Source organism: Bos grunniens, chromosome 13 (genome assembly GCF_055505025.1).
Source record: "Bos grunniens cultivar Pamir isolate PY7600 chromosome 13, Bosgru_T2T1.0, whole genome shotgun sequence".
NCBI lineage: Eukaryota > Metazoa > Chordata > Mammalia > Artiodactyla > Bovidae > Bos > Bos grunniens.
Genome location: NC_141177.1, coordinates 9,474,559 through 9,546,647, shown reverse-complemented (window position 1 = coordinate 9,546,647; position 72,089 = coordinate 9,474,559).

Here is a 72,089-nt window from a genome sequence, read left to right as displayed (position 1 = left end):
ATTAACTGCAAGGCTGCGGTGTAGCACAGGGGTTTTGTTTTACCCCATCCTCACAGCGTCCTCACCTTCATCACCCTTCCCAACACCTCTACTCTCCTGTGGGTGTCCAAGGTGGAATTTCCAGCATCCAGTTCTCAGCATCAGTCATGGGAGAATAGTTTAAGAAAGATCCTTAACTGCACAATGATGTTGCAATATTTATTTCTGTAGCTTCAAACACTATAGGTTATATTTCAATAAATATATATTCAAAATTAAACTGACTGGAGTGGAGTCTGTTGTTTGTAGTTACAAACCTTAACCAATGGAGTCCAGGGAATTGGTGGTCCTTCTCTGTTCTTCAGACAGTGGGTCCCTCCCCTTTCCCTTTCCACAAACTGTGCCCTACCAGGCATAGGAAGCAAACCCATTATATCATCAATGCCTTCTCAATAGCAACACAAATTACACAGAATCCTGGGAGATGCACATATCAAGGTGACAACTTTTCTTCCTTCCTTCTAATTTCATTCAAACACGGGGGCAGGTTTCCTCCCGAATCTCAGAAGGGGAATGGGTAGGAAACTCAATTGCCTACTTTTATCAGAAATCTGATTCCCACACATGGGGAGGGAGCTTCTTACTTCAGTTAAAAAAGTACAGCTCTCGTTTAGTATCCCTGGCTCTGTGTTAGCATTTTGCCTACATGTTTCTATTAATCATGCTAAGAATCTTTCAAGGGAGGAAATGGAATCATAGAGATGGCTTTATTCATTGTCTTTATTCATAGCTGCTTTATTCATTGCCTAACATGGCAGGTCCTCACTCTCCCAAGCAGAGGGACTTTGATGATGCTTTCCTGCTCTGCATCTGGGAAGATTTAGAATGGAGGCAACTTTGGAAATGGGCAGTATCTGTTTAACCACAGATTCATAAAGTTTGGCATGGAGACCACAACAAGAAGTCGAATTTGAATAAATGAGAACAGACAAGGTGTTGGTGCTGTTTTTCATATCTTTCTAATCTTGGGCAAATTCTCAATATCTCTGAGCTTCACTTTCTTTAGTATAAAATGAAGATAAGGCTTGTAATTGTTAATATTTCCAGCCAGAGACCACTTAAATACTCTACTTTGCTTTCTTGCTTTTCTTTTTCTTGGGAATAGTTTTGTTTGCTGCCTCCTGTACAATATTATTGGCCTCCATCCATAGGTCTTCAGGCACACTGTTTACAAGTCCTAATCCCTTAAATCTATTTGCTACCTCTATTACATATTTATAGTGCATTTGATTTAAGTCATATCTCATTTGCCTAATAGTTTCCCTGCTTTCTTTAGTTTAAGCCTTATATTTGTTATGAGAATCTGATGATCTGAGCCAGAGTAGCTCCTGGTATTGTTTTTGCTGACTGTACACAGCTTCTCTATCTCCGGCTACAAAGAATTCAACCAAAATAATTTTGGTATTGACCATTTGGTGAGGTCCATGTGTGAACTTGTATTGTGGATAAAGGGTATTTGCTATGAAAAGTGCATTCTTGGTAGGATTCAGTGTATCTTTGCCTTGCTTTGTATTGTTCTCCAAGGCCAAACTTGCCTGTTACTCCAGGTATCTCTTGATTTCTTACTTTGGCATTCCAATCCTCAATGATGAGTAGACCACTTTTTTTTTTTTTTTTCTGGTGTTAGTTATAGGAGGTCTTCTAGGTTTTCAGAGAAATGATCAACATCAGCTTCTTCAGCATCAGTAGTAGGGAAATAAACTTGAATTACTGTGATGTTGACTGGCTTGCCTTGGAGATGAGCTGAGTACATGCTGTTGTTTTTGAGGTTGCACCCAAGTACTGCAATTCATACTGTTTTGTTGATTATGAGGGTTACTCCATTTTTTCTCTACGTTCCTTACCCACCGTAGTAGATAAATGGTCATCTGAATTAAATTTGCCATTCCTGCCCATTTCAGTTCACTGATTCCTAAGATCTTGATGTCTATTGTTACCAATCCTGCTTGACCATGTCCAATTTAACCTCGAATTATGGACACAAAATTCTAGGTTCCTATGCAATACTGTTCTTTGCAGCATCTTATTTAACTTTCATCAGCAGACACATAAACAACTGAGCATCATTTCCAATCAGGTCCAGCTGCTTCATTCTTCTGAGGCTGTTAGTAGTTCTCCTCTGCTCTTCCCCAGTAGCATATTGGACAGCTTCTGAGCTGGGGGACTCATCTTTCAGGGTCATATCTTTTTGTCCTTTAATACAGTTCATGAGGTCCTCATGGCAAATATACTGGGGTGGTATGCCAGTCCCTGTCCCAGTAGATCACATTTTGTCAGAACTCCCCACTATGAACCGTCCAACTTGGGTGGCCCTACATGGCATGGCTCATAGATTCATTGAGTTACACAAGCCCCTTTGCCACAACAAGGCAGTGATCCATGAAGAGGAGTAATACTATATGTTATTTAATTTTGAATCATTATTAGTTTATAACAGTGTAATGAAAATGACTTGATATTAATGAAAAGAGTTTGGCTTCAGTAACTCACTGTGTTTTGTGATCTTGGGCAAGTCATTTTATCTCCCTGAAATACAGGTTCTTTTTTAGCAAAAAGAGAAAGGTGATATCTACATTAAAAATGCCCAGATTTGGGTACTCCGAGAACCACGATGATTTCAGTGCTAAAGTGCTTTGAACACCACAGACTAAGGCAAATTGTCTAGAAGCAGAGAGTTTTATTTTCCTCTGTTCCTGACTGCTCTTAAATGAGCTGTCAACTGGAGTAAAGAAAGGAAGAAATAACATTGACCTTATTAGTGTCATCTTCTAGATACCCTCGGGAAACTGCCCCAGTGCCAGATTGGAGTCACAGTCTCAATTTCTAATAGGTCTCCTTCCTCAGAAGTAGCCAAAAGCCCTCAGGCTTCAGTGATTGATCTCACCTTGGTCCAGCAGTTTCCCCACTCCTCCTTGTGTTTATTTGACTCTCTCGACAATGTTGTTAAGTGTTCAGTTCAGTTCAGTTGCTCAGTCATTTCTGACATTTTGTGACCCCATGGACTGCACCACACCAGGCCTCCCTGTCCATCCCAACTCCCAGAGCTTATTCAAACTCATGTACATTGAGTCGGTGATGCCATCCAACCATCTCATCCTCTGTTGACTCATTCTCCTCCACCTTTCTTAACTAGCATCAGAGTATAATCCAAGGAATCAGTTCTTTGCATCAGGTGTCCAAAGTATTGGAGTTTCAGCTTCAGCATCAGTTCTTCCAATGAATATTCAGGACTGATTTCCTTTAGGACTGAGTGGTTTGATCTCCTTGCAGTCCAAGGGACTCTCAAGATTCTTCTACAACACCACAGTTCAAAGCATCAATTCTTCGGTGCCATACTTCTTTATAGTCCAACTCTCAAATCCATACATGACTACTGGAAAAACCATAGCTTTCACTAGACAGAATTTTGTTGGCAAAGCAATGTCTGTGCTTTTTAATATGCTATCTAGGTTGGTCATAGCTTTTCTTCCAAGGAGCAAGCGCCTTTTAATTTCATGGCTGCAGTCACCATTTGCAGTGATTTTGGAGCCCCCAAAATACAGTCTCTCACCATTTACATTGCTTCCCCATCTATTTGCCATGAAGTGATGGGACTGGTGCCAGGGACCCTTTAGACTTCTTCGCTTTCTGCCATAAGGGTGGTGTCATATGCATATCTGAGGTTATTGATATTTCTCCTGGCAATCTTGATTCCAGCTTGTGTTTCATAGAGCCTGGCATTTCCCATGATGTATTTTGCATGTAGGTTAGATAAGCAGGGCGACAATATACAGCCTTAAGTATTCCTTTCCCGATTTGGAACCAGTCTGTTGTTCCACGTCCAGTTCTAACTTTTGCTTCTTAACCTGCATACAGATTTCTCAGGAGGCAAGTAAGTTGTTCTGGTACTCCCATCTCTTGAAGAATTTTCCAGTTTGTTGTGATCCACACAGTCAAAGGCTTTGGCATTAGAAAAGAAAAGAAAAAGTAGAAAAGAAGAAGAAGTAAAGAAGTAGTAAAGAAGAAGTAGATGTTTTTCTGGAACTCTCTTGCTTTTTCATAATCCAGTGGATGTTGGCCATTTGATCTCTGGTTCCTCTGACTTTTCTAATTCCAGCTTGAACATCTGCAAGTTCACGGTTCACATACTGTTGAAGCCTGACTTGCAGAATTTTGAGCCTTACTTTGCTTGTGTGAGATGAGTGCAATTGTGTGGTAGTATGAACATTCTTTGGCATTGCCTTTCTTTGGGATTGGAATGAAAACTGACCTTTTCCAGTCCTGTGGCCACTGCTGAGTTTTCCAAATTTTTGGCATATTGAGGACAGCACTTTCACAGCATTATCTCTTAGGGTTTGAAATAGCTCAACTGAGTCCCATCCTGTCTACTAGCTTTGTTTATAGTGATGCTTCCTAAGGCCCACTTGACTTAGCATTCCAGGATGTCTGCTCTAGGTGAGTGACCACACCATTGTGGTTATCTGTGTCATGAAGATCTATTTTGTACAGTTCTTCTGCATATTCTTGACACCTTTTCTTAATATCTTCTGCTTCTCTTAGATCCATACCATTTCTGTTCTTTACTGTGCCCATCTTTGCATGAAATGTTCCCTTGATATCTCTAATTTTCTTGAAGAGATCTCTAGGCTTTCCCTTTCTATTGTTTTCCTCTATTTCTTTGCATTGATCACTGAGGAAGGCTTTCTTATCTCTCCTTGTTATTCTTTAGAACTTTGCATTGAAATGGGTATATCCTTCCTTTTCTCCTTTGCCTTTCACTTCTCTTATTTCTAGCTATTTATAAGGCCTCCTCAGACAACCATTTGGCCTTTTTGCATTTCTTTTTCTTGGGGATGATCTTGATCACTGCCTCCTGTACAATAGTTCTTCAGGCACTCTGTCTACCAGATTTAATCTCTTGAATCTATTCGTCACTTCCACTGTATAATCATAAGGACTTTGATGTAGAATATACCTGAATGGTCTAGTGCTTTTGCCTACTTTCTTCAATTTAAGTCTGAATTTGGCAATGAGGAGTTCATGATCTGAGCCACAGTCAGCTCCCAGTCTTGTTTTTGCTCATTGTATATAGTTTCTCAATCTTCGGCTGCAAATGATATAATCGATCTGATTTCAGTATTGACCATCTGGTGATGTCCATGTGTAGAGTCTTCTCTCGTGTTGTTGGAAGAGGGTGTTTGCTATGACCACCATAAAGCCATAACTTAGTTAAATGTTAGTTATAATAATTACTGATCATAATTATTTCAAAGGATTTTGACTTTGCAGGGAGAAGAATATATGTCTGTTGCCTTTAATGATTCAGAGCAACCCCAGGATATGAGCAACACGATATCATGTCACAAGTGAAGAAGAGTGTAATTTCCAGCTCCAGATCACATAGTTAAGAAATGGCAGAACTGAGACTCAAACTGAAGTCTTCTGTTTCAAAACCCACTAGAGGAGAGTCCAGAGTTGAGGAGGGGGTATATGGGTGGTAGGTAATCTTGCAAAGTCCCTGAGATCCACTCTAGTCCCTGAGGTCCACTCTGGCAGGTAGCTCTCCTCTTGTTGAAACCAGGTGAGGGGCAGTGGGTGGTCATGCTCTGGAGATGTGTTTATGTCTCTATTTCCCTTCTGCACACTCCATTTACTTTATTTCAACCCAGAATATCAGAGTTTGTGCCCCAGATGGAGCTGCTCTTCCCCAGCTCAACATCTCTTTGGAATAGTGCCAGGTAAACAGCTTGTGTGTTCCAGTAGAGATGCTGCCACAATGGTCGCAGGAAGCTTACCTGTGTCATACCTGTCTTCTGAAGTAGGTGGAGCTAATGTGAGAGGGGGAGCATTGACAGGTATATATGAAGTCTCATGAGGATGTAAAGGAGGATCTGGGCTAACACACTGCTGGTCACCTAGCAGTTTTGATCAGCTCTCATCCACTCATGGACCATCCATCACGTGCCATGCAGTGCTCTAGGTGCTGCAATGCCCCTTGAGTGACCATACTGGACAAAATTCCACATGGAGAATTACATTCTGTTTTCTCACAAGACCACAGACAGAGTCAAGTTTAGAATCATACTTCCTGGGCATCCTCGCCAAAGCAGACAGAAGCAGGACAGAGGAACCTGGCGGTCTACAGTCCTTGGGGTCTCAAAGAGTCAGATGAGACTGAGTTACTGAGCAGACACACACATACAAGCAGAAGCAGGACAATAAGGTGATGAGATTTCACATTGCACATGCTGCTGCTGCTGCTAAGTTGCTTCAGTCGTGTCCGACTCTGTGCGACCCCATGGACTGCAGCCCACCAGGCTTCTCCGTCCATGGGATTCTCCAGGCAAGAACACTGGAGTGGGTTGCCACATTGCACATAGCTGACCCCAAATCCTCCATTTCCACACTCCCTCTTCGCGTTTATTCTTACCCATCAGCTGGGGTGTAAACATATCTGTCAGCACCCTTCTCTCCATAAATGCCATTCTTAAAGGCCAAAAACATGAGCACACTCTGACTTTCTGCAGCCCTTCTCGTCCTCCTGGGGACCCTTCTGGCCGGCATTCTGGGGGGTGAAAAAAGCAACCGGGTCTGGGGTATGTCCCAGCTCACCTGTCCTCTACAGACTGGAAGGAAAGGAGGGGAGTGCATGGAAGGGGCAGGAAGAGGAGTGTGGTGGATGCTGCCAGCCCTCTGAGGATTTCTTCTGGGAAGTGAGCAGTTGAACTCCAAGGACATTTCTTGACTCTCAGAAGTATCATTATGTGTTCTGCTTTTAATAAAAATATCCCACCTCATTTTACAAAATCATGAATTTCATCTCTGAGACTGTCCATTCCTGGTTTCTTCCTTTTCCCTAAACTCCACTTTGGAATAGTAAAAAGATCCAGTTTGATCCTTATCCTGGTTTATGCCCCAGGACACTGGAAACTCTTGGAATTTATTGTCTTACTTTAAGCACTGAAATCTCTGAAGGAAAAGAACTTAGATAGTATCTGTGTACAGCTGGACTCCAGAAATGCCATCAGATGTTTAGAGGGTTAGAATTATCAGTCTCCCTGGGGAGAAGAGAATAGAGTCTGAATTCCATCAATAATGGCCAAAGATTTACTCAAACTGAACACATCAAACCATCAATTAAAATCTAAGAACACTGGATTCAGAAAGCTTCAGAGGGTTGATAACATCAAGAGTTTGTAAGGGAGGAGTGTCTGGAGATGGTGTAGATGCTCGGCAATTCCTACTCCCTCTTTGCCTTATGCTTTTCCTCTCTTCTGCTGTCTCAGAGTTTTATAGTTTATAATAACTGGGAACCATAAGTAAAGGGTCCCCAGTTCTGTGAGTGGTTCTGAATATTTGTTCAACATGGGAATTTGGTCAAGGAATCTCTGAATTGACAGCCAGTTGGTCACACGTGTAAATGATCCCAGGACCTGTGATCAAAACTTGAAGGGTGGGCTGTGTTCACAGATGGAGCCCTCACCCTATAGGGTCTGGATCACCTCTGCAGATTTAGTGTCAGAAGCGAATAGACTCCTGGATGTCCAGTCGGTGTGGAGGAACGGGCTGCTGTCGGCAAAGACCTCACATGTTTGGTGTCAGGGACAACACCCAGACTTACACTTTTCCTCCGTTTCTGTCTGGGGTGAGGCTCAGGGACAGTTGACTATATTATGTTGAACAGAGCACTCAGAACGCCTCAGTAGTTTTCTGCATTTTCAGAATTCCTAGCAGAATCAGGGACTTGATAAAATGGGTTGTGACAGACTGTGTCTTGTCCTCATCCTACCACCTACATGCTGTGCCTCTGGGGATATTCCCACCTACAGCTTTTTCATGAGAGCAGGGTCACCATGTTCCTAGAGATTTTTGAAAGGATTACTAGTCATGAGGACAAAGAATTTACACATTTGTGGCCAGTGGTTTCCATTTTCCCCCAAAGCATTTTCAACTGAAAGACTTGTCAACCTACCTACATTTACTTCTCCATGACATGTGCAAAAAAAAAAAAGTGTCACAAAATGATCATTTCTTTGTGATGAAATTAATCAGAGAGTTGCGTGCCAGTGGAGAGTCATCAGTTCAGAGGCAATTGTAGGCAGAGCAAGAAATGAAGTACTTTGTTGAGTTTGCTCTTGGGGCTGAGACTGTTTTTCCCAGGCTGGTATGATCTTAGTAAAGACTCAATGCCCTTCCCTTTGCTCACATATCAGACTATATTTTATTTTTCTATAATACTATTGTTGACAGTTGCATTCATAATTATATAGATAGGCCTCATCATCATAGAGACTAATAGGAACATTACTCTATTGACTCTCTACAATGATGATGCATTTGGCATGAGTATGAAATATAAGAGTTATTTACTTGAGGATTATTTATCAAAATGGATCTTTCTGATTTGAGAGCATAGTTTTTTAAAGTAAGGAAACAGCTCTAAACAAAATACAGTAAATAATATACATATTAAGGAGGGAAACACACAATGAAGACTGGGGAATATCCTATGCCAGCTACGATGGGTGCCGTGAAGAGGGAGTTTTGGGGATTAGGAGGGTGGCAAGGGTCAGGGAAATACTCTGTGATAAGGAAGCTTTGGACAGAACTGTGCAAAAAAGTGTCTGAGTGTTAGAGCAGCAACCAGGAACAGAGTGGCTGAGGCTGAGAAGGTTGAGGGGCAGGGGAGTGGACGGGATGAGATAGAGAGGGCCTGGGGATAATTCATGAAGAGGCTTGTAGAATTTTAAAAATCAGAATTTAACTCTTAGAAAGCTAGGGGTTTACTGAGGGAATGGTCATGGGAGCCAGGGGATGCTGCTAAGTCACTTCAGTCGTGTCCAACTCTGTGCGACCCCATAGACGGCAGCCCACCAGGCTCCCCCGTCCCTGGGATTCTCCAGGCAAGAACACTGGAGTGGGTTGCCATTTCCTTCTCCAATGCGTGAAAGTGAAAAGTGAAAGTGAAGTCGCTCAGTCGTGTCTGACTCCAGCGTCCCCATGGACTGCAGCCCACCAGGCTCCTCCATCCATGGGATTCTCCAGGCAAGAGTACTGGAGTGGGGTGCCATTGCCTTCTCTGCCAGGGGATAGGGTTCACTTTGAAACAGGATTCTGGTGGCTGTAGTATGGAGAGTGGCCTCAAGGGGCCGATGGGCAGGGACAGAGGCCCCTAGGCAGGCTGCTGTATTTTCCAGGGGAGCCATGATGAAGTGTGTATTCATATTGTTGCCTGGATTGGTCTCAGTTCATTAGAATAACATGAATAACTTTCTCTATTGAGACTTCTGGGGCAGCTTCATCACAAATCAGGATTCATTAAATCTTCAGGCATTTGTGATGTATTCACCCTTGAAACTCTCAACTCTCCATGAGGTTTGGGGTCAGGGAAAAGCAGAAGGTGGGAATTAAAGCCTTTATCTATCACTGACTCATGTTGATGATTGACAGAGAATAACAAAATTCTGTGAAGTAATTTCCTACAAATAAAAAAGTATATAAATTTAAAAAAGCAAAGTACTCAACCACCAAATCAGGTGTTAGTTACCCTGGCAACAAACCTCCATTCTAATGTTAGATTGAGGTTTTGCTAGTGACCTCCCTCACATCATGAAAGACTCCCTCGGTTCTGTCATCTCTTAGGAAAGCCAATCGTTTTAAAGCTCGTTTCCAAGAATGGTTAAAAGACCAATTAATACTTCTTATATAAGTCAAAGTATCAATATACCTTCAATATCCCTTAATTCCAGTGCCCATTATGTGAGCACAGTGGGGGATTTTCTTCCAAGTCTTCTTCCATTAAATCATAATGCCTTCACACTTTCTTTTTTTATACTGGAAGCTTTCAGCTACATACATGTACAGATATTAGTATTATAAACTCATGGACCAATGTCCAGCTCCATTCATGATCAACATATGGAGAATATTCTTAATATGTATCTTTTATTCCTGTCCTATTAGCAGCTAATCAGTGGCAACATGCCAATTCATGTAAAAATATCAGTAATGATATATAATTATTTACAATATTACCCTGTCGATCTGAAGCCTAAAAACATGATTAATAATGTCCTACAAAGCAGGATATGAAACAGCCTTTTCACATGCACCCCTACCAGTCTCTATTGCAAACAAAATGGTATTTTCTGTATTGACCGTTTAGGCCCAGCTATGATAACCATCTTCCTATTTCACTGAGATCCTCCCATCCCTACAGCCTGACATGTGCCTGGAGCCTCCATACACAGGTCCCTGCAAGGCCAAACTAATCAGACACAGCTACAACACCAAGTCCAGCTTCTGGGATATTTTTGTATATGGTAAATTGATAAGAATAAAGAGAAAAGGGAACCCTGTTACACTCTTGGTGGGAATGCAAACTAGTACAGCCACTATGGAGAAGAGTGTGGAGATTCCTTAAAAAACTGGAAATAGAACTGCCATATGACCCAGCAATCCCACTGCTGGGCATACACACCGAGGAAACCAGAATTGAAAGAGACACGTGTACCCCAATGTTCATCGCAGCACTGTTTATAATAGCCAGGATATGGAAGCAACCTAGATGTCCATCAGCAGATGAATGGATAAGAAAGCTGTGCTTTACATGCACAATGGAGTATTACTCAGCCATTAAAAAGAATACATTTGAATCAGTTCTAATGAGGTGCTTGAAACTGGAGCATATTATACAGAGTGAAGTAAGCCAGAAAGAAAAACACCAATACAGTATACTAACGCATATATATGGGATTTAGAAAGATGGTAACGATAACCCTGTATGCGAGACAGCAAAAGAGACACAAATGTATAGAACAGTCTTTTGGTCTCTGTGGGAGAGGGAGAGGGTGGGACAATTTGGGGGAATGGCACTGAAATATGTATAATATCATGTAAGAAATGAATCGCCAGTCCAGGTTCGATACAGGATGCTTGGGGCTGGTGTACTGGGATGACCCAGAGGGATGGTATGGGGAGGGAGGTGGGAGAGGGGATCAGGATGGGGAACACATGTACCCCAGTGGCAGATTCATGTTGATGTGTGGCAGAACCAATACAATATTGTAAAGTAATTAGCCTCCAATTAAAATAAATAAATTTAAATTAAAAAAAAAAAGATTACTGTGGGGACCAGGCTGTGTTAAGACCCATGCAGGTGCTATCCTATCCTGGTAAGATAGAAGGCATAGAATGGGGAGAGGGAAGGGGCTGGGAAAGAGGTGGAGCTCACGAGGGTACACACTCCTCAAAATCACCCACAGCGTCTATTTTCCTAGCTACCTCCTGGGAGAAGTGGCTGCAGTGCCCTTAGAAACATGTGCTGAGCATGTCCTCCAGGTGCCAGCTTGGCAAAAGATCAGCCCTAGAAGCACCGTCCTGATAATCTGAGCTTACTCATTCTCCCCTTCTTGCATGGGAAGAGTAAGTCTGCCATGCCACAGAGCAGGTCTGTAGTTCTACCTCTCCTCGGCTTGAAAATTCACTTCCTTTTTGGTTGTCATTGTGATACTGAGAGCACTGTGGTTGCTCATTTCCAGGATGGCTTAGGTCCTGTCCAGGTACATAGTGTCCGGGTCTGGGGCTTCCGAGATTCAATCATCAAGTTCCTCTCCTTTTACAGAGGCCATGAGAACTGGGCTCCCCTGAGAAGCTGAAGTCCGAAGAGGACCCAATCAGGGCTGAGCTCTGGCTGTTTGTGATAATACTCAGCCTTTCGCTGTTGCTTCTCAACCCTACCTTCCTCAGCAGAAATCTGCCTCTATCCTCTCTCTCACATGATACTTGCTTTGCTCCTGCCTCATCCAGTTGGCTCTAAGCACCGTGAGAGCAGGACTTCCCTTTATCCGTAGAACTTTGCACAGCTCCAGGCACAGAGGATAGTCCACAAATATAGAAGTAAGGATGGAAACAGTGCAGGAGAAAAGCTCCTCGTGAAGCAGTGAGAGTAGAGCCTGGGATGCGAATTCATGATTCTTGCTGTAATCGTCTTCATTACTGCATCCTCACCTCCATCCTCCACCCATCAACACTTCAAGAGACTTGGGAATGTGGCTGCCTGAATGCTGCCAAAGAGGCTGGGACCACCTCTTATTCTTGTAAATATGATGTGACACTCATGAAATTACGTTTAATACCTTTGATGCATCATCTGTGTTAATATCAAATAGATATGCATGGGTTGTGTTCATTTGTTTGTGTATTGTTGAAATTGAAATATCTGAAAACACATGAAAAGCAGGCAAGTATCTTCCTCCTGATTTTCATCTTTTTGTCTTCCAGAAAGTCACTTTTCCATAGCTGAGGTTCAGTGTCTTCATCTCTAAAAAAGGAATAATGATACTTAATTGCTAAGATTGTTAAAGAGGAGCAAGGTATCTTTTTAGCAACACTTACTGTGGGCCCACATCTCAGGTCACAATTTTAAATTCCCTCCAGGACAGGTGAGTAATGTAAATGGAAGTTCGGAGTGCAGGCAGGTGGACAATAAGGAATGGTGGAGACTATGGAAACTGAGAAAATGCTCCCTTGCCGAGAAGAGGGTTGCTCTTCTTAGCTTAGTTCATGGTTTTCAAAGTGTGGTCCCTTGAGCAGCACCTTGGGAACCTTGTTGGTGCAGCTACTCAGATCCCAATCTGTCCTACTGAATTGAAATTCTGGGGATGAAGATCTCAAATCTGTGTTTGGCCAAATGGCTAAGGGATTCTGATGCTCAATCGTACTTGAGACCCACGGTCCTTGTTAAATACTGGGACTGTGATGCCAGCTTGTTTACTTGTCCTGCATTGATAGAAAGTTTTTATATGAAATGTCCCACTGTGAAATCTTATAAATGCCTAAAATTGTAAAATGAACTCTGCTGTTAATGATAAATGTATTTTAGCCAGATGTGCATCCTCTGGTTACACCCCCTTTTAATCTTCAATATAATCTGGAAAAACATATTACAGGGTTCAAAAAGTTCAGTGCTCTTTTATCATGTAGCAGAAAGTAATCAGCCATTACTCGGATATGAACATACCTCTCTGATGGCACAGCATGTCAAATACCTAAACATCTTCTGTCTGCCCCAGGTGCATTCCATCCATTTGAACATGTGGCCTTTGATACCAAGGAATCGAAGGTTCTCATTATTCAGATGGAGATACTGAGGAACAGAAGCAGAGATATGACCTGGGGTCCCAGAGGGTTGGGGCCGCTTGTCTTCATCCAGTATACAGCGACTGTTTGTTCCTGTTCTTCAATTTCTCTAAAGAGGCCTGCAGGAGCCAGGGAGGTTTCTAATTAGAGACCAGACATCCATGAACAGGGAGGGGGGAGCTGGAGTGAGAACTGGCCCATCAGAAGGCTTGTGGACCCGGGGGGGCCTCTAATTAGGACAAGAGTGAGGAGGATCAGGAGAGGAGGGTATTGGGAGAGAAAGACAGACTGATGAGAGACGAGAAGAGAGAAAAGAGGAATTTCTTCTGGGGAGAGTCTCAGCTACTCCCTGGTCTCAGATGCAGAGACTGACTCAGAAAGAGGGGCAGGGCCAGAGCACCTCCTAAATGCGAATCCTTGTTTTACCTTCAGCAGGTTGTGTGTCCTGAGCAAGTGGCTTTACCTTTGAGCCTCTGCTTTCTGCTTGACATAAAGGGAGAGAATCCCAGATGTTGTAGGATTGACATGAGGCTAAACGAAATCATGCACATGGAATGTCTCTGAAGTGAGTAGACCCTTGACTCACAGTGGCTTGTTTTGTGAGTAACCCACTGCTGTTGCACATGTGTACTAACCCAGCTTGGTATTGAGAGCTCCCCCCATTCTCAATGGTGTTCTGTTTGTAACTACAAGTAATAAACAAGAGTGAGTGGAGGCATGGTGGTGTGACATGTGTGCACTCTAATTTACAGCTTGCAGTGCAGCAGAGTGTATGTGCACAGACTCTAAGTCAGATCGCTGGGTCCAAATCCTCTCTCTACAAGCTATGATCTAAGAAAATTACTTTATTTCTTTATATCTCAGGTCCCTCCTCAGTAATACGAGGATATGTCAACAATTTATCCCCCTTTCTTTAAAGATTTTTTAGGATTAGATGAACTACATATTTCACGTGTCTAGGATAATGCCTGTTATAATAAAGAATTGAAGTTTTGCCTGGAGAAGTTACTCATTACTGTTTTTATTACTGTTACAAAGGACTTTGCCTTCTAGGGAGAAGGAATATATGGCTGTTGCATCCATTGCTTCCATGGCAACCACGTGGGTGCACAGCACATATCTCATGTGATTCCTGAAGACCCGGGGTTCTGAGAGGTTTAAATCCTCAGGGAAAAGGTAGGAAAATGCAGAGCTGGTATCCAAACTGAGGTCCCGTGGCCCCATCAACAGAGAGGGAGAGAGAAGGAGGAAGTGGGTGGCTACAGTGTTCTTCCAAGGTTGCCTGATGTCCACTCAGGGAGACCGCTCTCCTGTTGGTGAAACCAGGTGAGGGATGATTGCTGGACATGCTGTGGAGACAGATTCAGCACCCTGTTTCCCCTCAGCCACACCCATTACTCATTTTTTGATGCATAAACAGGGTTATTGCCCAGGACAACATCACCTTCACCAGCTAAGTCCCTTCCTGGACCAATGTCTGGTAAAGTGCAAGTGTCCATCCACCGGAGAAGCTGTGGCAATGGTTGTAGGAAGGTGACCTGTGTCACAGTTGTCATCTGAGGTAGGGGAGGGGGGTTGGGACATTGAGGTGCACCTGCAGCTGGCTGAAATGGCGGACCTGGTTATCACACTGCTGGTCACTGGTCTGTCCTCTGATCTGCCCTCATTCACCTGCTTATCATTCATCACATGCCAGGCGCTGCTGTAGGGGCTGGGATGCTCCCTGACTGTCCATATAGGACAAACTCCATCTCTCTGATCACAATCTGTATTTACATGAGACCCACAGGTATCATCAAGTGAGAAGTGTTCTTACTGGGCATTTGAGCCCTGCAGACAGAAGCAGGAGGGATGGTTAGGTAGGGAGATTATGCAATAAACAGGACTGACCCAACTCCTCCTGTTGCCCACTCCCCTCCTCATCACCTGATCCCACCCCTCAGCCAGGATATTAAAAGGTCAGCCTGTCTGTCCTCAGCATCCTCAGGAGCCCTCCTGCAAGGCCACCAAGATGAGACGGCTCTGCCTCTCTGCAGCCCTTCTCTTCCTCCTGGTTATCCTGGTGGACAGCACCCCGCTGAATATACACCATATCCAGGATGAAGGTAGATCCAGCCTCACCTCTCCTCTACAGCTTCTGGGAAAATGATAGAACTCCATGGAAGAGGGCAGAGAAGGTGTGGAGCGGGTATTGCTAAGCATCTTTGGATTTCTCCTGTCATGTTGGTCAGGATTACTGTCTGTTTCTTTGGTTTTGGCAGCACTGGGCTTCCTCCCTAAGAAAGGATATCTCTAGTTCCATGGTCTACTCTCTGGTTGCGGTGTGTGGGCTTCTTGTAGGAGTGGCTTCTCTGGTTGCAGAGCAAAGGCTCTAGGAATTGGGCTCATAAGTTTCAGTTTACCTTCTTAGTTGCTGCCAGGCATGTGGAATCTTCCTGACCAGGGACAGAACCCATGTCCCCTGCCTTAGCATGTGCATTCTTATCTACTGGACCATCAGGGAAGACTTAAATTGCAAAGATTTGACTCCACTGATATGTTGACTATCAAGAGGATATATATTACAATTTTATTATATTTTATTATGTGTGTATATATATATATATATATATATATATATATATATCAGTTCAGTTCAGTCACTCAGTTGTGTCTGACTCTTCACGACCCCATGAACCGCAGCATGCCAGGTCTCCCTGTCCATCACCAACTCCTGGAGTTTACCCAAACTCATGTCCATTGAGTCGGTGATGTCATCCAACCATCTCACCTTCTGTATCCCCTTCTCCTTCTGCCTTCAACTTTCCCAACATCAGCGTCTTTTCAAATGAGTCAGCTCTTCACATAAGGTGGCCAAAATATTGGAGTTTCACCTTCAACATCAGTCCTTCCAATGAACACCCAGGACTGATTTCCTTTACGTTGGACTGGTTGGATCTCCTTGCAGTGCAAGGGACTCTCAAGAGTCTTCTCCAACATCACAGTTCAAAAGCATCAATTCTTCAACACTCAGCTTTCTTTATAGTCCAACTCTCACATCCATACATGACTACTGGAAAAACCATAGCCTTGACTAGATGGACCTTTGTTGACAGAGTAATGTCTCTGCTTTTTAATATGCTGTCTAGGTTGGTCATAACTTTCCTTCCAAGGAGTTACCATCTTTTAATTTCATGGCTGCAATCAGCATCAGCAGTGAAATTGGAACACCCCAAAATAAAGTCAGCCACTGTTTCCACTGTTTCCTCATCTATTTGCCATGAAGTGATGGGACCGGAGGCCATGATCTTAGTTTTCTCAATGTTGAGCTTTAAACCAGCTTTTTCACTCTCCACTTTCACTTTCATCAAGAGGCTTTTTAGTTCTTCTTCACTTTCTGCCATAAGGGTGGTGTCATCTGCATATCTGAGGTTATTGATATTTCTCCCGGCAATCTTGATTCCAGCTTGTGCTTTTTCCAGCCCAGCATTTCTCATGATATATTCTGCATATAAGTTAAATAAGCAGGGTGACAATATACAGCCTTGATGTACTCCTTTTCCCATTTGGAACCAGTCTGTTGTTCCATGTCCAGTTCTAACTGTTGCTTCCTGACCTGCACAGAGGTTTGTCAAGAAGCGGGTCAGATGGTCTGGTATTCCCATCTCTTGTAGAATTTTCCACAGTTTATTGTGATCCACACATTCAAAGGATTTGGCATAGTCAATAAAGCAGAAATAGATGTTTTTCTGGAATTCTCTTGCTTTTTCAATGAGCAAGCAAATGTTGGCATATTGATCTCTGCTTCCTCTGCCTCTTCTAAAACCAGCTTGAATGTCTGGGATTTCATGGCTCACATATTGCTGAAGCCTGGCTTGGAGAATTTTGAGCATTACTTTACTAGAGTGTAAGATGAGTGCAATTGTGCAGTACTTTGAGCATTCTTGGCATTGCATTTCTTTGGGATCATAATGAAAACTGACCTTTTCCAGTCCTGTGGCCACTGCTGAGTGTATATATATATATATATATATATATATATATATATATATATAAAAATAAAATAATATATAAAATAATTCTGCCAGATCAGGGTCCCCATTTCTGAGACCCTCTTTTCCTGTTCCTTGCCATGTGCCTGAACCTCACTGTATTGTAGTAATAAAATAAGTAAAGTGAAAGGCACTCATTCATGTCCAACTCTTTGTGACCCCTTGAACTGCATAGTCCATGTAATTCTCCAGGCTAGAATCCTGGAATGGGATCCCTTTGCCTTCTTCAGGGGATCTTCCCAACACAGGGATCAAACCCAGGTCTCCCGCAAGGCAGGTGGTTTCTTCAACAGCTGAGCCACCAGGAAAGCCTTGCATAGTTATAGAAAGCTTCAAATTTGTACCATCTCTTAGTTAATGGCCTAGGTCTCCTAAAACTGTTGGGGTTTCCTGCCATTAGATGTTATGAGATGAGTCAGAAGAGGCAACTCAAGGGAACCTCAAGATGTGGTTGGTGTCCAAGAAATGACAAGCATGCCTTTACTGTTTACAGTTTTCAACAACTGCCATTCCAGCACCTCTGAGGAGAAGGGAGGAAACTGAGAGTGAGATCAATCACAGTGGCTGATATTCCAGCCAACATGCCTACTTAGTGAACCCTCGGGAGAAATACATAAGAACTGGGCTCAGAGAGCTTGTAGGTTGATGAATACAGGAAGCTGATCTAGGGCACAGAGGCTGGGCACAGCTCCCTCCCTCTTTGCTGGCACATCTTTTCCATTTTTCTTGTGTTGAGTTCTATTTTGGGAATATAAGCAATGGTTTTCTGAAGTTTAGCCACTGGTTCTATTGAGTTGTTGAATTTGAAGATGGGGTCATGGACCCACAATCCCCCCTTTTAATTATTTGGTCACAAGCATGATTGACTTGGGACCTCATGGCTGCCATCTGAACTGAGGAGTTTTCAGCCCTCAACCTGCAGAATCGGCAGTAGCTCCATGGATTCCCGTCAGATGTAAATGGACTTGTTGAACATCTAGTGGGTGTTTGGGGAATTGGGTGCTGTTGGTAGAGACTCCACATATTTGGTGTCAGGGAAAAACACAGAATCACTCTCCCTTGTGATTTGGGGCTCAGGTAATGCTCCAAAAAGGGGGAGTAATGAATGTTCACATTGCAGCCAGAAACTATTCTCAGTTGTATGTATTTTCAGAGTTCCTGGGAGAATCAGGGAGTGTATCAGATGGGTTGTAACATGCTAATATCTTGTCCTGGCCCTGCCACGCACATGCCTGGGGCAGGTCGTCTGCAATTTTCTTCTCAAACAGGGGACATATGTTACATGGGTTTTGAACCGATTACCATTCATATGTATAAGGAGGTGAATGACATTTCATGCTGAATTTTATACATTTTCCACCAATATGTGTTAATCAGAAAAAATCTGAAAAAATTTACTTTACTATTTACTTTGGGCAAGAAAGAATATTTACATGTCAAATAATGAGTGTTCTTCTATCATGAAAACTAATCAGAAAGACCTGGAATGAATGTGCTGCAGGGAATTGTAAGAAAGAGCCCTCTGTAGGCTGACCAATGGACCAAGGCTGAGACAATATTAGGAAAGTGTCCAGGCCCTTCCCCATGTCTCCTTTTTTTTTTTTCCATGTCTCCTTTTGACTATAGTTCATTCTCCATATTTGATTTCTCCCTTGTCCACTGTTGACACTATTTTATTTGCATATTTCATCCTTACTTGTTTCATGCCACAGGCTTGCTGAAACTGTTGGAATTTACTGTCATTCATAGGTTTGGAGACAGGCCATAGAAGGGGACCTGAGAAGCGTTCAGTAATAGATGTGGCTACAAGTATCATCGACGGTATTGATACAGGTGTGAATTTTCTGCTACTCTGGGGAAAGAAGAGGGCACTGAAATTGAGAACAGGCCCCACTGGATAATGATTCAATCAAAATGCCTATTTAGTGAAACCTCAAGAAGAACAGTAGATCAGTGCTAAATGAGTTCTTTGAACATTTACCAGCCAAAAAAGAAACTGCTCCTTCGCATTTCAGGTCACGTTTGGTCATTTTCCTTCAGAATATATTCATGAAAAGATTCTCTGCCTGCTTCCTTGGGCTGGTGGGACCAAGGCTGGTACAATATTAGCAAGTCTTTCAGGCCTTTTCCTTTGTCCACTTTTGCCTGTGACTTTATTTTCCATATTTGAAACTTGTCCTGGTTCATGGTCCCATATACCTGAAAATTTGAAATTTTTCTTTCATAGGTACCAAGATTGTCAAAAAGGGAGCTGGTATACTAACAGGATTGGCTGAAATGATCACTAAAGCAATTAAAGGTTTGAACTTTCTGTACCTCTGGGGAGAGAGAAGGGCGCTGATACTGAGATCAGTACCACTGGCTGATGATTCAATACTTATGCCTGTTGAGTGAAACCTCAGCACAAATCCATAAATATTGGCTCAGAGGGCTTGTGAAAGGGAAACAAAATGGTGCTGAGGTGAGGGTGCTCTGCTCAGGAGGGTGTGGACACTCTGCCTACTCCACTCCTCCCATACCCTAAAACTCTCGTCCATTTCACTGTTTCTGAGTTTTCTCCTAGACATTAATTTGAAAACAGTGATTTAGAGTTTTCCTGAGTTTGGTCACCTGTTCCATTGAGTGCTTGAGCGTGGAGGTGGAGTCAGGGAATTTTCAAGTTTTAGTCACTTGGTCAGAGGCATGATAACTCGAGAACACATGGCTGGCATCTGAAGTTAGGGCATTCTTGATACCTCAACCTTGGCATTGGCCCTGACTCCACAGATACGGTATCAGAAGTCAGTGGACAGTGGGCGGCAGGTTGGGTGTGGGAATTGGATGGTTGGGGGAAAAACCATGTATTTAGTGCCAGGAAAAAACCCAGACTCACCCTCTCCTGTGATTTGAGGGCTCTGGTGAGGCTTGGAGAGAGGTGAGTACTCAAAGTAAGACCCTGGACCTGGAAACTCTCCCCAGTTCTCTGTATTTTTGAGTTCCTAGCCAATCAATCATGCATCAAATGGGTTGTGACATGACAGTATCTTGTCCTGACTTGGCCACCTACAGGCTTGTGTCCTGCAGCAAGTCTTCTGCAGTTTCCTCATCTGAACGGGGGAAACAGGTACATGAGTTCTTAGAACAGATGATGAGTTATGAATAGAAAGACTTTATTCACGTGTCATGACCAGATTTGTCCATTTTTCACCACAATGTTTTAATCTGAAAATAATTGTCTACCTACTTGCTTTGGCTGAGTAAAACTATTTCTTTATCAAATAATGTTTATTCCTGTATTATTAACAGTAATCAAAAGATGTCAAACCATGGAGGAGGGCAATTGCAGAGAAAGCAAGAAATGCAGCCCTTGTGGGGTAGCCTGTGGGAGGAAGGCTTAATCAATATAACGAAAGTCTCCAGGCCCTTTCCATTGTTGTCTTTTGACTGTTATTATCTTATCCATGTTTGATCCTTTCCCTGTTTCATTGACCAGGCCTCCTGAAACTCTTGAAATTTGCTTTCTTTCATAGGTCAGGTGATGATTTCCAGAATACAATTTTATAACCATACATGGGAAGAATTGCCAACACTCAACATTGAATACTCTATACTAAGTGGGGAGAATAAAGGTTTGTAGTTTCTGCACCTCAGGGAAGAAGGAAGGACGCTGAAGTTGTGATCAATGACCAATGATTCAATCAATAAGCCTATTTCTTGAAACCTCAACGGTGCATAAATATTTCATGGTGAATTTTGTGCATGTTTCACCAAGATGTGTTCATCTAAAATTTTTTCTTTAACTACTTACTTTAGGCAGGAAAGAATATTTAGGTTTCAAATAATGAGTATTCCTTTTTCATTAAAAATAATTAGAAACACCTGGGATGAATGTTCTGGAGGAAATGTAAGAAAGAGCCCTGTGTAGGATGACTCCTGATACCAAAGCTGAGACATTATTTGGAAAGTTTCCAGGCCCTTTCCCATGTCCCCTTTTGACTATTGTTTATTATCCATATTTGTACCCTCCCTTGTTCACAGTAGACTACTATTTTATGTGCATATTTCATCCTTACTTGGTTCATGTCCCAGGCTTCCTAAAACTGTTGGAATTTCCTGTCTTTCATAGGTGTGGAGACAAGCCATAGAAGGGGAGTTGAGAAGCGTTCAGTAATAGATGTGGTTACAAGTATCATCAATGGTGTGGCTACAGGTGTGAACTTTCTGCAACTCTGGGGAGAGGAGAGAGAGCACTGAGAATGAGAACAGGCAGCACTGGCCAATGATTTTATCAAAATGCCTATTTAATGAAACCTCTATAAGAATTCATGAATGTGGGCATTCAGAGAGCGTTTGGGGTGGTAACACATGGTGGTGATGTGAGGGTCCTGTGCTCTCCAGGGCATGGAGCCTCCCCACACCTCAACTTCCACTTTGCCTTGCACTACACTCTCATCTCTCTGTGCCTAGATTCATCCTTCATGAAAACATGACATCCTTATGTGAGTGATCTTCCTGAGTATAGTCATCTGATTTACTGAGTTATTGAACATGGAGTGGGATAATGGGACTTCCCAGTTTTAGACACATTGTCAAATCAGGGGTGACTTGGGATAACATGGCTGGCATCTGAACTGAGGACAGTTCTGAGCTCTCCACTTGCACAATCCATACTATCTCCCTGGATTTGCTGTCAGAATTAAATGGCCCTGTCGGACACCCAGCAGGTGATTGGAGGAATTGCATGTTGTTTCTTGACGCATCACAGATTTGGTGTCAGGGAAGCCCAGACTCAGTCTCCCTGTGCTTTGGGAGCTCAGGTGAGTCCTGGGGACAGGGGAGTAATGAAAGTAGGACACTGCACCCAGAAGCTCTCAGCATTTATCCATCTGTTCAGAGTTCCTGCCCGAATAGGACAGTGTATCCAGTGGGTTTTGACAGGGAATATCCTCTTTGGACCCTATCAGCCTCTTGCTATGTGTCCTCAGGCAAGTCATCTATAGTCCTCGTCTGAACAGGAAAGAAGTGCTAAAGGAGTTCTTTGAACGTTTACCAGTCATAAAACTAACAGCTTATTCTCTTTCATGGCCAAGTTTGGTCATTTTCCACCAGAATAGACACATGAAAAGATTTCTCTACCTGCTTCCTTGGTATCGTGGGACCAAGGCTGGTACAATATTAGGAAATTCTCCTGGCCTTTTCCTTTGTCCACATTTGCCTATGATTTTATTTTCCATATTTGAAACTTGTCCTGGTTCATGGCCCAGTATTCCTGAAAATTTTGAAATCTGTTCTTTCATAGATACCAAGATTGTCGAAAAGGGAGCTGGTATACTAACAGGATTGGCTGAAATAATCACTAAAGCAATTAAAGGTTTGAACTTTCTGCACCTATGGGGAGAGAGGAGGGCACTCACTGAGACTGAGATCAGTACCTCTGGCTGACGATTCAATACTTATGCCTGTTGAGTGAAACCTCAGCACAAATCCGTAAATATTGGCTGAGAGAGCTTAGGAAGGGGGAACAAATGGTCCTGAGGTGAGGGTGCTCTGCTCAGGAGGGCGTGGATGCTCCGCCTAACTCCACTCCTCCCTTGCCCTAAAGATCTCGTCCATTTCACTCTTTCTGAGTTTTCTCCTAGACATTAATTTGAAAACAGTGATTTACACAATGGAGTATTACTCAGCCATTAAAAAGAATACATTTGAATCAGTTCTAATGAGGTGGATGAAACTGGAGCCTATTATACAGAGTGAAGTAAGCCAGAAGGAAAAACATAAATACAGTATACTAACGCACATATATGGAATTTAGAAAGATGGTAACAATAACCTGGTGTACGAGACAGCAAAAGAGACACTGATGTATAGAACAGTCTTATGGACTCTGTGGGAGAGGGAGAGGGTGGGAAGATTTGGGAGAATGGCAATGAAACATGTAAAATATCATGTAGGAAATGAGTTGCCAGTCCAGGTTCGATGCATGATGCTGGATGCTTGGGGCTGGTGCACTGGGACGGCCCAGAGGGATGGTATGGGGAGGGAGGAGGGAGGAGGGTTCGGGATGGGGAACACATGTATACCTGTGGCGGATTCATTTTGATATTTGGCAAAACTAATACAATTATGTAAAGTTTAAAAATAAAATAAAATTGGAAGAATAAAAAAATAAAAAAAAAAAAAAAAAAGAAAACAGTGATTTAGAGTTTTCCTGAGTTTGGTCGCTTGTTCCATTGAGTGTTTGAGCATGGAGGTGGAGTCAGGGAAATTTTGAGTTTCAGTCACTTGTTCAGAAGCATGATAACTCAAGAACACATGACTGGCCTCTGAAGTCATGGCATTCTTGATACCTCAACCTGTGGCATTGGCCCTGACTCCACAGATACGGTATCAGAAGTCAGTGGAGAGTGGGCAGCCCGCTGGATGTTGGAAAATGGGTGGTTGGTGTAAAAACCATGTATTTAGTGCCAGGAAAATACCCAGACTCACCTTCTCCTGTGATTTGAGGGCTCAGGTGAGGCTTGGAGAGAGGTGAGTAGTCAAAGTAAGACCCTGGACCTGGAAACTCTCCCCAGTTCTCTGTATTGTTGAGTTCCTAGCCAATCAATCGTGCATCAGATGGGTTGTGACATGACAGTATCTTGCCCTGACTTGGCCACCCACAGGCTTGGGTCCTCGGGCAAGTCATCTGCAGTTTCCTCAACTGAACAGGGGAAACAGGTACATGAGTTCTTAGAAAAGATGATGAGTTATGAATAGAAAGACTTTATTCATGTGTCACGACAGATTTGTCCATTTTTCACCACAATGTTTTAATCTATAAATAATTGTCTACTTACTTGCTTTGGCTGAGTAAAACTATTTCTTTATCAAATAATGTTTATTCCTGTATTATTAACAGTAATGAAAAGATGTTGAAGCACAGAGGAGGGCAATTGCAGGGAAAGGAAGAAACTCAGCCCTGTAGGGTAGCCTGTGGGAGGAAGGCTTAATCAATATAACGAAAGTCTCCAGGCCCTTTCCTTTGTTGTCTTTTGAGTGTTATTGTCTTATCCATGTTTGATTCTTTTTTTGTTTCATGGACCAGGCCTCCTGAAACTCTTAAAATTTGCTCTCTTTCATAGGTCAGGTGATGATTTCCAGAATACAGTTTGATAACCATACACTAGAGGAATTGCCAACACTCCAGCTTGAATACTCAACACTCAGTGAAGAGAATAATGGTTTGTAGTTTCTGCACCTCGGGGAAGGGGGAAGGGCACTGAGGTTCTGATCAATGACCCACGCTTCAATCAATAAGCCTATTTCTTGAAACCTCAACGGTGCATAAATATTTCATGGTGAATTTTGTGCATGTTTCACCAAGATGTGTTCATCTAAAAAAATGTCTTTAACTATTAACTTTAGTTGGGAAAGAAGATTTGGGCGTCAAAAAATGAGTATTCCTCTTTCATGAAAAGTAATTAGAAATACCTGGGATGAATGTTCTGAAGCAAAAGTAAGAAAGAGCCCTGTGTAGGATGACTCCTGCTACCAAAGCTGAGACATTATTTGGAAAGTTTCCAGGCCCTTTCCCATGTCCCTGTTTGACTATTGTTTATTATCCATATTTGTACCCTCCCTTGTTCACAGTAGACTACTATTTTTTGTGCATATTTCATCCTTACTTGGTTCATGTCCCAGGCTTCCTAAAACTGTTGGAATTTTCTGTCTTTCATAGGTGTAGAGACAAGCCATAGAAGGGGACTTCAGAAGCGTTCAGTAATAGATGTGGTTACAAGTATCATCAACGGTGTGGCTTCAGGTGTGAACTTTCTGCAACTCTGGGGAGAGGAGAGGGCACTAGATTGAGAACAGGCACCACTGGCCCATGATTCAATCAAAATGCCTGTTTAGTGAAATCTCAGTAAGAATCCATTAATATGGGCATTCAGAGAGCATTTGGGTAGTAACGCACGATGTGATGTGAGGGTCCTGTGTGGTCTAGGGTGTGGAGGCTCCCCACACCTCCACTTCGCTTTGCCCTGCACTTGTCACTCATTTTGCTGTGCCTAGGTTTATCCTTTATGATAGCGTGATATCCATGTGGAGAGGTCATCCTCGGTAGGCCATCAGATTTACTGAGTTACTGAACAAGGAGTGGAGTAATGGAACTTCCCAGTTTTAGACACTTTGTCAAATCAGGAGTGACTCGGGATGACAGGGCTGGCATCTGAACTGAGGGCAGTTCTGAGCCCTCCACTTGCACAATCTATACTAACTCCCTGGATTTGCTGTCAGAATTAAGTGGCCTTGATGGACACCCAGTGGGTGATTGGAGGAACTGCATGTTGTTTCTAGAGACACCACAGATTTGGTGTCGGAAACCCAGACTCATTCTCCCTGTGCTTTGGGAGCTCAGGTGAGTCCTGGGGACAGGGGAGTAATGAAAGTAGGACACTGCACCCAGAAGCTCTCAGCATTTATCCATATGTTCAGAGTTCCTGGTTTAATAGAATAGCATATCAAGTGGGTTTTGAGAGGGAAGTATCTTGTTTGGACCCTATCACCCTCATGGCATGTGTCCTCAGGCGTCATCTATAGTCCTCATCTGAACAGTAGATAAGTGCTAAATGAGTTCTTTGAACATTTACCAGTCATAAAAATAAACAGCTTATTTGCATTTCATGGCCACATTTGGTCATTTTCCACCAGGAGAGATTTAAAAAGATTTCTCTAGCTGCTTCCTTGAGCTCCTGGGACACAGGCTGGTACATTATTAGCCAATTCTTGAGGCCTTTTCCTTTGTCCACATTTGCCTATGATTTTATTTTTGAATTTGAAATTTATCCTGGTTCATGGTCAAATATTCCTGAATATTTTGAAATCTTTTCGTTCATAGGTACCAAGATTGTCGAAAAGGGAGCTGGTTTACTAACAGGATTGGCTGAAATAATCACTAAAGCCATTAAAGGTTTGAACTTTCTGCACCTATGGGGAGAGAGGAGGGCACTCACTGAGACTGAGATCAGTACCACTGGCTGACAATTCAATACTTATGCCTGTTGAGTGAAACCTCAGCACAAATCCATAAATACTGGCTGAGAGAGCTTAGGAAGGGGGAACAAATGGTCCTGAGGTGAGGGCGCTCTGCTCAGGAGAGTGTGGACGCTCTGCCTAACTCCACTCCTCCCATGCCCTGAAGATCTCCCTGATTTCACTCTCTCTGATTTTATCCTGTACCTTAATGTGAGGACAGTGAGTAAGTGGTTTCCTGAGTTTGGTCGCTGGGTCGACTGAGTTTTTGAGCATGAAGTTGGGGTCATGGAAAGTTCAATTTTCAGTCACTTGGCAGAAGCGTGGTAACACGAGACCATATGACTGGCATCTGAAGTCAGAGCAGTCTTGATAACTCAACTTGTGGCATTGGCACACACTCCACAGATATGGTATCAGAAGTCAATTGACAGTGGTCTGCCCCTTGACTGTTGGGAATTGGATGGTTGGTGTAAAAAACCACATATTTGTTGTCAGGAAAAAACCCAGACTCACCCTCTGCTGTGATTTGAGGGCCCATGTAAGGCTTGGGGAGAGGTGAGTAGAGAAAGTGAGACCCAGGACCTGGACACTGTCACCGGTTTTCTGTATTTTCGAGTTCCTGGCCAATCAATACTGTATCAGATGGGTTGTGGCACGACAGTATCTTGTCCTGACCGGGCCACACACATGCTTGTGTCCTGGGGAAAGTCATCTGCAGTTTCCTCATCTGAACAGGGGAAACGTGTTACATGAGTTCTTCAAATAGAGGACGAGTTATGAACAGAAAGACTCTATTCACATGTCATGACCAGATATGTGTTACTCTGAAAGAAATTCTCTGCCTACCTACTTGCTCTGGCCAAGTAAAAATACTTCTTTATCAAATAATATTTATTCCTGTATTATTAAAAGAAATCAAAAGATGTTGAGCCACGGAGGAGGGCAACGGCAGGGAACCAAGTAACAGCACTTGTGAAGGAGGATGTGGGATGAAAGCAGAGAATACTACAAAAGTCTCCAGGCCCTTCCCCTTGTTGTCTTTTAACTGTTATTATCTTTTCCATGTTTGATCCTTTTCCTGTTTCATGAAGCAGGCCTCCTGAAACTCTTGAAATGTATTCTGTTTCATAGGTCAGGTGATGATTTCTGGAATACAATTCGATAACCACACACTGGAGGAATACCAAACACTCAAGATTGAATACTCAACACTCAATGAGGAGAATAAAGGTTCATAGTTTCTGCATCTCGGGGAAGAGGGACGGGCACTGAGATTCAGATCAATGACCAAACACCAATGCTTCAATCAAGAAGCCTGTTTCTTGAAACCTCAACAGTGCATAAATATTTGGGTTCAGAGAGTTTTCTAGATGGTGAATATGATTGTGAGGGTGCTGTGCTCACAAGGGAATGGAATCTCCACACAAAGATACATCCCTTTGCCCTACACGTCTCCTCCATTTCACTGTTTGTGAATGTTTCCTATTTGTTCATTTGAGATTAGCAAGTAAGTGTTTTCCTCAGTTTGGTCATAAGTAACCTTCAGTTACTGAACACGGAGGTGAGGTCATGGACTTCCCCATTTCATCCATTTGGTGACAAGCAAAAGTAAGTAGGGACCACATGGCTGGCACTAAACTGAGGACAGTCTTGAGCGCTTAACCTGTGGGGTCTGCACTAACTGCATGAATTTCATATCAGACAGCAATTGAATGGGGGAGGCCCAGTGGGTGTTGGGGAATTGGTTGATGGTAGAGACATCACAGATTTGTGTTAGGAGAAACTCAGGCTCACTCTGGCCCATGGTTGGGTGCTCTTGTTACCTTGGGTACAAGGAAGTGATGAATGTAGGACACTGACTCCAGATACTCTTACAAGTGTGCTGTACTTTCCGAATTCCTGGTAGAATCAGGTATTGTATCAGATGGGTTGTGACATCATAGCAATTTGTCCTGACTCTACCACCCACATGCTCTGTTCGTGGGACAGTTATCTGCAGTTTCTTCATCTGAAGAGGGGAAATGTGTTACATGCATTCTTTGAACAGGTTACCTGTCATGAATATAAAGATTTTATGCCCTGCCGCCTTAGTGTCTGGAGCATTTGAGAGTTCAGTTTCCTGACAAGGGATTGAATCTAGGACTCCAGTACTGGAAGCCAGATTCTTAACCCCTGGACAGCCTTGGATGCCTTACAGATGTTTTAAGGCTATTCAGGCACTGTACCAAACCTCCTTAGAAGACTGCATGAGGAGATATACGTTTGTACATGATTACTACATCATGTCACCCCTAGCAACATTCATGATTCTGTCCCAGAAAGGAGGTTTTCAAATGGTCTTTTCAATCTGGCATTCCTCCACAACCTTAACATCCTCTATGGCAAACAAACTGGGGGTTCTAGTTGTTGTCCTTGTACGGAGCTTGATGACCATCCTCATAACTGAGCCATTGCCCCTCTCCTTCCAGCAGCTTCTAAGCCTGCCCTCTGCCTGGAGCCTAAAGTAACAGGTGGCTGCAATTCCATGATGACCAGGTACTTCTACAACGCCCAGACTGGCCTCTGTGAGCAGTTTGTGTATGGTGGCTGTGAAGGGAATGGAAACAACTTCAAAAAGTTAGAGGACTGCCTGAAGACCTGATCTCAAGAGGCAGGGTCCCTGTGGTAAGACAGGGGCCAGGGCACAGGGGGAGGGAAGGGCTGGGGAAGGGGCGGAGCTCAGGGGGCCACACACCATTCACCCTGCACAGTGTCTTCCTCCTCGCTGCTGCCAGGAGGAGAGGCTGCAGTGTCCTGTGAAACCCACACTGAGCGAGTTCTCCAGGGAGAGGATGGCAGAAGGTCCACCCTGGTGGTCTCTTTGTGATCATCTCAGCCTGATCACATGCTCCTCTTTCTCAGTTGGGAACACTGATTCAGCTACCCTGCAGGGCAGGTCTGCAGTGCTTCTGTGTATCCTACATAGGCTTGGAAAATTCACTTTCTTCTTGTTTGTTATTTGGGAATGTGGTTCCATATTTTTTTTTGAAAATATGGGCTCTATTAAGTTGACCATTGTCTAGGTCTGGGGCTACACTGATGGCACTCAACAAGTTCCTTTCTTTTTGCAGAGGACATGCAAAGAGTGGATTCAGAAACTCTGAAGTCTGAGGAGGACCCCTGCAGGACTGGGCTGTGGCTGTGTCTGAACCTCTTCAGTCTCCTCAGTCCTTCTCTCCTCAACCGTCCTGTGCAGAGTCTGCCCATTTCCTTTTCTCTGTTGGTCAACATGTCTAATTCTGTCTCATCCAGCTGGTTCTCAGCACCATAAGAGCATGTCTTCCCTTTACCCTTAGCTCTTCACAACAGGACCTGGCACCAATGAGACAGTTCATAACTATTTGAGGAAGGAAGGAAGGAATGTAGGAACACATTCCTCATGACCAAAGTAACTACAGAGCCTGCGGTGTAACACAGGACTTTTGTTTTCACCCCCATCCTCAAGGCATCTTCACCTTCATCCCCATTCCCTCCATCACTATTCTCCTTGTGGGTGTCCAAGGTTGAATTTCCAGCATCCAATTCTCAACATCAGCAATGAAAGAAGAGTTTGGTTTTAAAAAAGCCCCCTTTCCACACAATGATGTTGCAATTTTCATTTCTGTAGCTTCAAACACTATGGTTCATATTTCAATAAATATATATTCAAAGTTAAACTGACTGGAGTGGAGTTTGTTGTTTATAATTACAAACATTAACAAATAGGGTCCATGGGAATGGTGGTCCTTCTAACTGTTTTGGAGACAGTGGGCACCTCCCGTTCCTCTTTGCAGAGACTGTGACCTACTGGGTATAGGATGCAAGCCCATTATCTCATCATTGACTCCTTAATAGCAACACAAGCTACAGAGAACCCTGAAAGATACACACATCAATGTGACAGCTTTTCTTCCTACTTGTAAGTTCAGTCAAACGGGGGCAGGGGGGCACAGGTTGCTAAGACATCAATGTTTATTCTTACCATCTCCTACTTGACCACGTGCAATTTAACTTGATTCACGAACCTAACATTCCAGGTTCTTATGCAGTACTGTTCTTTGCAGCATCAGATTTTACTTTCATCACCAGACACATCCACAACTGAGCATTGTTTCCTCTCATTCTTTCTGGGGCTATTAGTAGTTCTCTGCTCTTCCCCAGTAGCATATTGGACAGCTTCCGACTTGGTGGGTTCACCTTTTGGGGTCATATCTTTTTGTCCTTTAGTACAGTTCATGAGGTTGTCATGGCAACTGTAGTGCGGTAGTACACCATTCCCTGCTCCAGTGGATCATGTTTTGTCAGAACTCGCCAATATGACCCGTCATCTTATGTGGTCCTACACGGTATGGCTCATAGATTCATCAAGTTACACAGGCCCCTTTTGCCACAAGGCAGTGATCCATGAAGAGGAGTAATACTATATGTTATTTAATTTTTAATATTTATCAGTTTATAACAGTATAATGAAAGTGACTTGATATTAATGAAAAGAGTTTGGCTTCAGTAACTCACTGTGTTTTGTGATCTTGGGCAAGTCATTTTATCTCCCTGAGATACAGATTCTTTTTTAATAAAAAGAGGAAGGTGATATCTACATTAAAAATGCCCAGATTTGGGTACTTTGAGAACCGTGGTGAACACTGTGCTAATGTGCTTTCACCAGCACAGATTAAAACAAATTGTCTAGAAACACAGCTTTTTATTTTCCTCTGCTCCGGACTGCTCTTTAAATGTGCTGTCTACTGTATTAAAGACAGGGGGAAGTAACACTGACTGTAGTGGTGTCATCTTCTAGAATTTCACCCTCAGGAAATGGCCTCAGTGCTAGAGTGGAGTCATCGTCCCAATTCCAATCCGGTCTCCTTCTTCCTCAGAGGTTACTGAAAGCCCTCTTGCTTCAGTGATTGATCTTACCCCAGTCCAGCCCCTTTCCCACCCGTCCTCATCTTTATTTGACTCTCTGGACAATGTAGTTAAGTGTGAATTATTATAATTACTCATCATTATTATTTCAAAGGACTTTGACTTTGTAGGGGAAGAGTTGTGGTGGGGTTAAATGGGCAGTAGGTAATCTTCCAAGGTCCCTGAGATCCACTCTAGCCCCCGAGGTCCACTCTGGCAGGTAGCTCTCCTACTGGTGAAACCAGGGAGGAACAGTGGGTGGTCATGGTCTGGAGATGAGTTTATGTCTCTGCTTCCTTTCTGCCCACTCCCTTTGCTTTATTTCTACCCAGATTATTAGGGTTTGTGCCCCAGATGGAGATGCTCTTACCCCGGCTCAAAAACTGCCTGGGCCAGTGCCAGTTAAAGAGCTTGTGTGTTCCAGTAGAAGTCCTGCCACAATGGTTTCAGGAAAGTTACCAGTGTCATACCTGTCTTCTGAAGTAAGTGGGGTTAATGTGAGAGGGGGAGCATTGACACATAGATATGAAGATCCGTGAATGAGGCTGTAAAGAGGACCTGGGCTAACACACGGCTGATCACCTAGCAGTCCTTTGGTCTGCTGTCATCTTGGAGACATCTTGGAGACCATCCATAACGTGCCATGCATGGCTCTAGGTGCTGGGATGCTCCTGTGTGACCATATCGGACAAATTTCCACCTATAGCATCACATTCTGTTTTCACAAGACCACAGACACAGTCAAGTTTGAGGACTGAAATCACTGGTCATTTTCCATGAGCAGACAGAACCCGGACCAAGGAGCAGGGCATGCTACAGTCCATGGGGTCTCAAAGAGTCAGACCACACTGAATGACTGAGCACACACACACACACAGGCAGAAGCAGGAAATGGAAGGTGGGGAGATTACACATTTACATCTGACGCCAGATCCTCCTTTTCCTCACTCCCCTCCTTCTCACCTGCTCTTACCTATCAGCTGGGGTGTAAACTGGTCTGTCAGCAGCCATCTTTCTATAGATGCCCCTCTTGCAAGGCCAAAAAACATGAGCAGATTCTGCTTTTCTGCAGCCTGGCTCATCCTCCTGGAAACAGAAGTGGCTGACATTCCAGGCGGTAAAACCAGCAACAGGCCCAGGGTACAGCCTGGGTCACTTCTGCAGATTTTGTGTCAGAAGTAAATTGACTGCTGGACGCCCAGTGATAATGGGGGAACTGTTTGTTGTTGGCAGAGACCCTGCATCTTTGGTGTCAGGGACAGACTTACTCTTTTTCTCCATTTGTATCTGGGGTGAGGTTCAAGGACAGAGGGTTATATTATGTTGAACAGGGCTCTCAGAACCCCTCAGTAGTGTTCTGCATTTTCAGAATTCCTGGCAGAATCAGGGACCTGATTAAATGACTTGTGGCAGATTGTGTCTTGTCCTCATCCTACCACCTACATGCTGTGTGTCCTGGGACTTTCCCATCTACAGCTTTTTCATGAGATCGGGGCACCATGTTTCTGGAGATTTTTTTAAAGGATTATCAATCATAAGTGCAAAGAATTTACACCTTTAAGATCACTGGTGTCTATTTTCCACCAACACATTTTAGTCTAAAAGACTTGCTGACCTATCTACATTTCTCTATGACTTTTCAAAAAAAAAATATGTCAAATACTGATCATTTCTCTGTGATGAAATTAATCAGAGAGTTGAGTGACAGCTAAAGGAGGGTCTTCTCTTCAGAGGTAACTGCAGGCAAAGCAAGAAACGAAGTACTTTGTTGAGTTTGCTCCTGGGGCCAAGATTGTATTTCCCAGGCTCATATGATATTAATGGACTCAATGCCCTTCCCCTTGCCCTCCTATCAGAGTATACTTTAATTTCCTATAATAATATAAATGACTGTTATATTCATAATTATATAGATAGGCCTCACTATCATAGCAACTAACAGGAATTTTACTCTATCCACTCTCTTCAATGATGGTTCACTTGGCATGAGTATGAAATAGGAGAGTCATTTACTTGAGAGATATTTGTTCAAATATATCTTTCTGATTCTGAGAGCATATTTTTTTTTGAGTAGGGAAACAGCTCTAAACAATATATAGTAAAATAATATACACGCAGGAAAGGAGGGAAACATAGTAAAGTTGGGGAAAATCCTATGCCAGGTTTCTGAGTGTTGTGAAGAAAGAAAGTGATAGGGATATAGGTGGCTGGCAAGGGTCAGGGAAATGCTCTGTGATAAGCAGGTTTTGAGCAGAGCCTTCGAAAAATGTGCCTGAGTGTTTGAGCAGCAGCCAGGACCAGAGTGGCTGAGGCTGAGAGGGTTGAGGGGAAGGGGAGTGGAGGAGATGTGACAGAGAGGCTCTGGGGACAAGTCAGGAAGAGGCTTGTAGAATTTTAAGAATCAGAATTTGACTCTCGGAAAAGCTAGGGGGTCACTGTGGGAATGGTCATGGGAGCCATGGGTTATTTTTCACTTTGACACGGGATCCTTGTGGCTGTAGTGTGGAGAGTGGCCTCTAGGGGGCGAAGGGCAGAAACAGAGGCCCCTGGGCAGGCTGCTGCATTTTCCAGGTGAGCCATGATGAAGTGTGTATCCATATTGTTGTCTGGATTGATCTCACCTCATTAGAACAACATGAATAAAGTGCTCTATTGAGACTTCTGTGGCAGCTTCATCACAAATCAGGATTCATTAAATCTTTAGCCATTTGTGATGTATTCACCCTTCAAACCCTAGCCTGTTTTGAGGGGTGGGGTCAGGGAAAAGCAGAAGATGAGAATTAAAACCTATATCTATGGCTGATTCTTGTGGAGGTTTGACAGAAAACAAGAAAATTCTGTCAAGCAATTATCCTTCAATTAAAAAATATATAAATTTAAAAATAAAAAACATTCAACCACCAAATCAGGTATCAGTTACTCAGGCAACCAACCTTCATTCTAAGTTTAGATTGAGGGTTTGCTAGTCACCTCCCTCATATCATGAAGAACTCTCGTGGTGCAGTTATCTCTTAGGAAATCCAATAGATTTAAGAGCTCAGATTCAGAAATGATTAGAAGACCAAATTAGTAGTTGTTACATAAGTCACAGTATTAGTGTTCCCTCAATATTCCTTTATTCCTGTGCCCATGACGTAAACAAAGTGAACACAGTGGGGGTTTCTTCCAAGCCTTCCTCCATGAGTTCATGGTGGCTTTACACTTTCTTTTTTTTATACTGGAAGCTTTGGTGGCTCAGACGGTAAAGTGTCTGCCTACAATGTGGGAGACCAGGGTTCAATCCTTGGGTTGGGAAGATCTCTTGGAGAAGGAAATGGCAGCCCACTCCAGCATTCTTGCCTGAAAAATCCCATGGATGGGGGAGCCTGTTAAGCTACAGTCCATGGGTTCGCAAAGAGTTGGACATGACTGAGAGACTTCACTTTCTTTTATTTTCAGTTACATGCATTTACAGATATTAGTATTATGAACTCATGGACCAATGTCCAGGACCGGTCATGATCAACATATGGAAAATATTATTAATATATATCTTTTATGCTTGGTCTATTTGCACTCATCTCACACACTAGTAAAGTGATGCTTAAAATTCTCCAAGTCAGGCTTCAGCAATATGTAAACCATGAACTTCCCGATGTTCAAGCTGGTTTCAGAAAAGGCAGAGGAACCAGAGATCAAATTGCCAACATCCACTGGATCATCAAAAAGGCAAGAGAGTTCCAGAAAAACATCTATTTCTGCTTTATTGACTATGCCAAAGCCTTTGTGTGGATCACAATAAACTAAGGAAAATTCTGAAAGAGATGAGAATACCAGACCACCTGACCTGCCTCTTGAGAAATCTGTATGTAGGTCAGGGAGCAACAGTTAGAACTGGACATGGAACAACAGACTGGTTTCAAATAGGAAAAGGGGTATGTCAAGGCTGTATATTGCCACTCTGCTTATTTAACTTATATGTGGAGAACATCATGAGACACGCTTGGCTGAAAGAAGCACAAGCTGGAATCAAGATTGCTGGGGAAATACCAATAACCTCAGATATGCAGATGACACCACCCTTATGGCAGAAAGTGGAGAAGAACTAAAAAGCCTCTTGATGAAAGTGAAAGAGGAGAGTGAAAAAGTTAGCTTAAAGCTCAACATCAGAAAACTAAGATCATGGCATCTGGTCCCATCACTTCATGGGAAATAGATGGGGAAACAGTGGAAACAGTGGCTGACTTTATTTTGCTGGGCTCCAAAATCACTGCAGATGGTGATTGCAGCCATGAAATTAAAAGATGCTTACTCCTTGGAAGGAAGTCATGACCAACCTAGACAGCATATGGAAAAGCAGAGATATTACTTTGCCAACAAAGGTCCATCTAGTCAAGGCTATGGTTTTTCCAGTGGTCACGTATGGATGTGAGAGTTGGACTGTGAAGAAAGCTGAGCGCCGAAGCATTGATGCTTTGAACTGTAGTGTTGGAGAAGCCTCTTGAGAGTCCCTTGGACTACAAGGAGATCCAACCAGTCCATTCTAAAGGAGATCAGTCCTGGGTGTTCACTGGAAGGACTGATGTTGAAGCTGAAACTCCAATATTTTGGCCACCTGATGCGAAGAGCTGACTCATTTGAAAAGACCCTGTGGCTGGGAAAGATTGAGGGCAGGAGGAGAAGGGGACGACAGAGGATGAGATGGTTGGATAGCATCACCGACTCGATGGAGATGAGTTTGAGCAAGCTCTGAGAGTCGGTGATGGCCAGGGAGGCCTGCCGTGCTGCAGTCCCTGGGGTCGCAAAGAGTCGGAAAGAACAGTGACTGGATGGAACTGAACTGAGTCACTCTGTGCTCCAGGGAATCTGGCTGGACAGATTTGTAGATAGTTGGTTGTTTTTAGGAACAGATTGCATGATCTCAGTCCTTGCATCTCCTCATATCTAGAGCAATAAATCCCTTCATGGTGACATCAAATCCTCATGACTAACAAAAAATACATTTTGTAAAATGAGCTTTTCATGGTATTGAACTCCTCCTTCACCAAAACATTATATATTGACCTTCCCTCACAGTCGCTTTGGAGCAGTCTCTCAGAGCTATCTAAGATGCTCCCAGGCTGCAGTTTTCATTTTGCCCCGAATAAAACTTAACTTGCAACTCTCAAGTTGTACATCTTTTATGGTCGACAGCATCAGGCAGTCCACAGGGACAGGGGGAAGGGCAGGTGGAGCTCAGGAGGGTACACACCCCTCAAAACTACCCAAAGTGACTGTTTTTCTCGCTGCCTCCTGGGGAAAATGGCTACAGTGTCCTTGGAAATCATGGATAGAGCATCTTTCAGGAGCCAGCTTGACAAAAGATTAGCCCTAGAAGCACCATCCTGATCATCTGAGCTAACTCTCATGCTCCCCTTTCTAGATGGGAAGAGTAAGTCAGCACCCCACAGAGCAGGTCGGTAGTGCTACTGAGTTCCCCACCTTGGCTTCAAAAATTCACTTCCTTCTTGGTGGTCGTTGTGATCCTGAGCATGGTTGTTGCTCCTTTCTAGGAAGATCTAGGTCCTGTCCAGGTACACAGTGTACAGGTCTGGGGCTTCAGAGATTCAATCAGCAAGGTCATCTCCTTTTGCAGAGGCCATGGGAACTAGGCTCCCTGAGAAACTGAAGTCCAAGGGGCACCCAGTCAGGGCTGAGCTCTGGCTGCTTGTGATAATATTAGCCTTTTCCTCTTGCTTCTCAACCCTACCTTCCTCAGCAGAAATCTGCCTCTTTCCTCTCTTCCATACGACTGCTTGCTTTATCCTGTCTCATCCAGTTGGCGCTAAACGCCATGAGAGCACGGCTTCCCTCTATCCCTAGAACTCTGCACAGCTCCAGGCACAGAGGATACAGTCCACAAATATAGAGGTAAGGATGGAAACAGTGCAGGAGAAGAGCTCCTTGTGACTGCAGTGAGAGTAGAGCCTGGGATGCGAATTCATGATTTTTCTGTAATTTTTATCTCTGCATGGCAACCTTCTTCCTCCACCTCACCAGCACTTCAATAGCCTTTAGAATTTGGCTGCCTGGATGCTGCCAGAGAAGCTGGGACCACTTCCTATTCTTGCGAATATGATGTGACATTCATAATGTCATGTACAAAATCTTTGATGCTTCTTCTGTGTTAATGTAAAATAGATTTGCCTTACTCAAAACAGTAAGGAATGTTTTCCTAAGTTTGATGATCAGTAACACTCAGTTATTGAACATGGAAGTGGGCTCATTTACCTCTCCATTTCATTCATTTGGTCACGAGCAAATGAAAGTGAGGACCACGTGGCTGGCACTAAAACTGGCCCTTCTCATTGTTCTGCAGATAGTGGGTTCCCTTCCCTTTCCCTTTCCAGCAACTGTACCATACCAGGTATAGGAAGCAAACCTGATATATCATCATCAACTCCTTAATAGCAACACAAGTTACACAGAAACCTGGGATTTACACACATCAATATGACAGCTTTTCTTCTTTACTTGTAAGTTCAGGCAAACATGGGGTCAGGTCATCCTCCTGACTCTCCGAAGAAGAAAGGATTGGAGCCTCAGTTGTCCAGTCCTCTAAGGAATCCGATTCCCTGAAGTCACAGGTGGGGAGCGGGCTTCTTATTTCAGTTAAAAAAGTACAACTACCATTTAGTATCCTCGGCTCTTTGTTAGCATTTTGCCTACATTTTTGGATTAATCATGCTAAGAATCCTTCAGGGGAGGAAATGGAAGCATAGTAATGGCACTTAGCTGCTTTATTCATTGCCTAACATGGCAGGTCCTCGCTCTCCCAAGCAGAGGGACTTTGATGAGGCTATCCTGCTCTGCTTCTGGGAAGATTTAGAATGGAGGCAACTTTGGAAATGGACAGTATCTGTTTCACAGAGATTAGTAAAGGTTGGCATGGAGACCACAAAAGTATTAGTATTTGATTGAATGAGAACACACAGGGTGTTGGTGCTCTGTTTCATATCTTTCCAGTCCTGGGCAAATTCTCAACATGTCTGAGGTTTTTTTCTTTAGTATAAAATAAGGATAAGGCTTGTACTAATTCATATTTCCAGCCAGAGATCACTAAAATCCTCCACTTTACCTCCTTGCTTTCCTTGCTCTTCAGAATAGTTTTGTTTGCTGCCTCCTGTACCATATTACAGACCTCCATGCAAAGGTCTTCAATCACTGTTTAAACAATTCTAATCCCTTGAATCTGTTTGTTACCTCCAGTACATATTCACAGTGGATTAGGTTTAAGTCTTAGCTGGATGGCCTGGTAGTTTCCAACTTTCTTTAGTTTAAGCCTGGGTTTTGCTATAAGAACCTGATGATCTGAGTCACAGTCAGCTCCTGATCTTGTTTTTACTGACTCTACACAGCTTTTCCATCTCTGCTACAAAGAATGCCACCAATATGGTTTTGGTATTGACCATTTGGTGAGGTTCATGTGTAAGTCGTCTTTTGTGTTGTTGATAAAGGTATTTGCTATGACCAGTGCATACCTGGCAGAATTCAGTGTGTCTTTGCCTTGCTTTGTTTTGTTCTCCAAGGCCAAATTTACCTGTTAAGCCAGATATCTCTTGACTTCCTACTTTTGTATTCCAGTGCTCAATGATGAGTAGAACATTTTTTTTGGTGTTAGTTCTAGGAGGTCTTCTAGGTCTTCACAGAGATGATCAACATCAGCTTCTTCAGCATCGATAGGAGGGGGATAGACTTAAATTACTGTGATATTGAATGGATTGCCTTGGAAACGAACCAAGAACACGCTTTCATTTTTGAGGTTGCAAGTAAGTACTGCATTTCAGACTGTTATGTTGATTGTGATGGTTACTCCATTTCTTCAATGGGGACCTTGCCCATAGTAGTAGATAAAATGGTCATCTGAATTAAATTCGCCCATTCCCTCCCATTTAGGTTCACCAATTCCTAAGATGTTCATGTTTATTGTTTCCAATCCTGCTTGACCACGTCCAATTTACCTTGATTCACTGACCTAACATTCAAGGTTCCAATGCAGTACTGTTCTTTGCAGCATCAGATTTTACTTTCATCAACCGACACATCCACAACTGAGTGTCGTTAGGTACAGCCGCTTCATTCTTCTGAAGCTATTTGTAGTTCTTCTCTGCTCTTTCCCAGTAGCATATTGTTCAGCTTCCAACATGGGGAACTCATCTTTCAGGGTCATATCTTTTTGTCCTTTAATACAGTTCATGAGGTTCTCATGGTAAGTATACTGGGGTGATTTGCCATTCCCTGCTCCAGTGGATCACATTTTGTTAGAATTCTCCATTATGATCTGTCCTTTTTGGATGGGAATACCAGACTACCTGACCTGCCTCTTGAGAAACCTATATGCAGGTCAGGAAGCAACAGTTAGAACTGGACATGGAACAACAGACTGGTTCCAAATGGGAAAAGGAGTATGTCAAGGTTGTATACTGTCACCCTGCTTATTTAACTTCTATGCAGAGTACATCATGAGAAATGCTTGGCTGAAAGAAGCACAAGCTGGAATCAAGGTTGCTGGGAGAAATATCAATAACCTCAGATATGCAGATGACACCACCCTTATGGCAGAAAGTGAAGAGGAACTCAAAAGCCTCTTGATGAAAGTGAAAGAGGAGAGTGAAAAAGTTGACTTAAAGTTCAACATTCAGAAAACAAAGATCATGACATCTGGTCCCATCACCTCATGGGAAATAGATGGGGAAAGAGTGGAAGCAGTGGCTGACTTTAGTTTTTGGGGCTCCAAAATCACTGCAGATGGTGATTGTAGCCATGAAATTAAAGGACGCTTACTCCTTGGAAGGAAAGTTATGACCAACCTAGATAGCATATTCAAAAGCAGAGACATTACTTTGCAAACAAAGGTCCATCTAGTCAAGGCTATGGATTTTCCAGTGCTCATGTATGGATGTGAGAGTTGGACTGTGGAGAAAGCTGAGTGCTGAAGAATTGATGCTTTTGAACCATGGTGTTGGAGAAGACTCTTGAGAGTCCCTTGGATTGCAAAGAGATCCAACCGGTCCATTCTAAAGGAGATCAGTCCTGGGTGTTCTTTGGAAGGAATGATGCTGAAGCTGAAACTCTAATACTTTGGCTACCTCATGCGAAGAGTTGACTCACTGGAAAGACTCTGATGCTGGGAGGGATTGGGGGCAGGAGAAGAAGGGGATGACAGAGGATGAGATGGCTGGATGGCATCACCGACTCGATGGACGTGAGTTTGAGTGAACTCCGGGTGTTGGTGATGGACAGAGAGGCCTGGTGTGCTGCGATTCATGGGGTCTCAAAGAGTTGGACACAACTGAGTCACTGAACTGAACTGAACTGAACTGAACTGAAAACGCCATGGCTCATAGATTCATTGAGGTACACAAAGTCCCTTTGCTACAATAAGGCAGTGATCCATGAAGAGGAGTCATATTATAAATATTTGTTATTTAATTTTTAATCATTCTTAGTTTATAACAGTGTAATGAAATGATTGATATTAATGAAAGGAGTTTGGCTTTAGTAACTCACTGTGTTTTTTGGTCTTGGGGAAGTAATTTCATCTCCTAGAGACACAGATTCTGTTTTCCTAAAAAGAGGAAGATGACATATGCATTAAGATATGCCCAGATTTGGGTACTTTGAGAACCAGGGTGATTTCAGTGCTAAAGTGCTTTGAACACCACAGACTAAAGCAAATCGTCTAGATTCACAGAGTTTTATTTTCCTCTCTTCCTGACTGCTCTTAAATGTGCTGTTGACTGAAGTAAGAAAGGAAGAAATAACATTAACTGTATTAGCGTAATCTTCTAGAATTTCACCCTCAGGAATCTCCCTCAGGGCCAGAGTGGAATCACCATTCCAATTTCAATTAAGTGTCCTTCTTCCTCAGCAGTCACCAAAAGCCCTCTTGATTCAGTGATTGATTTTACCAGTCTATCCCTTTTCCCAGTCCTCTTTGTCTTTTTTTGACTCTCTGGATAATGTAGTTACGTTTTCAGTTCAGTTCAGTTGCTCAGTCGTGTCCAACTCTTTGTGACCCATGGACTGCAGCATGCCGGGCTTCCCTGTCCATCACCAACTCCTGGAGCTTATTTAAACTCATGTCTATCGAGTCAGTGATACCATCCAACCATTCCATCCTCTGTCGTCCCCTTCTCCTCCTGCCCTCAATCTTTCCCAGCAGCAGGGTCTTTTCTAATGAGTCAGCTCTTCGCATCAGGTGTCCAAAGTATGGAGTTTCAGCTTCAGCATCAGTTCTTCCAATGAATATTCAGGACTGATCTCCTTTAGAATGGACTGGTTGGATCTCCTTGCAGTTCAAGGGACTCTTAAGAGTCTTCTCCAACACCACAGTTCAAAAGCATCAATTCTTCAATGCCATGCTTCTTTATAATCCAACTCTCACATCCATACATGATGACTGGAAAAATCATGGCTTTCACTAGATGGAACTTTATTGCCAAAGTATGTCTCTGCTTTTTAATGTACTGTCTACATTGGTCATAACTTTTCTTCCATGGAGAAAGCATCTTTTAATTTCATGGCTGAAATCACCATCTGCAGTGATTTTGTAGCCCCCAAAATAAATTCTCTCATTGCACTCTTTCCCCATGTATCTGCCATGAAGGGATGGGACCAGATCCTATGATCTTAGTTTTCTGATTGTCGGTTTTAAGTTAACGTTTTCACTCTCCTCTTCCACTTTCATCAAGAGGCTCTTTAGTTCTAGTTCGCTTTCTGCCATGAGGGTGGTGTCATCTGCATACCTGAGGTTCACATTTCTCTGGGCAATCTTGATTCCAGCTTGTGTTTCATTGAGCCTGGCATTTTGCATGACGTACTCTGCATAAAAGTTAAATAAGCAGGGTGACAATATACAGCCTTGATATCCCGATTTGGAACCTGTCTGTTGCTCCACGTCCAGTTCTAACTGTTGCTTCTTGACCTGCATACTGATTTCTCAGGAGGCAGGTCAGGTGGTCTGGTATTCCCCCTCTCTTGAAGAATTTTCCACAGTTTGCTGTGATCCACACAGTCAAAGGCTTTGATGTAGTCAGTAAGGAAGAAGTAGATGTTTTTTGGAACTCTCTTGCTGTTTTCATTTTCCAATGAATGCTGGCCACTTGATCTCTAGTTCCTCTGCCTTTTCTAAACCCAGCTTGAACATCTGGAAGTTCACAGTTCACGTATGTTGAAGGCTGGCTTGGAGAATTTTGAACATTACTTTGCTAGCCTGTGAGACGAGTACAATTGTGTGGGAGCTTGAACATTCTTTGGCATTGCCCTTCTTTGGGATTGGAATGAAATCTGATCTTTTCCAGTCCTGTGGCCCCTGCTGGATTTTCCAAATTGGCTGGCATATTGAGTGCAGCACTTTCACAGCATCATCTTTTGGGATTTGAAATAGTTCAACTGGAATTCCATCCCCTCCTCTAGCTTTGTTCATAGTGATGCTTCCTAAGGCCCACTTGACTTCACATTCCAGGATGTCTGGCTCTAATCCAGTGATCACACCATCATGGTTATCTGGGTCATGAAGATCTTTTTTGTATATTTTTCTGTGTATTGTTGCCACCTCTTCTTAATATCTTCTGCTTCTGTTAGGTCCATACCAGTTCTGTCCTTTATTCTGCCCATCTTTGCATGAAATATTCCCTTGGTATGTCAAATTTTCTTGAAGAGATCTCTAGTCTTTCCCATTCTATTGTTTTCCTCTATTTATTTGCATTGGTCACTGAGCAAGGGTTTTTCTTTTTTCTTTTTTTTTTTTTTTAATTTTTTAAAATTTCTTTGCTGTTCTTTGGAACTCTGAATTCAAATGGGTTTATTTTTCCTTTTCATCTTTGCCTTTAGTTTCTCTTCTTTTCTCAGCTATTTTTAAGGCCTCCTCAGACAACCTTTTTGCCTTTTGCTTTTCTTCTTCAGGGGATGGTCTTGATCCCTGCCTCCTCCACAATGCCACGAATCTTGGTTCATAGTTCTTCAGGTATTCTTGTATCACATCTAATCCCTTGAATCTATTTGTCACTTCCACTGTATAATTATAAGGGATTTTATTTATGTTATGCCTGAATGGTCTAGTGGTTTTCCCTGCTTTCTTCAATTTAAGTCTGAATTTTGCAATATTGTTTAGACTGGAGAAAAAGCTTGAAGGAAAAAAATTATCTCTTTAAGAATTCGTGCCCTAAGGAAATACCTCCTCCTATACCTTTACACCAGAGCTCTCTGGATCACTTATCTAAACCATCTCTAATTCCTGAAACCAAAAGGGAAATAAAAGGGGAACAAGCCCTTTAAAATCCTATTCCCTTCATCGTTTACAACTAGTGAGCTTTGTATTGTGATATCTGATTCATAACTAAGTTTGGAAAGCAAAGCTATAGGATATCTTGTGCCTATTTGGATATATGTATGTCTGTGTGTCTTTGTTTTTTGGATAATATTGCTGAATGCTGAGATCAGTTTGTAAATGAGCCCTAATCTAATTGTCCTCGGGGAAAAAAAAATGTAAGCACTTACAAACCAAATAATTCTAAATAGAAGAGAAATTAACCTAAATGAATTTCGGGTTCACATGAACTGGGAAATAATCAGTATTAAATACCTGATATTAATGTCTGTTGATCTAGCTAATATATACGTGTCTTAGAGTAATTAACCTTAAGTAGAATATTTTCATTGTACCTAGGTTTAATATTGTTCAATATTATTATATTTGTTACAAGTTTGTCAACAAGGAAATTACCTCGAGTGAAGAAACTTCACAAAAATATAAATGAGATATGAGCTTTTAGATAAACTCTATTATGAATCATTATACTTTAGGAATGTCTGTCTAAAATAGTCTCTCCAGATTGGTGTAGCTTTAATTTCTAAGGGTTATGCTAAACTAAGTGTTGGAAGTGTATTGAATAGGTAGGTCATTTCCAAATAAAATAAAATTTTGGAACATTTGTTACTGAACACTAATCTCCTCTTACAGAGAAATAAAGAGATTTGGAATTAAAAATGAATGATGTTTGGTGCCATTCTAAAATGTGCTAAGAAAGCAAAGTTTTTAAAAATTATCACTGGTATTTATGCTCACAAATCTATAAAATGCTAATACATAATTCAGATAATTCTATCTCACTGAGTGTTCTAAAGCTTTTTGATATTTGTTGAAAAAACTTCCTAAATTATCCTAATAACCAACTTGATTTCTAGCTAATTTTGGGATGCTTCAGAGGGCCCCTGAAACATCCCAAAGAGAGATATTACACTAATTAGGTTCATTTTGCAGAATGACATGGGAAGTATTGTCAAGTGAGTAATAAGTCTCAGGTTATACTGTATGATTAATGTTACTAATATAGGTATCCTAGAAACTGTATGGAGTTCTTAAAATTCTGATGTGTTTGGGTAAAATGTTATCAAGCATAATTTTACTTACTATTTCAAAATATTTTCATAGCACTAGCCAAGTTTCACAGAAATGCTTCTTCCTCATGAAGATATATAGAAAGGACTTTTGGGTAAATACCAGTTTCTGAACTGGGTAAGGATTCTAATGGAAAACCTGATGGCTTCACAAAGGTTAACAAAGGGACTGAATGAACTGGTGATATGCTTTTAACTTTTATGGTTTTTAATCTGAAAAATCACTTATGTGAATCTGTGTTTTCAGGGTATAAGATAAAAACCTTCCCTTCAAACTAATTTTGAAAGTAATTTGGTAAAATTATATTTTGTAAACAAATTGAAACATTTATCTTTTCCCTCTATCTGAGCCCTCCAGAGTTTGGAAACTCTGTTTCCAGTAACTTTAATAGATAAGTTAGGGAGGTTATCTCACTCACAGGTACAGACATCTCAAGGAATTTTGGAGACCTTGAGAAGGGAGGAATTCACTCAGATCTGTTAGGTAAAGTATGTGATAAGCCTTTGGTGTGACTTTCCTAGCCCTGAAAGGTTTTATTTTGAAAGTTCATTCTTAGACTCTATAAAAAGTTTCAACAAAGCAAAAGATCTATGATCAATTATGGTTATATAAATCAGCAGGCCAAGTCTATTGATGCCAGATCTATGTCACAAATTTGGTTCTATCGGTCCCATCACTTCATGGGAAATAGATGGGGAAACAGTGGAAACAGTGTCAGACTTTATTTTTGGGGGTTCCAAAATCATTGCAGATGGTGACTGCAGCCATGAAATTAGAAGATGCTTACTCCTTGGAAAGAAAGTTATGACCAACCTAGATAGCATATTGAAAAGCAGAGACATTACTTTGCCAACAAAGGTCCGTCTAGTCAAGGCTATGATTTTTCCAGTGGTCATGTTTGGATGTGAGAGTTGGACTGTGAAGAAAGCTGAGTGCCGAATAATTGATGCTTTTGAACTGTGGTGTTGGAGAAGACTCTTGAGAGTCCCTTGGACTGCAAGGAGATCCAACCAGTCCATTCTGAAGGAGGTCAGCCCTGGGATTTCTTTGGAAGGAATGATGCTAAAGCTGAAACTCCAGTACTTTGGCCACCTCATGCGAAGAGCTGACTCTTTGGAAAAGACTCTGATGCTGGGAGGGATTGGGGGCAGGAGGAGAAGGGGATGATAGAGGATGACATGGCTGGATGGCATCACTGACTCGATGGACGTGAGTCTGAGTGAACTCTGGGAGCTGGTGATGGACAGGGAGGCCTGGCGTGCTGCGATTCATGGGGTCGCAAAGAGCCGGATACGACTGAGTGACTGAACTGAACTGATGATGATTTTAGGAAGAAAAAGAAGTTTCAATGAATGTTAAACCCCACTTCGTTAATGGAGGTCTGTATCTACTAAGACTCATTTCTTGCACAGTTCTTAGCTGTTAGGGTATATCAATGCAAAATTTAATTGAGTTATTAAAGGACACTGTAGGTTTGTTTCTGAAGCTTATCTCAGTAATCTGTCTTTGGATGAAGATCAGGTGCCTCATGAATGACCTGCAACCGAGACTGGAAAAAGATAAAATTTAAGAAACTGTCTCCAGCCTGGATGGAAGGACCTTTCTATCAGATACTCTTGACTAACACATGCCCAGTGAAATTGAAGGGATATTGACTTCCAAAGACCCCTAAACTGGACTGGTCTATAAAGAGGCCTGCTGACCTCAAACTCACCTTACCAATGCCAAAACAGAGGAAACTGCACTACACTGGGATGAGAAGATGACCTCAATAGTAGATAGCTTGCCCAAGATGCTGGAACTGATTCACATGATCATTTACAATATTTTCTTGATTCCTTGGACCTGTGCCTATCGATCAAATGTTTTCTATTATGGACATGATTCTATGCTAGTTTAAAACTCAATCCTGTTGTTGGGTTGTGACCAATTCCCTGTGTCTAGTATTTCTGGACAGTATTTTTGGTAATATTTCTACCCTGATGGATTTCTGTCCTTCAGGGCTCTGATTGGATACCCATAGGAAATTTATTTTAGATGAGTGTTCAGTCCTGTTCTCTCTATTCATGATATTACTAGTTGGGATCTTCTCACTGGGTCAATTAATAATACCTGTTCTGATGCCGGCCGTAGATTCAAGTCTTCTCTTAGGGTCATTCAAACTCAGAGTGACAAACTAAGTCACAATAAAAGAAAAAAAATCTAACCTCTCATCTTTAAAAGGAAAACTCCCACAATTATGGGATGGATCTATATGGTTAACACCAGGCTATAGTCATTTAAGTTTAAAAGCTTCTCTATGTTGGGATCAAATTAAATCAAACTAAAAATGATTAACCTGGTAATATTATGAGACAAGGCTGGGTGCTTTATTAACTATGCTTATTATTACCCATAGAGAGAGTGATTGGTATGGAACTCAGTGGATTTGTGGCACTAATTTATGGCCTTGACATCTACAGGTATGGATACAAAGGTGTATCCTGGGATTCCCATGAATTTAAGGTCATACATGTTAGCAAATTAGAGGTCATCACAACCAATCTACCATTCACATGGGTTAAAGATCTGTACTCTACTGGTATGACCACTTAGCAGCTTGTGTGTGTGTACATGTCTTCAATGGGGCTGCTGCTAAGATACTTCAGTCGTGTCCAACTCTGTGCGACCCCATAGATGGCAGCCCACCAGGCTCCCCCATCCCTGGGCTTCTCCAGGCAAGAACACTGGAGTGGGTTGCCATTTCCTTCTCCAATGCATGAAAATGAAAAGTGAAAGTGAAGTCGCTCAGTCGTGTCCAACCCTTAGTGACCCCATGGACTGCAGCCTACCAGGCTCCTCCGTCCATGGGATTTTCCAGGCAAGAGTACTGGAGTGGGGTGCCATTGCCTTCTCCATCAATGGGGTTGGAGGATGTAATTGGCTATATCGATGCCTTAGCAACTTTCAAAAGCTTTAAATGATAGTAACTGGTCTATTAGCCTATTGAATTCTGAAATCTCTATGATGAGAAAGGCAGTGCTATGCAACTGCAAGGCCTTTGACACCTTACAGAATCTCAAGGAGATATCTGTGCTCTCATTCAAAGTGAGTGCTCTATTTTCATACCTGATAAATCCTTAAATGTAACACATTTGATGAACCACATGAAAAATCAGATTTCTGCTTTAAATGACCCATTCCCCAGTCTTGATGATCTTTACAACAAAACAAAACTGGTTTGATGTGGGAAGCACATGGCTAAAATATTTACTTTTAATTTCACTAATTTTTATTAACTATACTCTTTGTATTTTTCCTGTTTCACAGGATTATTGCTTCTTGTATTACCAAGTGTATGACTGAGCCTCCAATGAAAATAATGATGACAGACTTAAAGCAATTCATCAAATGTATATCTCAATATATGATCAATGATTGTGATAGTGTAACTCTAGATATGGGAAGGTGCAATGAAGGAAATACTTTCTTGGACCATAACTAGAAGAGAGGTGTCCAGGAGATCTTTGACTATGAAGACCTACTCCAGTAATAGCACATTGAGTGGCCTATCAGCAATAATCTTCCTCAGAACTGGGAACGAGCCTTCCAAGCAACACCAGACAAAATGGTCATGAAATACCCCCAGATTGGTCAGATTGATGACCACAAGAGGGCTGTGTCAACTACAAATTGGCACTTACCAAGGGCATTGGCAATGAGTGACAAGCAAAGGCATTTGCCATCTGCCTCTACGGAGATCGAACCCCATGTTGCTTGCTATAGCTGTGACCTTCAACAACCTGGAGGGAGTTCAGAGTGGAGTGAGGCACTCTTGAACCCCCAAAATCACTGCAGATGGTGACTGCAGCCATGAAATTAAAACACACTTGCTCCTTGGAAGAAAAGCCATGGCCAACCTAGATAGTGTAGTAAAAAGCAGTAGAAGGAAATAAATCTCTAAAATTAAAGCAGAAATAAATGCAAAAGAAACAAAAGAGACCATAGCAAAAATCAACAAAGCCAAAAGCTGCTTCTTTGAGAGGATAAATAAAATTGACAAACCATTAGCCAGACTCATCAAGAAACAAAGGGAGAAAAATCAAATCAACAAAATTAGAAATAAAAATGAAGAGATCACAGCAGGCAACACAGAAATACAAAGGATCATAAGAGACTATCAGCAGCTATATGCCAATCAAATGGATAACTTGGAAGAAATGGACAAACTCTTAGAAAAGTACAACTTTCCAAAGCTGAACCAGGAAGAAATAGAAAATCTTAACAGACCCATCACAAGCATGGAAATTGAAACTGTAATCAGAAATCTTCCAGCAAACAAAAGCCCAGGACCAGATGGCTTCACAGCTGAATTCTACCAAAAATTTAGAGAAGAGCTAACACCTATCCTACTCAAACTCTTCCAGAAAATTGCACAGGAAGGTAAACTGCCAAACTCATTATATGAGGCCACTATCACCCTAAGTTCTTCGCAGCACTGTTTATAATAGCCAGGACATGGACCAACCTAGATGTCCATCAGCAGATGAATGGATAAGAAAGCTGTGGTACATATACACAATGGGGTATTACTCGGCCACTAAAAAGAATACATTTGAATCAGTTCTAATGACGTGGATGAAACTGGAGCCTATTATACAGAGTGAAGTAAGCCAGAAAGAAAAACACCAATACAGTATACTAACGCATATATATGGAATTTAGAAAGATGGTAACAATAACCCTGTATACAAGACAGCAAAAGAGACACAGATGTATAGAACAGTCTTTTGGACTCTGTGGGAGAGGGAGAGGGTGGGATGATTTGGGAGGATGGCATTGAAACATGTATAATATCATATATGAAACAAATCGCCAGTCCAGGTTCGATGCAGGATACAGGATGCTTGGGGCTGGTGCACTGGGATGACCCAGAGGGATGGTACAGGGAGGGAAGTGGGAGGGGGGTTCAGGATGGGGAACACATGTACACCCATGGCGGATTCATGTTGATGTATGGCAAAACCAATACAATATTGTAAAGTAATTAGCCTCCAATTAAAATAAATAAATTTATATTAAAAAAAAAAACTACAGGCCAATATCACTGATGAACATAGATGCAAAAATCCTTAACAAAATTCTAGCAAACAGAATCCAACAACATATTAAAAAGATCATACATCATGACCAAGTGGGATTTATCCCAGGGATGAAAGGATTCTTCAAAATCTGCAAATCAATCAACGTAATACACCACACTAACAAATTGAAAGATAAAAACCATATGATTATCTCAATAGATGCAGAGAATGCCTTTAACAAAACTCAACATCCATTTATGATAAAAACTCTCCAGAAAGCAGGAATAGAAGGAACATATCTCAACATAATAAAAGATTTATATGACAAACCCACAGCAAACATTATCCTCAATGGTGAAAAATTGAAAGCATTTCCCCTAAAGTAAGGAACAAGACAAAGGTGCCTACTCTCACCACTACTATTCAACATAGCTTTGGAAGTTTTGGCCACAGCAATCAGAGCAGAAAAAGAAATAAAAGGAATCCAGATTGGGAAAAAAAGAAGTAAAACTCTCACTGTTTGCTGATGACATGATCCTCTACATAGAATACCCTAAAGACTCCACGGGAAAATTACTAGAGCTAATCAATGAATATAGTAAAGTTGAAGGATGTAAAATTAACACACAGGAATCCCTTGCATTTTTATACACTAACAATGAGAAAACAGAAAGAGAAATTAAGGAAACAATTCCATTCACCATTGCAACAAAAAGAATAAAATACTTTGGAATATATCTACCTAAATTAAAAGACGCTCACTCCTTGAAAGGAAAGTTATGATCAACTTAGATAGCATATTAAAAAGCAGAGACAATACTTTGCCCACAAAGGTCCATCTAGTCAAGGCTATGGTTTTTCCAGTAGTCATGTATGGGTGTGAGAATTGGACTGTGAAGAAAGCTGAGCACAGAAGCACTGATGCTTTTGAACTGTGGTGTTGGAGAAGACTCTTGAGAATCCCTTGGACTGCCAGGAGATCCAACCAGTCCATTCTGAAGGAGATCAGCCCTGGGATTTCTTTGGAAGGAATGATGCTAAAGCTGAAACTCCAGTACTTTGGCCACCTCATGCGAAGTGTTGACTCACTGGAAAAGACTCTGATGCTGGGAGGGATTGGGGGCAGGAGGAAAAGGGGACGGCAGAGGATGAGATGGCTGGATGGCATCACCGACTCGATGGACGTGAGTCTGAGTGAACTCCGGGAGTTGGTGATGGACAGGGAGGCCTGGCATGCTGCGATTCATGGGGTCGCAAAGAGTCGGACACGACTGAGCGACTGAATTGAACTCAACTGAAAGAAACAAAAGACCTATATATAGAAAACTATAAAACACTGGTGAAAGAAATCAAAGAGGACACAAATAGATGGAGAAATATACCATGTTCATGGATTGGAAGACTCAATATAGTGAAAATGAGTATACTGCCTAAAATAATCTATAGATTCAATGCAATCCCTATCAAGCTACCAATGGTATTTTTCACAGAACTAGAACAAATAATTTTACAATTTGTATGGAAATACAAAAAAACCTTGAATAGCCAAGCAATCTTGAGAAAGAAGAATGGAACTGGTGGAATCAACCTGCCTGACTTCAGGCTGTATTACAAAGCCACAGTCATCAAGATGGTATGGTACTGGCACAAAGACAGAAATATAGATCAATGGAAAAAAAATACAAAGCCCAGAGATAAGTGCACGCATTTATGGACACCTTATCTTCGACAAAGAGGCAAGAATATACAATGGAGAAAAGATAATTTCTTTAACAAGTGGTGCTGGGAAAACTGGTCAACCACTTGTAAAAGAATTAAACTAGAACACTTTGTACCACCATACACAAAAATAAATTCAACATGGATTAAAGATCTAAATGTAAGACCAGAAACTATAAAACTCCTAGAGGAAAATATAGGCAAAACACTCTCCGACATAAATCACAGCAGGATCCTCTATGACTCACCTCCCAGAATATTGGAAATAAAAGCAAAAATAAATAAATCGGACCTAATTAAACTTAAAAGCTTTTGCACAACAAAGGAAACTATAAGCAAGGTGAAAAGACAGCCTTCAGAATGGGAGAAAATAATAGCAAACGAAGGAACTGACAAATAATTAATCTAAAAAATATACAAGCAACTCCTGCACTCAAGTCCAGAAAAATAAATGACCCAATCAAAAAATCGGCCAAAGAACTAAACAGACATTTCTCTAAAGAGACATACAGATAGCTAACAAACACATGAAAAGATGCTCAACATCACTCATTATCAGAGAAATGCAAATCAAAACCACAATGAGGTACCATTTCAAGCCAACCAGAATGGATGTTATCCAAAAGTCTACAAGCAATAAATGCTGGAGATGGTGTGGAGAAAAGGGAACCCTCTTACACTGTTGGTGGGAATGCAAACTAGTACAGCCACTATGGAGAACAGTGTGGAGATTCCCTAAAAAAACTGGAAATAGAACTGCCTTATAATCCAGCAATCCCACTGCTGGGCATACACACTGAGGAAACCAGAAGGGAAAGAGACACGTGTACCCCAATGTTCATCGCAGCACTGTTTATAATAGCCAGGACATGGAAGCAACCTAGATGCCCGTCAGCAGATGAATGGATAAGAAAGCTGTGCTTTACATGCACAATGGAGTATTACTCAGCCATTAAAAAGAATACATTTGAATCAGTTCTAATGAGGTGGATGAAACTGGAGCCTAATATACAGAGTGAAGTAAGCCAGAAGGAAAAACACCAATACAGTATACTAACGCATATATATGGAATTTAGAAAGATGGTAACGATAACCCTGTATACGAGACAGCAAAAAAAAAAAAGAATAATTTATTAATGACTTATAGCCAAATCTCTCGTTATATCAAAATAAATTTATACTTTAGAAAGTTAAAAAAAAAAAAAAAAGAACTGCCATATGACCCAGCAACCCCTCTACTGGGAATATACACTGAGGAAACCAGAATTGAAAGAGACACCTGTACCCCAATGTTCATCGCAGCACTGTTTGTAATAGTCAGGACATGGTTGCAAACTAGATGTCCGTCGGCAGATGAATGGATAAGAAGGCTATGGTACATATACACAATGGAGTATTACTCAGCCATTAAAAAGAATACATTTGAATCAGTTCTAATAAGGTGGATGAAACTGGAGCCTATTATACAGAGTGAGGTAAGCCAGAAAGAAAAAACACCAATACAGTATACTAAAGTATATATATGGAATTTAGAAATTGATGCTTTTAAATTATGGTATTGGAGAAGACTTTTGAGAGTGCCTTGAACTGCAAGGAGATCAAACCAGTTAATCTTAAAGGAAATCAGTCCTGAATATTCACTGGAAGTCTGATATTGAAACTCAAACTCCAATACTTTGGCCATCTGATGTGAAGAAATGACTCCTTGGAAAAGACCCTGATGCTGGGAAAGATTGAAGGTGAGAGGAGAAGGGGACAATAGAGGATGAGAAGGACTGATGGCATCACAGACTCAATGGAGATATGTTTGAGCAAGCTCCAGGAGTTGGTGATAGACAGGGAAGCCTGGCGTGCTGCGGTTCATGGGGTCACAAAGAGTCAAACAGGACAGTGAATGAACAGAACTGAACTGAGGCACTCTGTGCTCCAGGGAATCTGGTGGGACAGGTCTTTAGATAGCTGGATGTTTTTAAGAACAGATTTCATGATTTCAATCCTTACATCTCCTCATATTTAGAGCACTAAATCCCTTCATCAGATCCTCATGACTAACAAAAAAACATTTTGTAAAATGAGTACTTCGTGGTATTGAACTCTTCCTTCACCAAAACTTTATATACAGACCTTCCCCCACTGTCACTTTGGAGCAGTCTCTCAGAACTATCTGAAATGCCACCTCCAGGCTGCAGTCTTCATTTTGCCCCAAATAAAACTTAATTCACAACTATCAAGTTATACATCTTTTATAGGTGACAGAAGCAGGCAAGGCATAGGGACAGGGGGAAGGGCTGGGGAAATAGTTGGAGCTCAGATGGGTACACACTCCTCAAAACTGCCCAAAGTGACTGTTTCCCTCTCTGCTTCCCAGGGGAAATGGCTGAAATGTCCTTGGGAATTGTGGATTGAGCATGACTTCCAGGAGCCAACTTGATGAAAGTTCAGCCCTAGAAGCACCATCCTGGTAATCTGAGCTTACTCTCATGCTCCTCTTTCTTAGATGGGAAGAGTAAGTCAGCACCCCACAGAGCAGGTTGGTAGTGTTACTGAGTTCCCCACCTTGACTTCAAAAATTTGCTTCCTACTGGTGGTTATTGTGATCCTGAGTGCATTGTGGTTGCTCCTTTCTAGGAAGGTCTAGGTTCTGTCCATGTACACAGTATCCAGGAGTGGGGCTTCAGGGATTCAATCAGAAAGTTCTGCTCCTTTTGCAGAGGCCATGGGAACTGGGCTCCCTGAGAAACTGAAGTCCAAGGGGCACCCAGTCAGGGCTGAGCTCTGGCTGCTTGTGATAATATTCAGCCTTTCCCTTTTGCTTCTCAGCCCTACCTTCCTCAGCAGAAATCTGCCTCTATCCTCTCTCCCATATGACTATTTGCTTTACTCCTGTCTCACCCAGTTGGCTCTAAGCACCATGAGAGGAAGACTTCCCTTTATTTGTAGAACTCTACATGGCTCCAGGCAGAGAGGATACAGTCCATAAGTATTGATGTAAGGATGGAAACAGTGCAAGAGAAAAGCTCCTCATGACTGCAGTGAGAGTAGAGCCTGGGATGTGAATTCCTGACTCTTGCCTCAATCTACCTTGTCTCTGCATCCCAATCTTCATCCTCCACCCCACCAGCACTTCGATAGCCTTTGGAATTTGACCGCCTGCATGCTGCCAGAGACGCTGGGACTGCCTCCTATTCTTGTGAATATGATGTGACACTCATGATGTCATGTCCAAAATCTTTGATGCTTCTTCTGTGTTAATATCATATAGATTTGCCTTACTCAAAACAGTAAGGATGTTTTTCTGAGTTTTGTCATCAGTAACACTCAGTTATTGAACATGGAAGTGGGGTCATTTACTTCCCCATTTCATGCATTTGGTCGCGAGTAAATGAAAGTGAATACCACGTGGCTGGCATAAATTAAGGACAGTTTGGAATGCTCAACCTGTGGGATCTGCACCAACTATATGGATTTCCTATCAGCCATCAATTGACTGGGGGACGCACAGTGGGTGTCTGGGGGAATTGATTGAATATCGTACAGACACCACATATTTGTGTTAGGATAAACCCAGGCTTACTCTGCTATGTGAATTGGGGGCTTACTTTGGGTACAAGGTAGTATTGAAAGTAAGACACTGGCTCCAGAAACACTTGCAAGTAAACTGTATTTTCTGAATTACTGGTAGAATCAGATATTGTATCAGCCGTGTTTTGACATCATAGGAACCTGTCCTGGCTCTACCACACACATGTGCTGTTTCCTGGGGAAAGTTATCTGCAGTTTCCTCATCTGAAGAGGGGAAAAATGTTCCATGCATTCTTTTGAACAGAGTCATGAATATAAAGAATGTATGCCCTGCCACCTTAGTGTCTACAGCATTTGGGAGTTCATCTCCCTGACAAGGTATTGAAACTATGACTCCTTCTTTGGAAGGCGATTCTTAACCACTGGATGATCTCAGAAATCTTGCAATATTTTAAGGCTTATCTATGGCATTATACCAATCTTTCTTTAAAAGCTTTATGAGGAGATATACTTTTGTACATGACTACTATATCATGTAATCCCTAGCAACATTCATAATTATGTCCCAGAAAGGAGGTTTTCAAATGGTCTTTCCAACTTGACCATCCTCCACAATCCTAACATTCTCTACTGCAAACAAACTGGGGGTTCTCATTGTTGTCCTTGTATGGAGCTTGATGACCATCCTTATAACTGATCCATTGCCCCTCTCATTCCAGCAACTTCTAAACCTGCCTTATGCCTGGAGCCTAAAGTAACAGGAGGCTGCAATGCCATGATGAGCAGGTACTCCTACAACACCCAGATCAGACTGTGCAAGCAGTTTGTGTATGGTGGCTGTGAAGGGAATGGAAACAACTTCGAAAAGTTAGAGGAATGCATGAAGACCTGCTCTCAAGAGGCAGGGTCCCTGTGGTAAGACAGGGGCAAGGGCACAGGAGGAGGGGAAGGGCTGGGGAAAGAAGTGGAGCTCAGGGGGCCACACACCATTCACCCTGCACAGTGTCTTCCTCCTCGCTGCTGCCAGGAGAAGAGGCTGCAGTGTCCTGTGAAAACACACACTGAGCAAGTTCTCCAGGGAGAGGATGGCAGAAGGTCAACCCTTGATGCTTCTTTGTGATCATCTGAGCCTGATCACATGCTCCCCTTTCTCAAATGGAACACTGATTCAGCCATGCTACAGGGCAGGTCTGCATGCTCCTGAGCACCACACCTAGGCTTGGAAAATTCACTTCTTTCTTGTTGGCCATTCGAGTCATAGGGACTACAGTTCCATAGTGTTTTGAAAACATAGTATCTGTCAAGATGACAGGTGTCCAAGTCTGGGGCTACAGTGATGGCAGTCAACAAGTTCCTTTATTTTTAAAGAGGACATGTGAAGAGTGGTTCCTGGAAACTCTGAAATCCGAGGAGGATTCTTGCCAGACTGGGCTCTGGCTGCATCTGAACCTCTTCAGTCTCCTCACAGTCCTTCTCTCCTCTACCCTCCCCAGCAAAGCCTGCCTATTTCCTTTCCCCTATTGGCCAGAATGTCTAATTCTGTCTTATCCAGCTGGCTGTCAGCACTATGACAGCATGTCTTCTGTTTACCCCTCACACTTTGCACAGCTTCTAGATGAATGAGATAGTTTATAATTACTTGAGGAAGGAAGGAAGGAATGTAGGAGCACATTCCTCATGACCAGATGAACTGCAAGGCTGCGGTGTAACACAGGGTTTTTGTTTTAACTCCCATCCTCACAGCATTCTCACCTTCATCACCCTTCCAAACACCTCTACTCTCCTTGTGGGTGTCCAAGGTGGAATTTCCAGCATCCAGTTCTCAGCATCAGTCATGAGAGGAGTTTTTTTTTTTTTTACAAAAGCTTCTTGACTGCACAATGATGTTGCAAGTTTCATTTCTGTAGCTTCGAACACTTTGGGTTATATTTAAATAAATGTATATTCAAAATTCAACTGATATGAGTGGAGTCTGTTGTTTGTAATTACAAACCTTAACCAACAGGATCCTTGGAAATGGTGGCCCTTCTCATTGTTCTGCAGATAATGGGTCCCTCTCCTTTCCCTTTCCAGCGACTGTACCCTACCGGGTATAGGAAGCAAACCTATTATATCATCATTGACTCCTTAATAGCAACACGTGTTACACAGAAACCTGGGATTTACACACGTCAACATGGCAGCTTTTTATCCTTACTTCTAAGTTCAGGCAAACACGGGGGCAGGTTATACTCCAGACTTACAGAAGAAGAAGTGGTTGGAGACTCAGTTGTCCACTCTTCTAAGAAATCCAATTCCTTGAAGTCACAGGTGGGGAGGGGGCTTCTTATGTCAGTTTAAAAAGTACAACAACTGTTTAGTATCCCTGGCTCTTTGTTATCATTTTGCCTACATTTTTAGATTAATCATGCTAAGAATCCTTCAAGGGAGGTAATGGAGGCATAGAAATGGCACTTAGCTGCTTTATTCATTGCCTAACATGACCTGCCTCTTGAGAAACCTATATGCAGTTCAGGAAGCAACAGTTAGAACTGGACATGGAACAACAGACTGGTTCCAAATAGGAAAAGGAGTGCATCAAGGCTGTGTATTGTCACCCTGCCTACTTAATTTATATGCAGAGTACATCATGAGAAACGCTGGGTTGGAAGAAGCACAAGCTGGAATCAAGATTGCCGGGAGAAATATCAATCACCTCAGATATGCAGATGACACCACCCTTATGGCAGAAAGTGAAGAGGAACTAAAAAGCCTCTTGATGAAAGTGAAAGAGGAGAGTGAAAAAGTTGGCTTAAAGCGAACATTCAGAAAACGAAGATCATGGCATCTGGTCCCATCATTTCATGGGAAATAGATGGGGAAACAGTGGAAACAGTGTCAGACTTTATTTTGGGGGGGCTCCAAAATCACTGCAGATGGTGACTGCAGCCATGAAATTAAAAGACACTTACTCTTTGGAAGGAAAGTTATGACCAACCTAGATAGCATATTCAAAAGCAGAGACATTACTTTGCCAACAAAGGTTCATCTAGTCAAGGCTATGGTTTTTCCTGTGGTCATGTATGGATGTGAGAGTTGGACTGTGAAGAAGGCTGAGTGCCGAAGAATTGATGCTTTTGAACTGTGGTGTTGGAGAAGACTCTTGAGAGTCCCTTGGACTGCAAGGAGATCCAACCAGTCCATTCTGAAGGAGATCAGCCCTGGGATTTCTTTGGAAGGAATGATGCTAAAGCTGAAACTCCAGTACTTTGGCCACCTCATGTGAAGAGTTGACTCATTGGAGAAGACTCTGGTGCTGGGAGGGATTGGGGGCAGGAGGAGAAGGGGACGGCAGAGGATGAGATGGCTGGCATCACTGACTCGATGGACATGAGCCTGAGTGAACTCTGGGAGCTGGTGATGGACAGGGAGGCCTGGCGTGCTGCGATTCATGGGGTCACAAAGAGTCAGACACGACTGAGCGGCTGAACTGAACTGAACTGAACTGAACATGACAGGTCCTCGCTCTCCCAAGCAGAGGGACTTTGATGAGGCTTTCCTGCTCTGCTTCTGGGAAGATTTTGAATGGAGGCAACTTTGGAAATGGACAGTATCTGTTTCACACAGATTAGTAAAGGTTGGCATGGAGACCACAAAAGTATTAGTATTTGATTGAATGAGAACACACAGGGTGCTGGTGCTCTGTTTCATATCTTTCCAGTCCTGGGAAAATTCTCAACATGTCTGAGATTTTTTTTCTTTAGTTTAAAATAAGAATAAGGCTTGTACTTGTTCATATTTCCAGCCAGAAACCACTAAAATCCTCCACTTTACCTCCTTGCTTTCCTTTTCTTTGGAATAGTTTTGTTTGCTGCCTCCTGTACCATATTACAGACCTCCATGCAAAGGTCTTCAGGCACACTGTTTACAAGTTCTAATCCCTTGAATCTATTTGTTCCCTCTGCTCCTTATGCACAGTGTATTAGCTTTAAGTCTTAGCTGGTTGCCCTAGAAGTTTCCACCTTTCTTTAGTTTAAGCCTGAATTTTGCTATGAGAAACTGATGATCTGAGCCACAGTCAGCTCTTGGTCTTGCTTTTGCTAACTCTACACAGTTTTTCCATCTCTGCTACATAGAATGCAACCAGTATAATTTAGATGTTGACCATTTGGTGAGGTTCATGTGAAAGTTGTCTTTTGTGTTGTTGATAAAGGCTATTTGCTATGACCAGTGCTTTTTTGGCCGAATTCAGAGTGACTTTGCCTAGCTTTGTTTTGTTCTCAAAGGCCAAACTTGCCTGTTACTCCAGGTATCTACTGACTTCCTACTTTTGTATTCCAATCCTCAATGATGAGTAGAACATATTTTTTTTGGTTTTAGTTCTAGGATGTCTTCTAGGTCTTCACAGAAATGATCAACAACATCTTCTTCATCATCGGTAGTAGAGGGATAGACTTGAGTTACTGTGATGTTGAATGGCTTGCCATGGAAACAAACCGAGAACATGCTGTCATTTTTGAGGTTGCAACTAAGTACTGCATTTCAGACTGTTTTGTTGATTATGAGGGTTACTCCATTTCTTCAATGGGATTCTTGCCCACAGTAGTAGATCATCTGAATTAAATTCACCCATTCCTGCCCATGTATGTTCACTGATTCCTAAGATGTTGATGTTTATTGTTACCAATCCTGCTATACCACGTGTGAGATGAGTGCAACTGTATGCTAGTTTGAACAGTCTTTGGCATTGCCTGTCTTTGGGATTGGAATGAAAACTGACCTTTTCCAGACGTTTCCAAATTGGCTGGCATATTGAGCGCAGCAGTTCCACTGCATTATCTTTTAGGATTTGAAATAGCTCAACTGGAATTCCATTGCCTCCACTAGCTTTATTCATAGTGATGCTTCCTAAGGCCCACTTGACCTCACATTATAGGACATCTGTTCTAGGTGAGTGATCACACCATTGTGGTTATCTGGGTCATGAAGATCTTTGTTGTACAGTTCTTCTATGTATTCTTGCCACCTTTTCTTAACATCTTCTGCTTCTGTTAGGTTCATTCCATTTCTGGCCTTTAATGTGACCATCTTTGCATGAAATGGCCCCTTGGTATTTCTAATTTTCTTGAAAAGATCTCTAGTCTTTCCCATTCTATTGTTTTCCTCTATTTCTTTGCACTGATCACCAAGGAAGGCTTTCTTGTCATTCCTTGCTATTCTTTGTAACTCTGCATTCAAATAGGTAAATCTTTCACTTCTCCTTTCCCTTCACTTCTCTCCTTTTCTCAACTATTTGTAAGGCCTCCTCAGAAAACCATTTTGCCTTTTTCAATTTCTTTTTTGGGGGATGGTCTTGATCACTGCCTCCTGTATAATAGCTCTTCAGGCATTCTATCAGATTTAATCCCTTGAATCTATTTGTCACTTTCACTGTATAATTGTTAGGCTTTGGTTTAGATCATACCTGAATGGTCTAGTGGCTTTCCCTACTTTCTTCAATTTAAATCTGAATTTGGCAATAAGGAGTTCAGGAACTGAGCCACAGTCCCAGTCTTGTTTTTGCTGACTGAGTAGAGTTTCTCCAACTTCGGCTGCAAATAACATAATCAATCTGATTTCAGTGTTTACCATCTGGTGATGTCTATGTGTAGTGTCGTCTCTTGCGGTGTTGCAGAGGGTGTTTGCTGTTAACTCCATAAAACCAAAGCTCAGTTAAGTGTTAGTTATCCTATTATTTCAAAGGACTTTGAGTTTGCAGCCATAAGAATATATGTCTATAGCCTCTAATGATTCACAATAGCCACAGGATATGGACAACATATGTTACAAGTGAAGAAGAGGGTAATTTTCCACCCCAGATCACATAGCTAGGAAATGGCAGAACTGAGACTCAAACTGAGTTCCTCTGTTTCAAAAACCACTAGGTGAGCATCCAGAGTTGTGGTGGGGGTATATGGGTAATCTCCAAAGTCCCTAAGATCCACTCTACCCCTGAGGTCCACTCTGGCAGGTAGCTCTCCTCTTGGTGAAACCAGGTGAGGGGCAGTGAGTGGTCATGCTCTGGAGATGTGTTTATGTCTCTACTTCCATTCTGCCCACTCCCTTTACTTTATTACTACCCAGAATATCAGGGTTTGTGCCCCAGATGGAACTTCTCTTCTCCAGTTCAACATCTCTTTGTATTAGTGTCAGGTAAACAGCTTGTGTGTTCCAGTAGAGATGCTGCCACAATGGTCGCAGGAAGCTTACCTGTGTCATACCTGTCTTCTGATGTAGGTGGAGCCAATGTGAGAGGGGGAGCATTGACAGGTAGATATGAAGTCTCCTCATGAGGATGTAAAGGAGGATCTGGGCTAACATACTGCTGGTCACCTAGCGGTTTTGATCAGCTCTCATCCACTCATGGACCATCCATCACGTGCCATGCAGTGCTCTAGGTGCTGGAATGCCCCTTGAGTGACTATACTGCACATAATTCCACACACTGAATCACATTCTGCTTTCTCACGAGACCACAGACTGAGTGAAGCTTGAGAATCATACTTCCTGGGCATCCTCGCCAAAACAGACAGAAACAGGACAGAGGAGCCTGGTGGTCTACAGTCCATGGGGTCTCAAAGAGTCAGATCATACTGAGTGACTGAGCAGACACACACATACAGGCAGAAGCAGGACAATAAGGTGATGAGATTTCACATTGCACATGGCTGACCCCAAATCCTCCATTTCCACACTCCCCTCTTCTCCTTTGTTCTTACACTCCAGCTATGCGTAAACAAATCTGTAGGCATCCTTCTTTCCAAAATTGCCATTCTTAAGTCCAAAAACATGAGCCCACTCTGACTTTCTGCAGCCCTTCTCGTCCTCCTGGGGACCCTTCTGGCCGGCATTCTGGGGGGTGAAGCCAGCAACCGGGTTTGGGGTATGTCCCAGCTCACCTCTCCTCTGCAGACTGGAGAGAAAGCAGGTGAGTGAATGGAAGGGGCAGGAAGAGGGGTGTGGAGGATGCTGCCAGCCCTCTCTGGATTTCTTCTGGGAAGTGAGCAGTTGAACTCCAGGGACATTTCTTGATTCTCCAAAAGTATCATTATGTGCTCTGCTTTTAATAAAAGTGTCCCGCCTCATTTTACAAAATGATGAACTTTATCTCTGAGACTGTCTATTCCTGGTATCTTCCCTAAAATCCCACTATAGAACACTAAGAAGATCCATATTTGATCCTTGTTCTGGTTCATGCCCCAGGACTCTGGAAACTCTTGGAATTTATTGTCTTACTTTAAGCACTGAAATCTCTGAAGTATCAGGACTTAGATAGTATCTGTGTGCAGCTGGCTCCAGAAATGCAGTCAGATGATTAGAGGGTTAGAATTTTCAGTCCCCATGGGGAGAAGAGAACAGATTATGAGTTCCATCAACAATGGCCAAAGATTCAATCAAACTGTGCACATCAAACCATCAATTAAAACCCATGAAACTTGGATTCAGAAAGCTTCAGAGGGTTGATAACATCAAGGGTTTGTAAGGGAGGAGTGTCTGGAGATGGTGAAGATGCTCGGCAATTCCTACTCCCTCTTTGCCCTATGCTTCTCCTCTCTTCTGCTGTCTCAGAGCTTCATAGTTTATAATAACTGGGGACCATAAGTAAAGGGTATCTAGTTCTGTGAGTGGTTCTGATAACTTGTTCAACATGGGAATTGGGTCAAGGAATCTCTGAATTGACAGCCAGTTGGTGACACGTGTAAAGGATCCCAGGACCTGTGATCAAAACTTGAAGGGTGGGTTGTGTTCACAGACGGAGCCCTCACTCTATAGGGTCTGGATCACCTCTGCAGATTTAGTGTCAGAAGCGAATAGACTCCTGGATGTCCAGTGGATGTGGAGGAACGGGTTGCTGTTGGCAGAGACCCCACGTTTTTGGTGAAAGGGACCATACCCAGACTTACTCTTTTCCTCTGTTTGTATCTGGGGTGAGGCTTAGGGAAAGGGGACTATATTATGTTGAACAGAGGACTCAGAACGCCTCAGTAGTTTTCTGCATTTTCAGAATTCCTAGCAGAATCAGGGACTTGATAAATGGGTTGTGACAGACTGCATCTTGTCCTCATCCTACCACCTACATGCTGTGTGTCCTGGGATATTCCCACCTACAGCTTTTTCATGAGAGCAGGGTTACCATGTTTCTAGAGATTTTTCAAAGAATTACTAGTCATGAGGACAAAGAATTTACACCTTTGTGGCCAGTGGTTTCTGTTTTCCCCAAAAGCATTTTCATCTGAAAGACTTGTCAACCCACCTACATTTATTTCTCCATGACGTATGCAAAAGAACATATGTGTCAAATAATGATCATTTCTTTGTGATGAAATTCATCAGAGAGTTGAGTGACAGCAGGGGTCTTCAGTTCAGAAGCAACTGTAGGCAGTGCAAGAAATGAAGTACTTGTTAAGTTTGTTCTTGGGGCCAAGATGCTTTTCCCAGGCTGGTAAGATCTTAGAAAAGACTCAATGCCCTTCCCTATGCTCACCTATCAGACTATATTTTATTTTCTTATAATGATATAGACGACAGGTGCATTCATAATTATATAAATAGGCCTCATCATCATAGAGACTAATAAGAATTTTACTCTGTCCACTCTCTATAATGATGGTGCACTTTGCATGAGAATGAAATAGAAGAGTCATTTACTTGAGAATTATTTATGAAAATATATCCTTTTGACTCTGAGAGCATAGTTTTTTGAGTAGGGAAACAACTCTAAACAAAATACAGTAAATAATATACACATTAAGGAGGGAAACACAGAATGAAGACTGGGGAATATCCTATGCCAGATATAATGAGTGTTGAGAAGGGGTGTTAGGAATTAGGAGGGTGGCAAGGGTCAGGGAAATATTCTGCGGTAAGGAAGCTTTGGACAGAGCTGTGCAAAAAAGTGCCTGAATGTTAGAGCAACAACCAGGACCAGAGTGGCTGAGGCTGAGAGGGTTGAGGGGCAGGGGAGTGGACGGGATGAGACAGAGAGGGCCTGGGAACAAGTGATGAAGAGGCTTGTAGAATTTTAAGAATTAGAATTTGACTCTTAGAAAGCTAGGGGGTCACTGAGGGGATGGTCATGGGAGCCAGGGGATAGGATCCACTTTGAAACAGGATTCTTGTGGCTGTAGTATGGAGAGCGGCCTCTAGGGCCCTGGGCAGGCTGCTGTATTTTCCAGGGGAGCCATGATGAAGTGCGTATCCATATTATTGCCTGGATTGATCTCAGTTCATTAGAATAGCATGAATATCTTGCTGTATTGAAACTTCTGTGGAGGTTTCATCACAAATCAGGATTCATTAAATCTTTAGGCATTTGTGATGTATTCACCCTTGAAACTCTCAACTCTCCATGAGTTTTGGGGTCAGAGAAAAGCAGAAAGTGGGAATTAAAACCTATATCTATCACTGACTCATGTTGATGTTTGACAGAGAATAAAAAAATTCTGTAAAGCAATTATCCTACAAATAAAAAAATGTATAAATTAAAAACAACAACAACAACAAATGACTCAACCACCAAATCAGGTATTAGTTACCCAGGCAACAAACCTCCATTCTAAGGTTAGATTGAGGTTTTGCTAGTGACCTCCCTCACATCATGAAAGACTCCCTTGGTTCTTTCATTGCCTAGGAAATCCAATTGTTTTAGACACTCTTTTCCAGGAATGGTTAAAAGACCAATTAATACTTCTTATATAAGTCAAAGTATCAGTATACCCACAATATTCCTTGATTCGAGTGCCCATGATGTGAATGCAGTGGGGGATTTGCTTCCATGCCTTCCTCCATTAAATCATGATGCCTTCACACTCTCTTTTTTATACTGGAAGCTTTCAGCTATATTCGTACAGATATTAATATTATAAACTGATGGACCATTGTCCAGCTCCAGTCATCATTAACACTTGGAGAATATTCTTAATATGTACCTTTTCTTTTTGTTCTATTAGCAGCTAATCAGTGTCAACAAGCCAATTCATGTATAAATATCAGTAATGATATTCAATTATTTACAATATTACCCTGTTGATTAGAAGCCTAAAAACATGAATAATAATATCTAACAAAACAGGATATGAAGCGGCCTTTTCACCTGCACCACCACCAGTCTCTAATGCATACAAACTGGTATTTTCTGTACTGGCCTTTTGGACCCAGCCGTGTTGACCATCTTCATATTTCACTGAGATCCTCCCATCCCTATAGCCCTGTGGGCTGATGTGTGCCTGGCACCTCCATACAGGGGTCCTTGCAAGGCCACACTAACCAGACACAGCTGCAACGCCAAGTCCAGTTCTGGGATTTTTTATATGGGAGCTAAAATGTTAAGAAAAAAGATTACAAAGGGGACCAGGCTGTGCTAAGACCCTGTGGGTGCTATCCTATCCTGGATAAGGTAGCAGGTATAGAATTGGGAGAGGGGAAGGACTGGGAAAAGAGGTGGAGCTCAGGAGGGTATGCACTCCTCAAACCACCCACAGTGACTATTTCCTTGCTGCCTCCTGGGAGAAGTGGCTGCAGTGCCCTTAGAAATCATGGGCTGAGCATGTCCTCCAGGGGCCAGCTTGGCAAATGGTCAGCCCTAGAAGCACCATCCTGATAATCTGAGCTTATTCTCATGCTCCCCTTTCTTGGGTGGGAAGAGTAAGTCAGCCAGCCACAGAGCAGGTCTGTAGTTCTACCCCCACCTCAGCTCAAAAATTCACTTCCTTTTTGGTGGTCATTGTGATATTGAGAGCACTGTGGTTGCTCATTTCCAGGATGCTTTAAGGTCATGTCCAGGTACACAGTGTCCAGGTCTGAGGCTTCAGAGATTCAGTCAGCAAGTTCCTCTCCTTTTGCAGAGGCCACGGGAACTGGGCTCCCTGAGAAGCTGAAGTCCAAGGAGGACCCAGTCAGGGCTGCTTGTGATAACATTCAGCCTTTCCCTCTTGCTTCTCAACCCTACAACCTCAGCAGAAATCTGCCTCTTTCCTCTCTCCCATACTTGACTACTTGCTTTACTCCTGCCTCATCCAGCACCATGATTCTAAGCACCATGAGAGTTCCCAAAGAATTCTGCACAGCTCCAGGCACAGAGGATAGTCCACAGATGTTTAAGTAAGGATGGAAACAATGCAGGAGAAAAGCTCCTCATGAAGCAGTAAGAGTAGAGCCTGGGATGCGAATTCTTGATTCTTGCGTCTTCCTCACTGCATCCTTACCTTCATCCTCCACCCCACCAGCACTTCGAGAGCCTTGGAATGTGGCTGCCTTAATGTGCTAGAGAGGCTGGCATAACCTCCTATTCTTGTAAATATAATGTGACACTCATGAAGTTACGTCCAGTATATTTGATGCATCATCTGTGTTAATATCAAATAGATTTCCATGGGTTGTGTTCATTTGTTTGTGTATTAATGAAATTGAAATATCTGGAAACACGTGAAAAATAAGCAAGTGTCTTCCTCCTGGTTTTCATCTGTTTGTCTTCCAGAAAGTCACTTTTCCATAGCTAAGGTTCAGTATCTTCATCTCTAAAAAAGGAAAAATGTTACTTAATTGATAAGATTGTTAAAGAAGAGCAAGGTATCTTTTTATCAACACTTACTGTGAGCCCACATCACAGGTAACAATTTTAAATGCCCACCTGGACAGGTGAGTAATGTAAATGGAAGTATTCCAAGTGGGTGTGGAGGCAGGTGGACAATAAGGAATGGTGGAGATTATGGAAAGTGAGAGAATGCTCCCTTCCTGAGAAAACGGTTGCTCTTCTTTGCTTAGTTCATGGTTTTCCAAGTGTGACCCCTTGAGTAGCACCCTCAGCACGTTGGGAACCTTGTTGATGCAGCTAGTCAGGTCCCAACCTGTGCTACTGAATCAAAACTCTCCAAATGAAGATCTGAAATCGGTATTTGACCAAATGACTCAGGGATTCTGATACTCACTCACATTTGAAACCCATGGTCCTTTTTAAATACCGGGACTGTGATGCCAGTTTGTTTACTTGTCCTGCATTGATAAAAAAATTTTGTAATATAAATTTATTTACTTTAATTGGAGGAAAAACTTTATATGAAATGTCCCACCATGAAATTTTATAAATGCCTAAAATTATAAAATGAACTCTGTAGTTAACGAAACATATATTTTTATATTTTAGCCAGAAGTGCATCCTAAGGATACATCCCCTCTTAATCTTGAATATAATCTGGAAAAACATACTACAGGGTTCAAAATATCAGGTGCTCTTTTATCATGTAGCAAGAAAGTAATCACCTATTACGCAGGTATGAACATACCTCTCCAACGGCACAGCATCTCAAATATCTAAACATCTCCTGTCTGCCCCAGGTGCATTCCATCATTTGAAGATGTGGCCTTATTACCATGGAATTGAAGATTCTCATTATTCAGGTGGAGATACTGAGGAACAGAAGCAGAGATATGACCTGGGGTCCCAGTGGGTTGGCACCGCTTATCTTCATCCAGTATACAGTGACTGTTTGTTCCTGTCTTTCAGTTTCTCTAAAGAGGCCTTCAGGGACCAGGGAGCTTTCTAATTAATGACCACACTTCCATGAGCAAGGAAACGGGGAGCTGGAGCGAGAACTGGCCTATTACGAGGCTTGTGGATCCGGGGGACCTGTAATGAGGACCATAGTGAGGAAGACCAGGAGAGGAGGACATTGAGAGAGAAAGATAGACTGATGAGAAATGAGAAGGGAGAAAAGAGGAGTTATTTGAGGGGAGAGTCTCAGCTACTCCCTGGTCTCAGATGCAGAGATTGACTCAGAAAGAAGGGCAGGGCTGGAGCGCCTCATGAATGCGAATCCTTGTTTTACCATCAGCAGGCTGTGTGTCCTGAGCAAGTAGCTTTACTTATGAGCCTCTGCTTTCTGCTTGACAAAGGGCGAGAATCCCAGATGTTGTAGGATTGACATGAGGCTAAATGAAATCACGCACGTGGAATGTCTCAGAGAGAGTATACCCTTGACCCACAGTGGCTTGTTTTGTGAGTAACCCACTGTTGTTGGTATTGAGAGCTCCCGCCATTCTCAATGCTGTTCTATGTTTGTAACTACAAGTAATAAACAAGAGTGAGTGAAGGGATGGTGGGTGTGGCATGTGTGCACTCTAATTTACAGCTTGCAGTGCAGCAGAGTGCATGTGCACAGCCTCTAAGTCAGATCGCTGGGTCCAAATCCTCTCTCTACAAGCTATGATATAAGCTAATTGCTTTATTTCTTTATATCTCAGGTCCCTCCTCAGTAACACAAGGATATGTCAACAATTTCTCCCCCTTTATTTAAAGATTTTTTAGGATTAGATGAACTACATATTTCATGTGTCTAGGATAATGCTAGTTACACTAAAGAATCGAAGTTTTGCCTGGAGAAATTACTCATTACTGTTTTTATTACTACTAGAAAGGACTTTGCCTTCTCGGGAGAAGGAATATATGGCTGTTGCATCCATTGCTTCCATGGCAACCACGTGGGTGCACAGCACGTGTCTCATGTGATTCCTGAAGACTTGGGGTTCTGAGAGGTTTAAATCCTCAGGGAAAAAGGTAAGAAAATGCAGAGCTGGTACCCAAACTGAGGTCCTATGGTCCTATCGACAGAGAGGGAGAGAGCAGGAAGAACTAGGTGGATACGGTGTTCTTCTGAGGTTGCCTGATGTCCACTCAGGGAGACCGCTCTCCTGTTGGTGAAACCAGGTGAGGGATGACTGCTGGACATGCTGTGGAGACAGATTCAGCTTCCTGTTTCCCCTCAGCCACCCCCATTACTCATTTTTTGATGTATAAACAGGGTTATTGCCCAAGACAACAGCACCTTCACCAGCTAAGTCCCTTCCTGGACCAATGTCTGGTAAAGTGCAAGTGTCCATCCACCAGAGAAGCTGTGGCAATGGTTGTAGGAAGGTGACCTGTGTCACAGTTGTCATCTGAGGTGGGGGGGGGGTCAGGACATCGAGGTCCAGATGAGACGACACCTGCAGCTGGCTGAAATGGAGGACGTGGTTACCACACTGCTGGTCACTTATCTGTCCTCTGATCTGTCCTCATCCACCTACTTATCATTCATCACATGCCAGGTGCTGTTGTAGGGGCTGGGATGCTCCCTGACTGTCCATATAGGACAAACTCCATCTCTCTGATCACAATCTGTGTTTACACGAGACCCACAGGCATCAAGTGAGAAGTGCTCTTTACTGGGCTTTTGAGCCCTGCAGACAGAAGCAGGAGGCATGGTTAGGTAGGGAGATTATGCAATAAACAGGACTGACCCAACTCCTCCCCTTGCCCACTCCCCTCCTCATCACCTGATCCCACCCCTCAGCCAGGATATTAAAGCTCAGTACATCCCCAGCATCCTCAGGAGCCCTCCTGCAAGGCCATCAAGATGAGACGCCTCTGTCTCTCCGCAGCCCTTCTCGTCCTCCTGATTATCCTGGTGGACAGCACCCCGCTGAATATACACCATATCCAGGATGAAGGTAGGTCCAGCCTCACCTCTCTTCTACAGTTTCTGGGAAAATGATAGAAGTCCATGGAAGGGCAGGTGTGGAGTGGTATTTCCAACCATCTCTGCATTTCTCCTGTCATGGTCAGGGTACTGTCTGTTTTTTCTTTGGTTTTGGCAGCACTGGGCTTCCTCCCTATGGAAGGATATTCTCTAGTTCCGCAGTCTACTCTCGGGTTGTGGTGTGTGGGCTTCTCGTTGAAGTGGCTTTTTTGCTGCAGAGCAAGGGCTCTAGGAATTGGGCTCATAAGTTGCAGTTCACCTTCTTAGTTCCTGCAAGGCATGTGGAATCCTCCCAACCTGGGACAGAACCCATGTCCCCTCCCTTAGCATGTGCATTCTTATCTACTGGACCATCAGGGAAGACTTAAGTTGCAAAGGTTTAACTCCACTGATACCTTGACTCTCATGAAGATATATATTACAATTTATACATATATAACTCTACCAGACCAGGGTCCCCATTTTGGAGACTCTCTATTCCTGTTCCTGTCATGTCCCTGAACCTCACTATAGTGTAGTAATAAAAGTAAGTAAAGTGAAAGTTGCTCAGTCACGTCCAACTATTTGCAACTCTATGAACTGTATAGTCCATGGAATTCTCCAGGCTGGAATCCTGGGATGGGGATCCCTTTGCCTTCTCCAGGGGATCTTCTCAACACATATAGAAATCATGTCTCCTGCATTGCAGGCGGTTTCTTTACCAGCTGAGCCACCAGGAAAGCCCTGTATTGTAATAAAAAGATTCAAATTTGTACCATCTCTTAGTTAATGGCCTAGGTCTCCTAAAACTGTTAGGGTTTCCTGCCATTAGATGTTATGAGATGAGTCAGAAGAGGCAACTCAAGGGAACCTCAAGATGTGGTTGGTGTCCAAGAAATCACAAGCATGCATTTACTGTTTACAATTTTCAACAACTGCCATTCCAGCACCTCTGAGGAGAAGGGAGGAAACTGAGAGTGAGATCAATCACAGTGGCTGATACTCCAGCCAACATGCCTGCTTAGTGAACCCTAGGGAGAGATACATAAGAACTGGGCTCAGAGAGCTTGTGGGTTGGTGAATACAGGAAGCTGATGTGAAGCTGTGCTCACTAGGGCACAGAGGCTGCGCACACCTCCCTCCTTCTTTGCCTGCACATCTCTTCCATTTTTCTGCCTCGAGTTCTATTTTGGGAATGCAAGCAATGGTTTTCCGAAGTTCAGCCACCGGTTCTATTGAGTTGTTGAATTTGAAGATGGGGTCATGGACCTGCAAGCCTCCCATTTTAATTATTTGGTCACAAGCATGATTGACATGGGGTCTCATGGCTGGCATCTGAACTGAATATTCTTGAGCCCTCAACCTACAGAATCTGCAATAGCTCCATTGATTCCCATCAGATGTAAATGGACTTGTTGGACACCTAGTGGATGTTTGGGGAATTGGTTGCTGTTGGTAGAGACACCACATATTTGGTGCCAGGGAAAAACGCAGAATCACTCACCCCTGTGATTTGGGGCTCAGGTGATGCTCCAAAAAGGGAGAGCAATGAAAGTACACATTGCAACCAGAAATTGATCTCAGTTATCTGTATTTCCAGAGTTCCTGGGAGAATCAGGGAGTGTATCAAATGGGTTATAACATGCTAGTATCTTGTCCTGGCCCTGCCACCCACATGCCATGTCCTGGAACAAGTCATCTGCAATTTTCTCATCACAACAGGGGATACATGTTACATGGGTTTTGGAACAGATTACCATTCATATGTATGAGGAAATAAATCACATTTCATGCTGAATTCCTACATTGTACACCAATATATGTTAATCTAAAAAAATTTGAAAAAATTTCCGTTACTACTTATTTTGTGCCAGAAAGAATATTTATGTGTCAAATAGTGAGTGTTCATCTATCATGAAAGATAATCAGAAAGACCTGGAATAAATGTGTTGCAGGGAATGTAAGAAACAGGCCTGTGTAGGTTGAGCACTGGGACCAAAGCTAAGACATTATTAGGAAAGTGTCCAGGCCCATCCCATGTTCCCTTCTGAGTATTGTTTATTATCCATATTTGTCCCTCCCTTGTCCAGTGTTGACTTCTATTTTATTTGCATATTTGATCCTTACTTGGTTCATGTCCCAGACTTCCTGAAACTGTTGGAATTTACTGTCTTTCATAGGTGTGGAGACAAGCCATAGAAGGGGACCCGAGAAGCGTTCAGTAATAGATGTGGTTACAAGCATCATCGACGGTGTGGCTACAGGTGTGAACTTTCTGCAACTCTGGGGAGAGGAGAGACCACTGAGATTGAGAACAGGCACCACTGGCCAATGATTCGATCAAAATGCCTGTTTGGTGAAACCTCAATAAGAATCCATAAATATGCATTTCAAGGAGCATTTGGGGTGGTAACACATGATGTGATGTGAGGGTCCTGTGTGGTCTAGGGTGTGGAGGCTCCCCAAACCTCCACTTCCACTTTGCCCTGCACGTCTCACTCATTTTGCTGTGCCTAGGTTTATCCTTTATGATAGCGTGACATCCCTATGTGAGTGGTCTTCCTGAGTATGGCCATCAGATTTACTGAGTTATTGAACATGGAGTGGGGTAGTGGAACTTCCCAGTTTTAGACACTTTGTCAAATCAGGAGTGACTCGGGATAACATGGCTGGCATCTGAACTGAGGACTGTTCTGAGCCCTCAATTTACACAGTCTATACTAACTCCCTGGATTTGCTGTCAGAATT